The 71,929-nt window shown below is 45.0% G+C and overlaps 1 protein-coding gene and 1 long non-coding RNA gene across 2 annotated transcripts; both read left to right on the forward strand.

Annotated features, from left to right (window-relative positions):
- The first annotated feature begins 18,965 nt into the window (after positions 1-18,965).
- Positions 18,966-38,275, forward strand: LEP (leptin). Its single transcript, XM_007526287.2, has 3 exons — positions 18,966-19,030; positions 34,874-35,045; positions 35,334-38,275. Exons 2-3 carry the CDS (start codon positions 34,902-34,904, stop codon positions 35,691-35,693), a joined length of 504 nt encoding a protein of 167 aa, XP_007526349.1. The 5' UTR covers positions 18,966-19,030; positions 34,874-34,901; the 3' UTR covers positions 35,694-38,275.
- Positions 38,276-58,953: 20,678 nt separating this feature from the next.
- On the forward strand, positions 58,954-60,284 carry LOC132539794 (uncharacterized). Its single transcript, XR_009551088.1, has 2 exons — positions 58,954-59,128; positions 59,602-60,284. It is a non-coding gene; the product is annotated as an uncharacterized LOC132539794 (long non-coding RNA).
- Positions 60,285-71,929: the final 11,645 nt, after the last annotated feature.

Here is a 71,929-nt window from a genome sequence, read left to right on the forward strand (position 1 = left end):
AAAACTGCAAAACCTAAATAAGGGCAAGAGACTGTCATACTTTAATGATGGCTCTTTAGTCACTATCAGGCCACCCCATCAGCTGGGTCCCTAGTTGGGGAATCCTGATATTCCTAAATAGACACGATAAGCCTAGACCTCGAATAAATTCCTCTCCCTAATATTACCAGTCATCTCTATCAGAAACAACAGAATAGACCCCTTTGTGGACCCCCATAGGACCTTGTCCTCAACTTGGTTCAACGACGATAGAGAATGTTCCATCCTCTGCCAGGAGGATGAGCAACATACTCTATGCTCCACCTGAGGAAGATGGGTCCTGAAATCAGGACAGCTTGGAACGTTCCTACGCATGACCACAGAATGTGAGCTCAGATCTACAGGGATGCAGAGGTCACATAGGCTCTTAAACTGCATATGGGCCCCAGATCATATCAGATCAATGCGATTTACAGTCAACGATATTTATACACCTTTTCCATATTTGGGAGCTACTCTCTTCCCTGATCTAGTTTTCTGGTCCTTTTTCCAGCCATGACACCATCTCCCCAGACAATAACTTAGATACACCTGCATATCAGATTTCAGGTTCAGTGGAAAAAAAACAAAACAAAACTAGTATAGCCACAGGTCCTTTGGAATAGAACTAAAATGGGCCTACTAGCTATCTACAAAATGGAGACCCCCCCCAACTCTTCTTCTGCACTATTCCAGCCTTTAGGTTCATAATTAGTGAACAACTTGTTTGGCTTTATATGTTAACTCTTATTTCAACCACTAGGTTCCAGATGCTACCATGGTGCCAACCAGACTTTCCCAGACAGACAACCCCACCAATGCATCCTGGAGCCCCGCTTCCCCAGAGCCCTGCCCCACTGGGGAAAGAGAGAGACAGGCTGGGAATATAGACTGACCTGTCAATGCCCATGTTCAGCAGGGAAGCAATTACAGAAGCCAGACCTTCCACCTTCTGCATCCCATAATGACCCCCTGGGTCCATACTACCAGAGTATTCTTTAACAGAATAGGAAAGCTATCAGGGGAGGGGATAAGATGCGGAGATCTGAAGGTGGGAATTGTGTGGAGTTGTACCCCTCTTATCCTATGGTTTTGTCAATGTTTCTTTTTCCTTTTTTTTTTTTGCCTCCAGGGTTATTTTTTAAAAATATTTATGTATTTATTTTCCCTTTTGTTGCCCTTGTTGTTGTATTTGTTGTTGTTACTATTGATGCCATATTTGTTAGCTAGGACAGAGAGAAATGGGGAGAGGAGGGGAAGACAGAGAGGGGGAAAGAAAGATAGACACCTGCAGACCTGCAGCACCGCCTGTGAAGGGACTCCCCTGCAGGTGGGGAGCCGGGGCCTGGAACCGGGATCGTTATGCCTGTCCTTGTGCTTTGAGCCATCTATACTTAACCCGCTGTGCTACCGCCGGACTCCTGCCTCCAGGGTTATTGCTGGGGCTCAGTGCCTACACCACGAATCCACTGCTCCTAGAGACCAGTTTTTCCCCTTTTGTTGCCTTTGTTGTTTTTATCATTGTTGTGGTTATTGTTATTATTGTTGTTGTTGCTGTCACTGGATAGGACAGAGAGAAGTAGAGAGAGGAGGGGAAGACAGGGGGAGAGAAAGACAGACACCTGCAGACCTGCTTCACCGCCTGTGAAGCGACTCCCCTGCAGCTGGGAAGCCGGAGCCTCAAACTGGGATGCTTACACCGGTCCTTGTGCTTCATGCCAAGTACGTTTAACCCGCTACGCTACCGCCCGACTAACTGATGTTTCCTTTTTTTTTCTTTTTTCTTTTTTTTCCCTTTTATTTATTTATTCCCTTTTGTTGCCCTTGTTGTTTTATTATTGTAGTTATTATTGTTGTTGTCGTTGTTGGATAGGACAGAGAGAAATGGAGAGAGGAGGGGAAGACAGAGAGGAGGAGAGAAAGATAGACACCTGCAGACCTGCTTCACCGCCTGTGAAGCGACTTCCCTGCAGGTGGGGAGCCGGGGTTCGAACCGGGATCCTTATGCCGGTCCTTGTGCTTTGCGCCACGTGCGCTTAACCCACTGCGCTACAGCCCGACTCCCTAATGTTTCCTTTTTATAAATAAAAAAGGTCTTTTTAAAGTCAGTCTGGAGTACTAAAACTCTGGAAATGACAATAATAGACAAATAAATATTTAAAATATTAATATGAAATAATATTTTTAAATCAAATCCCATTTCCGGGTGCTAACTTTGGAATCAAATTTCAATCAATTAAACCCTCCTTGAAAATCACTAGGAAAACTCTTTGCATATATTTAAAACCATTGTACTAGATCTTATATAGAAAAGTAACTTGTTGTTTTTTTCCAGTTGAAAACAGCCACATTTGTTGGAAATGGAAATACCTTATGATCCAACAATACCACTCTGAAGCATTTATCTAAAGAACATGCAAATGCTGATTCAGAGGGACATGAACCTCTATGTTCACAGCTGCATTAGTCACAATAGCCAAAGAGTGGAAGCAGACTGAATGCCTATGGACAGAAGACTGGCTAAAGAAGCTATGGCCTATCTATAATCCTTGGAATGCTACTCTGCAATAAAAAAAAATATGATATTGTCTCCTTTGGGACAAAAATGGGTGGAACTGGAGGTAATTATGCTAGTGAAATAAGGAAAGAGAAGCAAGACAACTCATATGCAGAATCTAGAGAACAGAGACACATGAACTTGCAAAACAAAACAAAACAAAAAAACCAGAAACAAACAAGCTGTTCCTAAGACTTTGTGAGAACTATGGTGGTTATCGTTGGGAGAGCTGGGGCATAGATGGCAGGTGTGGTGCAGGAACCTATACTCTGTAATTTTCCAATCTTATAAACTTCTATTAATCCCCTTCCTTACTAGGGAAAGAGAGAGACAGGCTGGGAGTATGGATCGACCTGTCAACGCCCATGTTCAGCGGGGAAGCAATTACAGAAACCAGACCTTCCACCTTCTGCATCCCATAAGGATCTTGGGTCCATACTCCCAGAGGGTTAAAGAATAGGAAAGCTATCAGTGGAGGGGTTGGTATACGGAGGCCTGGTGGTGGGAATTGTGCAAAGCTGTACCCCTCTTATCCTACAGTTTTGTCAATGTTTCCTTTTTATAAATAAAAAATTAAAACAAAATAAAATAAAATAAAATTTAGGTGGAAAAGAGTTCTGCCAATATTTTCCTCTAAAAAAAAACTTCTATTAATCACAAATAAAAAGTGACCTGGAAAAGAGAAAAAAAAGGAGATAGCTACATTGATACCACAGTGTATAATTATGAAGCAATTTGACCAAGAAAATGGGCTTCAAACTTATAAAATCAGATTTCATGAATTCTATACCATTTGAGTGCCTTTGGTCCACACCCCATATCCTCTCCTAGGTTCTGCTTGCTTCTCTAGATTCTGGGAAATGGGGGAGTTGAAAGTATTTCCGCAGCTACTGCTGGGGACCTGGAGCTCTTAGCTTGTCACTGACCCCAGACCAGGGACAGAAGGACAGGGTTTCCGGGTTTTCCAGAAGAGCCAGTGGGGATGCTGGAATGGCTGTCTGGAGAGCCATTCCACCCAGCTTTCTGAGCCTGCTCTTGGGCCACACTCTGCTGGGTGGAGGGAAAGATGAAGATGAAAGAGATGTAAGTTCCGCTTGCCTGCCCCTGAATAGGCTGCAGTTGGACATCTAGGTAAGTTGGGCATGTAACTGCTTCAGCAGGAAAGGAAAAGAGAAGTGTCCCACTGGGGGGTCAGGGCAGGCTTGCTGGCAGAGCCAATGCTTTAGCTGTGCTGGAAGGAGCTGTGTTTAGGTAATGGGGCAAAAAATGTGTTCCCTCCATGCTAAGGATGTCACATATTCAGGGTGAGTGGAAACATTGAGGGAGGAGAAATATGGGGAGTCATAGAATAGAAATAGCCTTCAGGGGGTGGGGAGACAGAATAATGGTTCTGCAAGACTTTCATGTCCAAGTCCCAGCTTCAATCCCCAGCACCAATAGAAACCAGAGCTGAGCAGAGTTATGGTGTGTGTGTGTGTGTGTGTGTGTGTGTGTGTGTGTGTGTGTGTGTGTGTGTGTGTGTGTGTGTGTGTGTGTCATTAAAATAAATGTTAAAAAGGGGAATTGGGTGGGTGGCACACCTAGTTGCATGTGTTACCATGCACAAGGACCTGTGTTCAAGTTCCCAGTTCCCACCTGCAGGGGGAAAGCATCATGAGTGGTGAAGCAGGGCTGCAGGTATGTGTCTCTTTCTCCTTTTCCTTTTTTCTTTCTTTCTGTGGCCATCAAGGCTATCACTGCAGCTTGGTGCTAGCACTACAAATCCACCTCTCCTAGCAGCCCACTTTTTCCTTTTTTTTCTTTTTCTTTTCTATTTTATTTGATAGGACAGAGAGAAATAGAAAGGAGGAGAGAAGATAGGAAGAGAGAAAGACATCTGCAGACCTGCTTCACCACTCGTGAAGCATCTCCATTGCATGTGGGGAGTGGGGACTCAAACTCTCTCTCTCCTTTTTCTATCTGCCCTTCCTTCTCAGCTTCTCTCTGTCCTGTCAAATGCAAACATACAATAAATGGTCATAGGGTGGATTCTGGGATCTGAGGGTATTTCAAGATGACTGTATCGCTGGTTGAAAGTCATACACATGGTACGTTAAGGCCTTTGATGCATGTTGCCCAAGTGACATCCAGAAAGACACTGGAATGTATATACCTTGGTAGGTGGTGACAAGCCATCAACCTTGACCTCGAAGTGCACAGACTAGAGTGGTGGTATAATTTGTCATGTCATTTGAATAAATGCATTGGGGGGGTTTTGCCACCAAACCCCCTCCTCAACCAAACCTACACATTTCTACAACTCATAGCAAATTCTTTTCTGAGAGGAATAGAAAGAAAGAAAAGGAGGACACTTTATCAATGCTCCACCTTTTGAAGCTTCTTCCCTTTTGCTTGGCACTCTCATGGGGTGGCAGGGGGCTCAAATCCAGGTCCTCATGCACGATAAAGTGTGCACTCTACTGGGTGACCTATCTCCTCAACAAATATTTACTAGTCACTGAAGTAGGTGCGGGGTGAAAAGATACATCCCTGTCCTTGGAGGTGGGGAAGCACAAATTAGGGACTTTCTTAAAAGCTACAAATAGCAGGAAATAGTCTTTTTTTCCCCTGTTCTTATTCTTGGGGTCTAAAGAGGACTATCTTCCCTGGGTTACCTGGTTCTCTGAATTTGGTTCAACTGATAGAACAAACAATACCACAACTCTAATCTCTGCACTTTGAGGTTAATGGTATGTCACCATTTTCAGCCACCGTTGTTGTCCCAGCCATAGTCATTGTCCCTGCCATACTCCTTCAGCATGGAGGGAAATCTATGAGGTAGTTAGTGTCTTCATCCTTCAACTGCTTCATTTAGGCCTTCCCATATTGGGAATGGGAGGCTGGGAGGTGTATGGAATCCAGCAGTGGAGGTGGAGGTTCTCTTCTTCTCTTACAAGGGAACCCTTGTAAGGAGAATCCAAAGCCTAAAACTATGTATACCTGCTAGCTCAGTTTTTAGAAATAATCCTCAGGAAGGCAGCATGCATATTTGTGGAGATTTATCTACAAGATTATGCACGAAAGCATTGTTTGTTGAAAAATCATTGGAAAGGATCTAAACTTTCAACCACAAGAGACTGGTTAAATAATTTATGGCCTATTTTCATAATGCTGTCCTTGTAAATTACATCAGGGGAGAATATAGTTGAATATTCTGAACTATGAATATAGAATACAGGGAAAGAAAGTTGAAGGCAAATGAAAATATCACATTGCAAAATTGCATGAACTGGAGGATACTACTTATGATAGAAGCACTTATACAGAGGCCTAGGTGATGGTGCATTAGGTTAAGTGCATTTAGTATGCACAAAGACCCATGCAAGGATCCGGGTTCGAGTCCCTGCTCTCCGCCTACAGGGGGAAGCTTCATAAGTGGCAAAACAGGTCTGCAGTTGTCTATCTTTCTCTCTCCCTCTATATCTCCTCCTCCCCTCTCAATTTCTCTCTGCCCTATCCAGTAAAATGGGGAAATGGAAAAAATAAAAGAAAAAGAAACATACATAAATAAAAAGATACACAGAAGAGAGAAAAGTAATGCATAAAAATAACAAACATTACTGACTTTAGGAGAGTAGAATCAAGAGAAATTTAAGTGATCCTCTCTAGACAGAAACTCCACTGAAGAAGAGATCTTGAAAGCCAACATGAGAAAGTGCTCAAAGTCACCAGTGATCAGAGAAATGCAAATAAAGGCAATAATGAGATACTACTTTAGATCTGTGAGAATGTCATACATCAGAAAGGACAAACAACAAATGTTGGAGATGTGAGGGGGTGGGGACACTTCTGTACTACTGGTGGTCCAACCATTATGGGAAAAGTCTGGAGATTGCTCAGAACACTAGAAATGACCTAGCCTGTGATCTAGCAATTTCTCTCCTGGGTGTACACCCAAAGGAAATAGAAACACCTATGCAATGGCATCTATGTATGTCTATATTCATAGCAGCACAATTTGTAATCACTAGTATTTGGAAACAACCAAGATATTCAGTGGAAAGTGAGTGACTAAAAGAACTGTGGTGTGTTTACACAATGGAATACTACTCATCTGTTAATATTCATCTGTTAATAACAAAAAAGTCATTTCCCTTGCATCATCTTGGATGGAACTTGAAAACATCATGTTAAGTGAGATAAGCCAAAAAGAGAATGATTTCGCTTATTAGCAGGACTTAATAAATAAGGCCAGGGAAGGAGAACACAAAGTGAAATGTGGACTGGGTACAGTGTATTGCATCAGAGCAAAGAACTCTGGGGAAGGAGGGAAAATCAGGGGTGGAAGAGAACTTTGGGGTCTTGATGCATAATGAAACTGACTCATGTGTCAGTGAATGCACTATAACCCATTAACCCTCTCAACCCTCCTTACACTTTAGAGGGAATAAGGAAGGAGAATGAGTTGGAGAACAGGAGAAAACAAAAAGACTGTATTACCTAACCAGCACACCAGCATGGGAAAGTGCTGAGCCTGAGGCTTCAGCAGAGAGGTCTGCCTGGGAGACACAGTTATCCAAGGGACCAATTTGTGACTTCACCACCTTCCTCCATTGCATGTGCACATGCGGCCACACACACACATACATACAGAGGGACACTGGGGGCTTGGACATGGATTTTTGTACATGGTGATGTGTATAACCTTCCAGGAGCACCACCACCCAGCCCCAGCTTTCCCACTTTTATAATGCCCACCAACTCCAGCATCCAATCAGCGCCATTGGGAACATAGCAGAGCTAACTGACTCAGCCATAGATCAAATCCAAACCCTTATCCCATTAGGCAGCTGGGGGAGTAATTCAACTGGTAGGGAACAGGACTTGCCTATTAGAAGCTCCCAGTTTAATTCCTGGAATCGTATGAACCACAGTGGTGCTCTGACTCCTCTCCACCCCCCCACCCCACCTCATGAAACTATCTCACATGAAGTAAATATACCGTTTTTTCTAGAAAACCCTCAACAGGTGGTGGCACACCTGGTTGATCATACATGTTACAATGCACAAGAATCAGGATTCATGCCCTGAGTCCCTACCTGCAGGGTGGAAGCTTCATGAGTGGTGAAGCAGTGCTGCAAGTGTCTCTCTTTACCTTACTATCTCCCCTTTCCTCTCAATTCTTCTGTGCCTTTATCCAATACATAATAAATAATCTTAAAAGAATGTCAATTATTTAAAAAGGGAAAAAAAGCACACATTATAAAAACAACAACAACCCCTCACCCAGTTAGCTAGCCCAGTGCTCTACTCACCAAATAAGCAGACACAGCCTAGTGGCTGGGCAGCAAAACTAATGTGCTTGGTGACCTTAGGTTTTCAAAAGCTGAGCCTGTAGAAGGCTGAGACAGCTAGAGTCCTTCTCTGTAAGGAGCAGCTTCTACACAAGGAGTCAGGTTGGGTGAATCCACATTTGGACATGGCTGTGCCTTGCACCATCATGTTCTACCGTCTGTAATAAATGCAACCCTGTCTTAGAGCACTTAAACTCACACACAGCCTGAAAGGCTTATTTTATTTACTTACTCTTTTTTTTTTAACAACAAAATTGTCCAACTCTGGCTTATGGTGGTTCAGGGACTGAACCTGGCACCTCAGGGCCTCAGGCATGAAAACCTTTTGCACAAACTCTATCTTAGAGCTAGGATAACCACTTTTAAAAGGAGGAATGGAACAACCTGCAGGGAGGATGATTTGAGAGGTGAATATCTCCATTCTCTGCACTGTATAATAATTTGCAATAATCTAACAGACCATTTTTCCCTATCACAAAGAATGTTAAGGGACTCTTGTCAATGGTTTCAGACAGATAATTTATTTTCAACGTCCCTTCCACCCTGTTGAATTCTACATCTTTGTCTTTCCCAGGATTTTAAACATGAAAAAAATCTGAGTCTATCTTTTTCTATTGGATTTACAATAATAAGAGTTGTATATGGTTCAAAAAACCTTAATAAACATACCTGTAATTTAGTTTATATCTGGAAAACCCACACGAACCCCTTTAATAGTATGATGTGTTTAATAGATTTTGGCTACTATCTGTGTTATGAATCATGGGAAGCTCAGGTGTCCTGATTGATTTTGGTTATTACTCTGAAATACTATGTTGCAGTAGAAAATATTTATGTCTTGATTTATGTAAATGCCTTTGCAAGTCTGATATGTTCTGATTAATTTTGATTACTGTACCAAAGTGTTACCTATTACAATGATAAATGTGTATATTCTGATGTATGTAAAAGCCTTTGAAGGTCTGATTAGTTCTGGTTAACTCCTGAAATATTCTATATTGTAATATTGTGCTACAAAAGAAACTTTTGTATGTGGTCATTTTGAGTTTACTATTACCAAAGTCATTTAAGACTTTGTGCTCAAGGGAATTCACAGGAAAGGAATTTTAAAAATGCTCTGAAGTAATAAAACTAGCTATTAACAAATCACTGTACAACCTTCATTTATTATTGAAAATGTGAACTTTTTCCCTTTGCTGGTCTATCCAATGTTGTTTGGGTTATCCTTCCAGTTCAAAAAGAACCCAGATGAATGTGGGCTTTTCTAAGCACCCCAACCCCAGGAGTGCAAAGGCTTATTCAAAGCTCTCTTTAATAGTCTCTAGAAACCTTACTATATATCAAGGCCTAGGCCGGGACAAATTCAAAATTCAAAACACAACAATTCAAAATAATCTAGTTGATTCATGATAGCAGATATCCATGGAGACAAACCAAAATGGCAGAGATAATATGACAGAGAACAGTGTATTGGAAACCATGTGACAGAAACTAGTTTAGGGGTGCTGGGCTATGGTGTACCTGGTTAAGCACATATAGTTTGAAGCACATAGATCCACACAAGGATCCAGGTTCAAGCCTCTGACTCCCCACCTGCATGGGAAAAGCTTCAGAAGTGGTGAAATGGGTCTGTAGGTGTCTATCTTTTTTTTTTTTTTTAAATCCTTTATTGGGGGATTAGTGTTTTGTTTGTTTGTTTATTCTTTTACCAGAGCACTGCTCAGCTCTGGCTTATGTTGGTGCTGGGGAGGGATTAGTGTTTTATAGTGAACAGTAAATACAATAGTTTGTACATGCATAATATTTCCCAATTTTCCACATGACAATACAGCCCCCACACGGTCCTCCTCAGCCATCTTGTTCCACGATCTGAAGCCTCTCCCTACCCCAGAGTCTTTTACTTTGGTGCAATACACCATGCTGTCATCTTTCTTTCCACCTCTCTATCTTTTCCTCCTCTCTCAATTTCTCTTTGTTATATCCAATAAAATAGGGGGTGGGGGAATGGTCACCAGGAGCAGTGGATTCGTAGTGCAGGCACCAAACCCCAGTGATAATCTTGGAGGGATTAAACAAAACAAAAACAAAAACAAAAACAGAAACTAGTTTGGTGGAGACCACCCACATAAATCAGCAAGGAGACTTTCCTGATCTACTACCAGCCATCCTGTGACCTGCAACCTGTGACTCAGCACAGTGACCACAGGACCTGAGCCAGCCTGTACAAACATGAATTGGCTCATCACAAATGATGGGCTGGAGGCAAAAAACCCAAAGACACTTGATCTCCACCTCTTTCTTTTTGCTGCCCCTCTTTAGGAATGCCCCCCCAAAGTGTCTCTTAATTTAATCCCAATAAATTTTATTTCAACACACCAATGATTCCCATGTTTAGTAAATCTTTTCATTGCATAGAAAAGGAGCTAGGAAACCCAAGAAAGGATTTTGTGAACTCCCACATGTTAACACGTTAACAGAATCAGGGTGCCCCAGCAGATGATAACAAGGAGAAAATGACTCATTGGTAAAAATAGCTCAGACCATTCATGCATCTGACAAGTGTATACCAGCTGTTGTGCCATTGCTGAGAATAGGTGAATAAAGCATGGTCTTTGCCCTGGAGGAGCTCACCTCTTATCAGTCATACATATATATAAAATGAACTTACACACATGCACACACACACACACACACACACACACAGACAGACACACTTGACTTAAAGAGATGACAGATCCATTGTTTGAAATTATCCAGTGCTTTTTTTTTTTTTTCAGTCCAATCTATCTACATCCCTCTTCCATGTGGGTTGAAAGGCATACCTCACATAGATCAGAGCAGAGACTTAATCTAGGTCTGTTTTCTTCTCCCTCCACAGGGCACCACCAGTTGCTCTGCAAAGCACAGGGCTCTGTAATACAACTTCTAGACCCACATAAGCCTACAGTTCATGGTTAATGTCTGCTGACACCAGCACAAAATTTCTGGGTTCACCTCTACTGAGAAGTATGAGATAGAGTGGTGACACTTGCTGGGCAAGTCCTGGGTCATTCTGGATCTCAGGCTCCCACAGCAAATGGAACTGAGAGTCACACTATCCCTCTGGGATGGAGGATAACTCTCAAGATTAAATGAGAACATGAAAGCAACTGAAGAAGAAAATGCAATATTCACATCCAAAGTGCTTACCAGAAATTTGATAATACACCACAGTGAAAATAGCAAGAACTATTTGCTCCTTTTAAAAAGACACATCTTATGTTATTTATTTATTTAACCAGAGCACTGCTGAGTTCTGGCTTATGGTGGTGCTGGAGTTTGAACCTGGGACCTTAATGCCTCAAACTTGAGTCTTTTTTTGCAAAACTATCATGCTATCTCCCCCACTCTCTATGGTTGCTTAATCAAGACCATCAAGATTCACTTGTTCTCTCCTTCCAAATTTCTGGAACCTAAGTTTTTTGGGGGGAGGCAGATTAATGGTTTGTAGTCGACAGTAAAATACAGTAGTTTGTACATTCCTCGGTTTTCCACATAACAATCTACCCCCCGCTCAGATTCTCTTCTGCCATCATGTTTGTTCCAGGACCGTAGCACTCCCACATGACCCCAGAGTCTTTTACTTTGGTGCAATACACCAGTCCAAGTTCTGCTTTGTGTTTTCCCTTCTATTCTTATTTCTAAACTTCTTTTTTAAAATTTTTTAAAATTTATTTTATTTATTTATTCCCTTTTGTTGCCCTTGTTGTTTTATTATTGTAGTTATTATTGTTGTTGTCATTGTTGGATAGGACAGAGAGAAATGGAGAGAGGGAGGGGAAGACAGAGAGGAGGAGAGAAAGATAGACACCTGCAGACCTGCTTCACCGCCTGTGAAACGACTCCCCTGCAGGTGGGGAGCCGAGGTTCGAACCAGGATCCTTATGCCGGTCTTTGTGCTTTGTGCCACCTGTGCTTAGCCCGCTGCACTACAGCCCGACTCCCTATTTCTAAACTTCTGTCTATGAGTGGGATATCCCATATTCATCCTTCTCTTTCTGGCTTACCTCACTTAACATGATTCCTTCAAGCTCCGTCCAAGATGAGGTAAAGAAGATGAGTTCACTAATTCAATAGCTGAGTAGTATTCCATTGTTTTATATACCACAACTTTACTCAGTTACTCATCTGTGGTTGGACACCTGGGTTGCTTCCAGGTTTTGGCTATTACAAATTGTGCAGCTATAAAAATGGGTATACACAAATATTTTTGGATGGGTATGTTTGTTTCCTTGGGATATATCTGCAGGAGAGGAATTACAGGGTCATAGGGTAGGTTCACTTCTAGCCTTCTGAGAGTTCTCCACACTGCTCTCTACAGGGGTTGGACCAATTAACATTCCCACCAGCAATATAGGAGGGAGGAACCTAAAGTTGTTTGTTTGGTTTTTTTTGTTTGTTTATTTGTTTGTTTTTTCCAGATTAGGACAGAGCTTCCCTTCCTCTACTTTGATCCACCCAGCCACAGAGAAGAACATGACTGGTCTACAATAGTCATCCACTCTGCCAATGATAGATCCTGGAGAAATGTGACTTCCTTTCCCCAAGTTGATGCTGAACTTCAAGAAGAGAAGATTTTTGCCTCAGGTCTGCTCTTCCTGTTGGGCATTGGTCTGAGGACAAGTCCAAAGGGATCCTTCCTGCAACAGTGAAGTAGAAAGCACTGAACAGAGTAAAAGAATGGAAGCTAAAAGTAGGATGCTTGAGAATGCCACAAAGCTGTCCACCTTCAGCCTTCTGGTTATAGGAGATGAGTGAGGTCTGATAGTGCCTAAGCCTCTATTACTCTTTGCCAATTGCATCTGCATATTGGTGCACTCTCTAAGGACTTTGACTTGGCATGACCAGTTTGCACTGCACAGACTCTGACTCAACAACTCTACTTAGCAGAGTTTCTGCCATAGACACATACTCATACTCACTCAGTGCTCAAGTAAATATCTTTACACAAACTGGTTGCAACATTGTGTCTGTCACAATATGATTGGATTGATGATAGTGTCTCCATAAGGTGGAATCTATGCTGACTTTATTATCTATCAGTGTGCAACTCTGTATACATCGATAAGAAATTACATTCTAGGTCTATTAAGTGCAAGTAGTGAGATCAATAATGGTCAAAGTTGGATGATTTGTGGAGACTTGTTACTGAATCTCAAACAAGCTGTAGTATCAGGCAAGCAGGTACCAGCATCCAGGCACCAGCATCCACTGTGATAAGGACACAGAGTGACTAAACATCAAAGGTAAAGCTGCCCTAACCCCTGCCCCTCCCAGCTTCACCTCTATTACAACTTTCACCCTCAGTATTTCAACAGCAAGGACAGGGAAATGAAAAATATAAACTGTTTTTCTTGTGACCAGGTTTTGAGATATGAAATTTTTTTAAAAATTAAAGGCAAAGGGCAGGGATAGTAGAATAGTGGGACATCATTGGAATATTTTTTGTTTGTTTCTTTGTTCAGAAAATAGATATATGACCGACAGAAAAAGAATATCCATGGAGGAGTCCATGAGAAACTGCTAACAACTGACTTGGGTGGTGTGGTGGGGGGTTGTTTTGGTTTTGGCTTAGTTTGTCCTTTATTGTCACCAGAGCTTCACTCTTTCCAGTTGACTTTTTCATCTATAGAAAGACAGAGGCCAGATGATGGCTCATGTAATAGAGCTCACATGTTGCTATGTGCAAGGACATGGGTTCAAGTTCCTGGTCTCCCCCTACAGGGGGAAGCTTCACAAGTGTTGAAACAGTGCTGTAGATATCGCTCCCTCTCTGTGCCTCTCTTTGTGTGTCTCTGTCTCTCTTCCTCCCCCCACCCCTTTATTTATCTCTTTCTCTTTAGCTCTTCCTGTCTCTTACCCTCTATCAAAAAGAAAGAAAAAGAGGAAAACTTGATCCTCAGAATTGTGGAACCGTGCATTGTAGGCACTGAGCTCCAGTGCTAGTTCTGGGAAGTGTGTGTGTGGGGGGAATAGAGGGAGAGAAAGAGAGATAAAGAGAGAGGGAGAGAGAGGGGGGGAGAGAGAGAGGGAGAGAGAGAGAGAGAGACCAGGCTCAAAGCCAGGTCACTTTGTAGCAACATAGATGCACAATCTGGGTGAAGTTATTTTGCCAGCATGGAAGACTATATATTTTTTAAATTCCTCTTTACTCCTTTTGAATTTTTTAAATAAAAAATTCTTTCTTTTTCTTTTTATTAACAGTGCACTGTCAAGCTTTGGTTGATGGTGATGTGAGGGATTGAGCCCGGGATTTCAGAGTACCAGGCTTGAAAGTTATTTTGCTTAATCATTAAGCTATCTTCTCCACCCAGATAAAAATTCCATTATGTAATGATCTGCTTATTTTTCTAAATATATACTAATGAATCAACCAATTAAAAAAACAGGCAGCTGATAGCCAGGTAGACAAATAGATGGACAGACTGAAGTCTGGCAAAGTGGTTTCAAGAATGGTCATTGATGTTCACTAACTCACTGGTCCCACTCTACCCCCAGACACCTGATGGAGAGGCTGGGACAAGCCTCCTAAGGAAAACTAAGTCTCCACTAAGAGCCAAGGGGCAAGGAGATTGAGAGGAAGGGGACCTGAGTACAATAGCACAGCCCATTTGAAAGAAAGAAAAAAAAAAGACAACAGCAAACATCATTTCCCTGGGAGATATAAGACCTCTATTTAACATGTGATTCTCTCTTAAACACTTAAAAGGGGGGAGGCAGGTGGTGCTGCACTTGGTTGGGCACACATATTACAATGTGCAAGAACCCAGGTTCAAGTCCCCAGTCCCCACCTGCAGGAGGAAAGCTTCACAAGTGGTGAAGCAGGTCTGCAGTGTCTCTCTGTCTCTGGCCCTCTCTACCTCCCTTTTCTTCTCAATTTATGGCTATCTCTATCCAATAAATAAATAAAGATAATTTTTTAAAAAGCAGAACACAAGAGAGTGAAATCATTTCCAATCCTACTCCTTCTGGTGACAATGTATGTTTTAGTATAATTAGAAAAACACCATTTTGTCATCTGATGCTGCACAGTTCACAATATAGAACAATTTCCCCACATCACTCAATATGCTTGGAATGTATAATATTTTTTTCTTTTGGATTTATTTATTTATTTTTACTCAGTTCTGGCTTAAGATGATTCTTGGGATTGAACCTGGAACCTTTGGTGGCTCAAGCATGAAAGCCTTTTTGCATAATCATTATATTATCTCTTTGGCCCTGACCACATTTTTTTATTGTAGTTATTTATTTATTTTAAATCTTTTGGGAGACAGGAACTGAGGAGGAAAGGGGAGACAGAAAGGGTCAAAGAAAGAGAGGCACCTCTGCAGGTAGGAACTGTAAACTTGAACCCAGATCTCTGCACAGTGATGTGTGAACTTAGCCAAGCATGCCACTGCTCAGCCCCTCCTGACCATATACTTTTTTTTCTTTTTTTGCCCCCAGGGTTATTGATGGGGCTCAGTGCCAGCACTACCAGTCTACTGCTCCAGAGGTCATTTCATTTTTTTTCTTTTTGTTGCCCTTGTTGTTTATTGTTGTTGTTATTGTCATTGCTGTCATTGCTGTTGGCTAGGACAGAGAGAAATCGAGAGAGGAGGAGAAGACAGAGAGGGGGAGAGAAAGTTAGACACCTACAGACCTGCTTTACTGCTTGTGAGGCGACTCCCCCCCCCCCCGCAGGTGGAGAACGGGGACTTGAACCAGGATCCTTGAGCTGATCCCTGCGCTTTGCGCTGTGTGCGCTTAACCCACTGTGCTACAGCTCGGCCCCCTGAGCATACTTTTTATTGTGGCCACATTGTTCTAATGTGGTTTTTTGATAATCTCATAAATTTCCTAGGCTGGATACTTAGTTGGTTTCCCACCTTCTGGCCTAGAGTATAATCCAAGGCGATAGTCAAAGCTAGCAATTCCTGACTCCCACTCTCATGCAGTGCAATTTCCTCTCTTCAGTAAACACTTGTTAATTAAGAGCAAAACAGCCAGGTTCAAACAAACCAACTGCAAAAGACAAGGCTGAGATATTCAAGGAAATGTAAATAGAGATGAGCTTCCTTAACACGACATTAAGAAATTACTTCTTTTTTAAAAAAATTTTTTATATTTATTTGTTTTCCCTTTTGTTACCCTTGTTTTTTTATTTTTGCTGTAGTTATTATTGTTGTTGTTGTTGATGTCATCGTTGTTACATAGGACAGAGAGAAATGGAGAGAGGAAGGGAAGACAGAGATGGGGAGAGAAAGATAGACACCTGAAGACCTCCTTCACTGCCTGTGAAGCGACACCCCTGAAGGTGGGGAGCTGGGGGCTCAAACTGGGATCCTTAGGCTGGTCCTTGCGCTTCGCGACATGTACATTTAACCTGCTGCGCCACCACCCGACTCCCAAGAAATTACTTCTAAGTGATAATTTTGCAGAGATATGAGAATGCTTCCTTATTTTTAGGGAGACATGCTGAGGTATTTAAGGATGAAATGCCACGATGTTATTTATTATTATTATTATTATTATTATTATTATTATTATTATTATTTTGCCAAGGAGGAGGGTGGAGGGCAACAGATGGTTCACCTAGTAGAAAGTACATCTTACCATGCTGGAGAACCTGGGTTCGAACCTCAAGTCACCACATGAAAGGAGGAAACCTCACTAGTGATAGAGCAATGTTTGAATGCTTCTCCACCCTCCACAACCCCCCACTCTTACTCTCACTCTATATGTAAAGAAAAATAATGCCCACCAGGAGCTATGGAATTGTGAAAACACAAAGTTCCAATGATAATCCTACTGGCAAATGTGTGTTCGTGTGTGTGTGTGTGTGTGTGTGTGTGTGTGGCAATAAATAAATAAAGGCAGGTTTGGAAGAATAATCACTGATAAAGTTAAACAATGTGTATATTGCCTCCTTTCCTGCATGTTTGAAACATCATCGTCATCATTATCATCACATCACGATTACTGATAGAAGAAGAGAGAGTGAAAGAGACCGCAGCACACAAGCTACCCTCAGTGCAGCAGGGGCCAGTCTAAAACCTATGTCTCACACATGGCAAAGCAGTGGATTATCCAAGTGAGCGACTTCACTGGCCCAGTAATTTTCTCTTAAAATAAAAATTCTTAGGGGCCAGGTGGTGGCGCACCTGGTTGAGCGCACATGTTACAGTGCACAAGGTCCCAGGTTTGAGTCCTTGGTCCCCATCTGCAGGGGGAAAACTTCACAAGTGGTAAAGCAGTGCTGTAGGTGTCTCTCTATCACCCACTTCCATCTCAATTTCTGACTGTCTCTATCCAACAAATAAAGATTAAAATTTAATAAAAGAAAATATTTTTTAAAATTCTTATTATAACCAAGTTATTTGGGTATTTGGTTTACTTTGAAAATCCCATGGTTAGTACCATACAAGACCTTACCATGATTTATATCATTTAATACTATTTACAAATAACTATATCTTATATACTAATAAGATCAGTTGCTTCCAGTCTCCCTGATCAAAGATTTTAGGTGATTTAATACTTCAAAAAAGTTATTATTAGAAATGTATTAAAAATTTAAGCCCAGTGTTTAAAATTCAGTTTACTAATTTGAAACCTTACGTGATTGGATTGGAGAAAGTCCTGGGCCCCTTGGAAAACATCTAAAACAGACTTCCTGGCTATTCCAACGTGAAGATCATAAATTTCATCTGCTCTGTTCTTACCTTTAGGTTCCTGATTAGTAAACTATTTGTTCTGCTTTATATCTTGATGCTTTTCAGCAACCAAGCTGCAGATGTTACCATGACGCCAACCTGACGTCCTTGGGTAAACCACCTCACCACAGTGTCCTGGAACTTCACCTCTCCAGAGCCCTGCCCTACTAGGGAAAGTTAAAAACAAGCTGGGAATATGGTTCGACCTGTCAATGTCCATGTCCAGCGGAGAAGCAATTACAGAAGTCAGAACTCCCATCTTCTGTACCCCATAAAGATCTTTGTTCCATACTCCAGACAGATAAAGAACAGGGAAGCTACCAATGGAGGGGATGGGATACAGAACTCTGGTGGTGGGAATTATATGGAATTGTACTCCTCTTATCCAACAATCTTATCAATCATTATTAAATCACTTAGATTTTTTTTTTTGCCTCTGGGGAAATGACTCAACTGGTAAAGCATCGGACTTTCATGCCAGAGGCTCCTCTTGGATTTCTGGCACTGCATCTACTAGAATGATTCTCTGTCCTCTGCTTGAGAGAAAGAACTCTTTCATGTGTAACAAATAAAAAATAAATTAAAGGTTGGAAATTAAAAGTGAAGTGAAGCCCTTTGCAACCAGTACGGAGACATGAACTGAGAGTCCTTAGGTGTTGGGAGATAGAAATGGGGGGCGTACAGCTTCTGGGTAGCCAGTTCTCATCAGGAGGAAGTTTCCAAGGGCGGCCACCTGCTAAGCCATCAGCGACAGGTGAGCGCAATCCTCTTACCCACCCCACAGCCCCGCAACCACACACGCTTCTGGTAACTAGGACACCTGTGTCTCCCCGGGGGTGCCAATCCCAAGCCTCCTCCACCCCCACTCTTTGAGTCTCAGAACCCGAGCCTGAGCCAGGGTGGAGCAGGAGAGAGCGCCCATTCGGATCTGGGGACGCAGGGGCGCAGTGCAGGGCGCACTGCAGGACAGTTCCAAGGCCGTCGGGTCTCCTCGGATGGGGAGATGGGAGGGACGCATCTAAGCCCCAGGCCAGCTTACAGGTGCCCCTGTGATTGTGCGCCCTGCAGTCCAAGAGACACATCCTGGTGACCTCGAGTTCACCCCCAAAACTTTCGGGTCCCACCCGAAGATGCGAGTACGACTCGCTGGTGCGCGCAGGCTCCAGAAACCCGCAGCCCCGGGCAATACAGCCCGCAACCCCAAACCAGGCAGGGTGAGGCGGGGTGGGGCGAGGTGGGAGGGGAGAGGCGGGGCTGGGCGAGGCGGGGCGGGCTCTCAGGGTGCTCCTGGCCTGCGGGGGGTTGCGTAAGTTGCGCCGGGCGGCTATAAGAGGAGGCCGTCAGGCATGGAGCCCTGCAGCGAACCCCGCGCCAGACCCTGCAAGGTAAGGTCTCTGGAGGGTGAAGGCCTCCTACCTTTTTCTCCCTCTCGGTTTATCTTTCTGGGCAAGTCGCTGCACCTTACTCCAGCCGGGACTTTGGGGGAAACTGAGGCAGGAGAGGGCAGGGCTCAGTGGCTGGCTTCTGGACTCTGGCAGAAGCTTTGCACTAACCTAGGAGTAAGGCGCTGTCATGGGGGAGCGAAGACTTCTGGACTGTGCTGTATGTGGGGGCTAGGGGCTGCCCACGAGAAAACTCTGTCCCTCCCTAAAAAATTAAGTCGGCTGGGGTTCCAGGGCAAAGTCAGTGCCTCTAGCCACACTACTCTCAGGCTTTAGAAACCGCTGCAAACACAACCCTCCCGAAGATCAGGGGACGCTGTTCCCTTTTGGAGTTAGGGTGCAGGACATGGGTCCAAGCACCTCGTTTCTGAAGATCTTGCTAAGATTTTGCTTTGTGGACCAGAAGTCAGGATTCATTTTCCCAGAGCGGTGAAGGTGTCTGCCCTTAGGGTGCTGAGGGTGGAGAAGGCCACCAGATTGGGAGGGATGTGTGTGTGTGTGTGTGTGTGTGTGTGTGTGTGTGTGTGTGTGTGTGTGTAGGTGACTATGGGGTTGGGATGGGGAGAAAAATGGTCAGAAAGAAGTCAGATTCTCTGCTGGAACTTAGGCCGAGTCTCAATCACATCTGATCTCATAGCCATGTAGAGCACCTTTTCCTGAAGAGATAAAACAGGAGTTCTCTTGGGTAACAGACATAGGTCATGGCAAGCACCTGTTACAGTCCTGGGTTCCTAGCCCAGACAATCAGCCACTAGGGCAGGTAGGCCTCAGGGAGACCACCAACACCCCTGCACAACCTGCCTCCTCCTATTGTAGGTCCCTAGCCTCCCACATTCAAGAAACACGACGCCCTCACTTGGAACCCACTGAGACAAGTGACCTGGTTGTAACTTGAGAAGCGCAACTTGGGGGCCAGCAGTGACACATCTGGTAGAGCATAGGATACTATGCTTAAGGTCCCAGGTTGGAGCCTCCAGTCCCCACCTGCAAAGGGGAGGCTTCAAGAGCAATGAAGCAATACTGTAGGCATCTCTCTTTTTCTCTATCTCCCTCTTCCTCTCAATTTCTTTCTGTCTCTATGAAGAAAAGAAAAGAAAAGAATGGGATCGGGTGATGGCGTACCTGGTTGAGTGCACATGTTATAGCGCTCAAGGACCCGGGTTCAAGTCCCCAGTCCCCACCTGCAGGGGAAAAGCTTTGCAAGTGGTGAAGCAGGGCTGCAGGTGTCTCTCTTTCTCTCCCCCTCTCTATCTCCCCTACCCTCTCAATTTCTGGCTATCTCTATCCAATAAATAAATAATTTTTTAAAATATTTATTTATTCCCTTTTTGTTGCCCTTGTTATAGCTATTATTGTTGTTGATGTCATGGTTGTTGGATAGGACAGAGAGAAATGGAGAGAGAAGAGGAAGACAGAGAGGGGGAGAGAAAGATAGACACCTGCAGACCTGCTTCACCACCTGTGAAGTGATTCCCCTGCAGGTGGGGAGCCGGGGGCTCAACCCAGTTTCCTTATGCTGGTCCTTGGGCTTTGTGCCACCTGCGCCTAACCCGCTGTGCTACTGCCCGACTCCCCCCCAAAAAAAAATTTTTAAAGAAAATCTTTTTTAAAAAAAGAAAGGAAAAAAAGAAAAAAATGGCCACCAGGAGTGGTGGATTCATCTTGCAGGCACTGAGCCCAATGATAACCTCACTGGCAATTGAGAGGGGGAGAGAAAAGAAAAAGGAGGAGGAGTCAGAGGAAGAGGAGGAGAAGAAGAAGAAAGAGAAGGAGGAGGATGTTTGTATTTGCAGGAAGCGTGGGCAGCAAGGAAGGCAGGACAGGGACTTAAAGACTCTGCCCCAAAAGCACAAACTGGGTGACTTCCCTATTTCTAAAAAAATATTTTTAACTTTATTTAATTTGATAGCACAGAGAAAAATTGAGAGGGAAGGGGAAGAAATACGGAGAGAGAAAGAGAGAGAAACCTGAAGCACTGTTTCCTTGTGAAGCTTCCCCCATGCAGGTAGGAACCTGGGTCCTTGTACATGATAACATGTGCACTTAACCAGGTGCACCACTGCCCAGGCCCTGTGACTCTACTTTACAAAAATAACCACCTATCATGTCCCTTACTGTGTTAGAGAAGCTCTCACTGTCTTTCCCATCTGCGTGGTCTGCAGAGCCAAATGTCAGAAGAAGGAGGTTTTATCCTTCCTTCCTTCCTTCCTTCCTTCCTTCCTTCCTTCCTTCCTTCCTGGTAGAGACAGAGAGAAATTAAGAAAGGAAGGCGAAGCTATGAGAAGGGGGAGATAGAGAGGGAGAGAAAAGGAGAGACGCCTGGAACACTGCTTCACCAATTGTGAAGCTTCCCCCATGTAGGTGGGGATTGAGGGCTTGAACCCAGGTCTTTGCATAGTGGCCCCTAGGAAGGAGGTTTTTAAATAGCCAGCTTGCTCCCAGATGCCACCCTTGGGCTCTGATTGAGATCCTGGGAGAAGGCCGGGGGAAGCAGCAGATGTTTTTCAGTCCTTTCCTTTTTAAGTAGCTGAGGACACAGGGCTGAGGGGAATGGGTCCATGTTGGCCAAAGGGGCATCTTTCTCATATTTTGTACCTCTTATGCCCAAAATAACTCTTCTTGGTATTAAGGGGGGGTGAATATTTTCCTCCTCCTGCCCTCCCCTCTATTCCAGGAAATAACTCTCAGTGCCCAGGACAGAGCCAGGGAGATTGCAATCCCTGTCCCGGCCCCAGGCGGATGCCTCTGTGTCCCAGTGGCCCATGCAGGAGCAGAGGTGGCCACTTGGGGGCACTCTTGTCCCAGGTCATGGGTTATGCGTTATCTGGTAGGGGTCAGGGAGAGAGCAGGGCTTCAGGGAGGTCAAGGTCTCCAGGATGGGTGCCTACTGGAAGGGTGTTCAAGTGGTTGACAGGCAGATGGAGCTACAGTCTCTTGTCATTGTCTATGGACTTCATCTGGCTATCAGGTGAGGGCCCTGGAATTCTTCTGTCTACACAAACAGGAAGAAAGGTGGTATTGAGCCAGAGAAATAGCTCACTTGGTTAGTGCCCTGCTTTGCCATGTGTACAGACCACATTTGAGACTGCACTGAAGGAAGCTTTGGTACATCCTCCCCCCAACCCTGTGTGTGTGTGCACGTGTGCGTGTGTGTGTGTGCGTGTGTGTGTGCATGTGTGTGTCAGTGCAAAGCTGTGAAGCCCCAGAACTGAAGCTTTTGCTTAGAAACCACACACCTTGAGACTGGGTGGTGATGCCCTCGGTTGAGTACACATTACCATGTGTAAAGGACTCGGGTTCAAGTCCACAGACACCTCCCCCCCCCCTGCAGGGGGAGAGATTTGCAAGTGGTGAAGCAGTGCTGAAGGTGTGTCTCTCCCTCTTGATTTCTCTCTGTCTATCAAACAAATTAACAGTAAAAATAAACAGAGAAATGAGACAACACACTAGATGCCAGTCCCCATTGACCTTTGGCACCTGCTGTGTGTGTGTGACAGTAACCATACCTTGGGTCCCTGCTCACTGCTCTATGCTGTCTTTCCTGCTTAGATTTGAAACTCAAGACCTGCCAGAGACCATGCTGACATGAGCAATCCTAGAGGAGGCTTGCTCCCTATTGTGTTCAAATAGTGTCTGTTTAATGGGGTGTCCCAGATAGGAGGACGTGTGGAGAATGTTACTCTGGGACAGGAGGATGTCATAGGAAAGGGGAGTGGGCAGAACAGGTTTCTGAGAGGTCAAGATGCCCAGAGCCCAAGAGCAGGAACCACAGACTGGGGAGACAACATAATGGTTCTGCAAAGAGACCCTTGTGCCTGAGGCTCTGAGGTCCCAGGTTCAATCCCCAACACTACCATAAGCCAGAGCTCAGCAGTTTTCTGGGGAAAATAAAAAAAGAAGCCAGACAGATAATGGAGCCTTGGGTCCAAGGCAGGGAGCATTTGGGTTGGCAGAGGAGCTTGGAGAGAACTCCAGTGCTCCATAGTTGCCATGCAAAGTCCTCAGGGAAAGGTCCCCTGGCAACTGAAGTGCTTCTTGACTTCTTTACAAACTTCTCAGCATTTCTGCTGGGCAAGGGGCTGGAGAGACTACCCATCACATAAGTCACCAGCCTTGCATGTATGTGGCCCAAGTTCAAACCCTGGCACCATGTGGAAGGTACTATGGCACTGGGGGAAGCTCAGGTGTTATGATATTTCTCTATCTATCTGTCTATCTCTCTCTCTGAAAAAAATAGCCTGGGATGGTGAACTTCCACATACAAAAGAATTCCTACTGGTCCCTTTGCTAGCCTCAGTGTTTTTATATATGTATTTATTGTGTCACCAGGGTTATTTATGGCTGGGGCTTTGTGCCTGCTCTACAGGTCCACTGCTCCCAGCAGCCATTTTATTCACTTTTTTTCTTCTTCTTTTTACTTGATAGAACAGAAATAAATTGTATAAGAGGGGGAAGATAGATAAAGAAAGACACCTTCAGCATTGCTTCACTGCTTGTAAAGCTCCCCCCCCCACCCCTGCAAATTGGTAACTGGGGGCTTGAACCTGGGTCCTTGCACACATACTTTATTTCATGAGCTTCAGAAAGAGAAAGGGAGAGGGAGAAGAGAGAAAGACCAGAACAGCACTCTGGGTTATGTAATAGAGGGAATTGTTGTGGGGTTATGCAGGGGAGGTGTCAGGTGAGGGTGAGGGGAATGGCGCAGGGCGGCAGGACTGTGGTGTGTTAAATGTGCCTCTCTGCTCTCTTCTCCTTCCTTTTCCACTACACTCATGACAGGTGCCCCATGCTGAGGATGATGGGGGAACATGGTGGGGGGTGAGTCTTAATTAAAAGAGAGAGAAGTTAGCCCTACACAAAAGCTAGGAGAAGCAGGAGAGAGTGGGTGATGGTGTGCCAGTGAGTAAAGAGTGGGTCTCTGGGAGGTACAAATCGTTCCCTGCCCCCTGCCTGCCCCCAGGGCCCTCTTTCCACCTCTGTCTCCAGACCCTGCATACAGAACATGGAAAGCAAATGAAATGCCAGTGGCTCATTTGTCCACTCAGAACATTTCTCTTTCTTCCTTTTCTGTAAATCTTTATTTACTTATTATTGGATAGAGACCGAGAGAAATTGAGAAGGGAGGGGGAGAGAGGGAGGGAGAGATACCTGCAGCTCTACTTCACCACTTGTAAAGCTTCCCCCCTGCAGGTGGGGACCTGGGGCTTGAACCCAGGGTTTGCACATTGTAATGTGTGCACCTAACCAGGTGCTTCACCACCTGCTCCCTTTCTTTTCTTTTTAAAGATGTATTTTATTTTATTTATTTGATGGAAGTAGTGTATATAGAGAGAGGCCAGAGCAGTGCTCAGCTCTGGCTTATGGTGGTTCTGGGGATTGAATCCGGGACCTCAGAACATCTGGCATAAATCCTTTTCAGGACCATTATGCTATCTCCCCGGCTCACTTTTCTTTTTCTACTTTTTCCCTTTCTCTTCTTTCTTTCTCTTTCATTCCTTTTTTTTAAAAAAAAATATCTTATTTATTTACTCATTTTAATTTCTTTATTGGGGAATTAATATTTTACATTCGACAGTAAATACAATAGTTTGTACATGCATAACATGTCCCATTTTTCCATATAACAATTCAACCCCTACTAGGTCCTCTGTCATCCTTTTTGGACCTGTATTCTTCCTACCCACCCACCCCTAGAGTCTTTTACTTTGGTGCAATACGCCAACTCCAGTTCAAGTTCTGTTTGTTTTCTCTTCTGATCTTGTTTTTCAACTTCTGCCTGTGAATGAAATCATCCCATATTCATCCTTCTGTTTCTGACTTATATTTTTATTTATTTAATGAAAGAAACCAGAGAACTTCTCAACTCTGGCTTACAATGGTGCTGGAGATTGAACCTGGGACCTTAGAGCCTCAGGAATGACAGTCTTTTGCAGAACCATTATGCTGTCTCCCAAGAACCCTTTCTTTCTTTTTTATTTTTATTTTTGTCAGAGAGGGGGCGAGAAAGAGAGAGAGAGGGAGGGAGGGAGAGAAAGAGAGAGCACTTAGCTTCTTTTAGTGAAGTAGGGACTAGGCTAGAACCTGGACTTGTGCATATGGCAAAGCAGTGCACTATCCAAGTGAGCTATTTCCTCTCATAGAACATTTCACTTGTCCTCATAGAATATTTTACTTGTTTTTCTTTCTTGTTTTCATGTAGTGCCAAGGAATTGAGATATCTACTCTCCCACCCCCATACCGCCAACTCCCCACTCCCCCCACCCTGGCTCCAATGAAACTATCTTTATGGATTTTTTTTTTTTTGGTGCCAAGAGTCCAAAAAAAATAGTGGGTTATACATGTGCTGTACCTTGGGGCTGTGTCCCAGAGCTCTTGCTTCAGCTCTTAGGAAAATCACATTTTTTTTTGCCTCCGGGGTTATTACTGGGGGGTATACTGTGAATCCACTGCTCCTGGTGGCCATCTTTTTTTCCATTGTTGTTATTGTTGTTGTTGCTGCTGCCATTGTTGTTGTTGGATAGGACAGAGAGAAGCTGAGAGAGGAGGGGAAGACAGAGAGGGAGAAAGATAGGCACCTGCAAACCTGTTTCACTACTTGTGAAGCGATTCCCCCATGCAGGTGGGGAGCTGAGGGCTCAAACCAGGATCCTTGTGCTGGTCCTTGCACTTTGGGCCATGTGCACTCGGCCCCCCAAATCACAGCTCTTTTAAATGCTCACAGCCACTTTGGAGGCTTCTAGAAAGAAAGGCCTTGCAGACTTTCTCTCCCCACTATGCCCATCCTGTTCTCTCTACTCAGTCCTGTCTGAGGCTGCCACCTGCAACTGGAAACTTCTCTCTGACTGAGACTTTCACCTGCCAGCTGGACAGCCCCTACCCCAAAACCCCAGCAGATGGGTAAATCAGCACATTCCATACTTTCAGTCTCAAGCCTTCCCTCCAGTCCTCCCCATTCTCCATCTCCATCTTCCCCAATCTCAGGGCTGGAAGCAGTAGCTGGGTGTGGTCACAGCTGTGCTCTCTCACAGTGGCTGACTGATGGCCTGGGGTGGGAACTCAGGACTTTAACAGACCCTGGACCTGAGCCTCTGTGGCCCCTAAGAAAGTCTATTTTGGGGATTGGATGATAGCGCAGCAGGTTAAGTGCAAATGGCACAAAGCACAAGGACCAGCACAACAATCCCAGTTCGAGCCCCAGCTCCCCATCTGCAGGGGGGTCACTTCACAAGCAGTGAAGCAGGTCTGCAGCTATCTTTCTCTCTCCCTCTCTGTCTTCCCCTCCTCTCTCAATTTCTCTTTGTCCTATCCAACAAGAACAACATCAATAACAACAATAACCATAACAATGATAAAACAACAAGGGCAACAAATAAAAAGATAGCCTCCAGGAGCAGTGGATTCATGGTGCAGGTACTGAGTCCCAGCAATAACCCTAGAGGGAAAAAAAAAAGTCTATTTTCTCTCTGCCAGAGAAGGCAATCTGCATGGCAAGGAGACCAGAAGTGGTTGGGACCTGGCCCATGCTCTGTGGAAGAATCTGACTTTTTGTTTATTATTGAATAGAGACAGACAGAAATTGAGAGGAAAGGGAGAGATATAGAAAAACACCTCCATCACTGCTTCACCACTCAACCTTTCCCCTGCAGGTGGGGACCAGGGGCTTGAACCTGGGTCCTTGCACACTGTGATGTGTACACTTAACCAGGTGCACCACCACCTGGTCCCAAAGAATCTTATTTCTTCATCCTCCTCCTTCTTCTCCTGCTCCTCTTCCCTTCTCCTCTTCTTTTCATTTATTTATTTAATTTGAGAAGACGGCAGTTGAACGGAAAAGGGGAGATACAGAGGGAAGGAGATAGATACCTGCACCACTGCTTCACCACTCATAAAGCTTCCCCCAAGCAGGTGGGGACCACAGCCTTGAACCCAGGGCCTTGGACATAGTAACACTTTACCAGGTGTGTCACCACCCAGCTCCTACTTTCTTCTTATCATTATTTCGCCACAAGGTTGTCATTGGGACTCAGTGCCTGCACCACCTCACTACTCCTGGAAGCCATTTTTTTCTTTTTTTTGATAGAAAGTGAGAAACACAGATAGAGACAGAGAAAGGAGGGAGAAGAGAGACATCATAGCACCACTCCACTGCTTGGAAAGCTTTCCCCCTGCAGGTACTCCCACGCAGCAGCTGAGGGCTCAAACCCTGGTCATCATACATGATAATGTTTTCGTTCTGCCAGGTGAGCCATCACCAGGCCACATTCTGTGTGTCTGATGTTCCAAGGAGAGAGTCTGAAGAACTTGATCCTGAAATTGTGCAGCTTCAGGAACTGGCCCTGCAATCTCACTGACTGTCTCATGGTAGCTTTTCCATCCTTTGTAGCTGAGACCAGTGTCCCTGCTTTCAAACCAGACTTTAACAGCAGTTGTCCCCACACACTAAATATGTAGGGAGTGATGACTAGGAGCCAGTGCCATGCTCACTGAAGTTGTATCTGCTCTCCTGAATTAGCCCCAATCCCCACCCTCACCACCATCACAACAGCCTCCCTTTCCCAGATGATCTCTCATTCCATTCTTTCTCAGACCACAGCCAGACACCCTTCAACTACTGACATTCAGTCAAGGAAGACTCAGCACCTTCTCTTTCTTGATGCCCATGTCTGAGCATATAGATTCATAAGTGTTAACCTAGCAGATCTAGTAAGGAATTACAATGTCTTAACCAAGATGGAGGTGATAGCTTTGCATATGCACACAGCACAAGTCCATGGAGAAAGCAGCTCCAGGCTGGTATGGTGCCTCAGCCCCACCAGGTGCTCAGGGACAGGGCTCCTCCAACTTCCTCTTCTGCCACTTCAAGCGTGAGCCCTTGGGCTCCCTGATCCAAAGTGGCACCCTGATGTCCTCTACTGGGTCTGCCCTTGAGGCTCTGGAGTGGAGGAAGGGATGAGCAGGGGCAGGTACTGGCACCCATCATGAAAGGTGGTTGCATCTCATTGGCCAGTATTTAGTTACATGGCCAGAGCTGATTGGGAGAGGGTGGGTAATTGGACATTCATGCTGGATGGCCACAGTCCTTTCTAAGACAAGGCAGGGAAAAAGGAAAAGATATTGGAGAGCACTAGCAGCCTCTGCCAAAAGGGTGAAGGGGTGAAGTGTACACGTGTGTGTGTGTGTGTGTGTGTGTGTGTGTGTGTGTGTAGTGCAGTGTGTGTGTGTGTGTGTGTGTGTGTGTGTAGTGCAGTGTGTGTGTGTGTGTGTGTGTGTGTGTGTGTGTGTGTGTAGTGCATTGTGTGTATGAACTAGTTGAAACGGGGTCCGGTGGACAGGCCCTACCCATCAGTTTGATCTCACATGGACCCACTACAATTTCTGCAAAAGTCTCCCCCCTGACTGCTTCTTTTAAGCAGACACCTCAGTGAAACATCTCAATTTCTCCTTCCTTCCTTCGTTCGTTCCTTCCTTCCTTCCTTCATTCCTTCCTTCATTCCCACCTCCCTTCTTTCCTTCCTTCATTTTTTACATACTTGTTTGCTTGTTTCTTTTCTTTCTCTTTATTTACTTTTTGTTGTTGTTGTTGTTGCTGTCATTGGGGTTTCACTATTTCTGGCTGATATTCTCAGATAGAGACAGAAACTGGGAGAAGGCGATAAAGAAAGACAGAATAACACCAAAGCTTCTTCCAATGTGGCAGGCTCCAGGCTCAAACCTGGGTTATATACATGGCAAAAACAGGCACACTATACAAGTGAGCTATTTTGCCCCATTTCAAGGGGCTGAAACTTCCTCTTAGCATCTACTGAGACCACATTATCAGTGGGGGTGGGGTAGAGAGGGCTTACATATCTGTATTTGTTTGCTAAAGATTACAGGGTGGCCAATGTGTGAGCGTTACAATAACCAGTGTAATCTGGTAATAAATTATCTGGGGGAGGAGGGCATCATTAACACAGAAAACCTAGAAAAAGGTGAAAGAGTCAGTCTTGTGCATCAAGGGAAGACTCAGAAATATCAGTCATCCCAGTATGGGAGACACCTATTTGGGTCAACCACATGTTATAGTATACCTGAGTAGGTCAGCAATAGAAAGAGTTGTTCAGTAACTGTATAATTATCAAAGGTGACTTCTACTCCCTCCGGTCTCACCTTTTAGCACAGAGATAACTGTCTTTGCAGCTTAATTTATTTTATGGCAGGTGCACTGTTCCTATAGCTTTATAGGTTGGCTTTATTTTACTGACTCCATTTTTACTGATGGGAATGAATGCTTCAAAGAAATTAAGTGTCTTGGCAGAGACACACAACTACTCCAGACAGATCCCACTGCTGACATCTCAAGGCTTAACCCCAATTTCTCCATTTCCGCTAGGGTTTCATGGAATCATTTTGGGAGTCAGAGATATTTAATTCACTCCACAAACACTTAGTGGGAATGTTTGCTCAGGGAAGGAGCAGTTCATAAAGAGACTTCTAACTTTTCCCAAGAGAAAACAGTACCTTCTCCTGAATCACTTAGCATTTTTCATTTGTGGTGTCAGCGTTAGGGGGCAATGCATTAGCTTACTCTAGAGTAGGTTCATGATCACAGGAACTGCCCTTGATTAGACATTAGGAAGGACTTCCAGCTCTGCCTCTTCCATGTTCAACTTAGGGCAAGTTAATTCATCTTCTTGGGCCTTGTTTCTCTCTCTCTCTCTCTCTCTCTCTCTGTCTCTCTGTCTCTCTCTCTCTCCTATAAAATTCATGTTAAGGGCAATGAAGGTAGCTCAGCGGGAAAGCAGTGCTTTACATGAGTTCAATCTCTGGCATCACATGGGAGCGACAAAGACAATATAAGTGGCCCTCCATAGATGGTGGAATAGTACTTTGGTTTCTCTCTCACCTCCCCACAACCTTCCAGCAAATGAAACTGAATGGCCAGGGCTGGAGAAATAGCTCACTTGGATAGCGCACTGCTTTGCCATGTGTGTGACTCAGGTTCTACCCTAAACCAACAGAATTGAAGAAAGCTTCAGTGCTGTGATAACTTTTACTCTCTCTTTCTTGACCTTTCTGTCTCTATCTGGAAAATAAATGGTCAGGGAAGGGGAGGTGACTCTACAGTAAAGCACTTGCTTCCGATTGGGATGGGGAGGGGAACTGACTTTGATCCCTGGCACTTCAGAAAATTCAGATTAAAGAGCCCACCTTTGATCAAGTAGCATAAATAATATATAAACACATACTCATCTCTTATTCATACTATTTAATCAAACTCATATGCCTAGTTCCATCATCTTGCCAGGTCAGGAATTATATTGATATTGCTACTAATGGACAGAAAATACATCACTTGTTTTTTTTCCTAGGTGATTCAGATGAACCAAAATGTGCACACACACACACAAACACACACCATAAATGAACTTTTCTGCTCTCTATAGAACCTCCCTCCTAATATTTACTTACATCTGATTATGATTTCAGACCCATCCACACACACTTAGCATGGATCATTGGCCACAGACTTGTATGCATTTAACTTGATTACCTTGTGCCTCATGTATCTCATTAAAACTCTGCTGCTTAATCAAGGAGCTGCAGATTATTGATTCTATAATTCATGCTTCTGTGACTTTGAAAGTTTCAAGCATCCTGGGAAGGAGGAAAGGAGACATTATCTGGTCCCTCCTGTCCCCAGGCCTTTGCTCCAGTGGCCTTTTGCCAATGGGTGGCAATGAATGTCTACTCTTAACTCCTACTTCAATCCACAATTTAAGGGTTGGTGAAATAGCTTGCTTGGATAGTGTACTGCTTTGCCATATGTTTGACCCAGGTTCAAGCCTAACTCCCACCTCATGGAAGGAAGGTTTGGTGCTGTGGTCTCTTTCATTCTCTCTCTGTCTCTCTGACTCTTTGTCTATATGATAAAAAGGGTGTGATGGGGGCAGGTGGTAGTGCAGCAGGTTAAGCACACATGGCACAAAGCAAAGGACCAGCATAATGATCCCGGTTCAAGCCCCCAGCTCCCCACCTGCAGAAGGGGTCATTTCACAGGTGGTGAAGCAAGTCTGCAGCTGTGTATCTTTTCTTTCCCTCTCTATTGTCCCCTTCTCTCTCGATTTCTCTCTGTCCTATCAACAACGACAGCAAAAACAACAGTAATAACAACAAAGGCAACAAAAAAATGAGAAAAAATGGCCTCCAGGAGCAGTGGATTCGTAGTGCAGGCACCAAGCCCCAGCAATAACCCTGGAGACAAAAAAAACAAAAAACAAAACAAAAAACGCTCAGTTCAGAGTACACATTTCAGGAGCTCCTACACACTTTGTGCCCCCATGATAGCTTATAACTAGCTTTATGTTTATCTTTGTTCAAGAGAGAGAAATCAGAGCATTACTCTGGCATGTGTAGTGCTAGAAATCAAGCAAGCACCCAGTAAGAGAGAAGGGAGGTGTTAAAACAAGTGGTAAGGGCCAAGAGATAGCTTAGCAAGTACAGCACATACCTTACCATTCCTTAAGACCAGAGTTCAAGGCCCTGGCACCTCATAGGAGCACCATGCACAGGGGGAAGTAGTAACAGAACATTGGTGTTGTGTCTCTTCTCTCTCCTTCTAGAAGGAAAAAAAAAAAGAGAGAAAATCAGGGTCCTGTGGGAATGGTAGAATCATGCAGACACAAAGCCCCAGCAAAGTGTTGGTGACAGAAAAGAAAAGGAAGGAAATGAAAAAAGAAAAGGGGGAGGGAAGGGAAGAGAAAGGAAGGGAAAAGAAGAGAAGGGGAGGGGAGGGCAAAGGAGGGGAAGGGAGGAGATAGGAGGGGAGGAGAGGATGGGAAAGGGAAGAGAGGAGAGGAGAGGAGAGGGGAGAGGAGAGGAGAGGGGAGAGGAGAGGAGAGGAGGGGAGGGGAGGGGAGGGGAGGGGAGAGCAGGGAAGGAAAGGGGGAAAAGAAAGAAGAGAAAGGGCTCATGCAAGTGGTAAATGTCATCAGTAGCTATTACCTGGCTGCTGTGAGAGTAATGGAGAGGATGAGTAGCCTGATCTCTAATAACAGGCAGTAACTGAGCCCATTTCTCAGCATCCTTAGAGCTCTCGTACATGTAGTATCTAATCTGAGCCTCATAGAAGCCAGGACAGGGGTGGATGGCGGAGAACAAAGGTTCCAGCAGTGATGTTCTGCCTGAAGTCAGGTGGCTAGTCAATTTCTTGTTTCAAACCAGGCCAGAAAAGGCTGTCTCCACTGGGGATAGGGAATGGGGGTCTAATACAGACTCTCATGCAAAAGGCTCCTAGGTCCCAGGTTCAGTCTCCAGCACCATCATAAGCCAGAGCTGAGCAGTAGTTCAGTACAAAAAAAGAGAGATGAAGAGAGAGAGAGATGAAGAGAGAGAGAGAGATGAAAGAAAGAAGGGAGGGGGGAAGGAAGGAAGGGCCCAGGTTCAAACCCCTGTTCCCTACTTGCAGGGGGGAAGCAGGTCTTCAGGTGTCTCTCTTTCTTTCTCTCTCCCTTTATATCTCCCCCTCACCTCTCAATTTTTCTCTGTCATAACAAATAAAATAGAAAGAAAAATGTCTTTCAGGAGTAGTGAATTCTTGGTGCCAGGAGTAAGCCCCAGCAGTAATCCTGGTGCCAAAAAATAAATACACAAATAAATAAATAAGGTAGACCAGTCTCTCCTTCAATGAAGGCTGCTGAAGTCAGGTGGCTAGTCAATTTCTTGTTTCAAACCAGGCCAGAAAAGACTGTCTCCAGTGGGGGTAGGGAATGGGAGTCTAATACAGACTCTCTTGCCTGAGGCTCCTAGGTCCCAGGTTCAGTGTCCAGCACCATCATAAGCCAGGGCTGAGCAGTAGTTCAGTACAAAAAAAGAGAGATGGAGAGAGAGAGAGAGAGAGAGGGCTCTATGGCCTACCAGACACTTCTTTGTGTGTGGTTTTATTGATCAGACTTTGCCTCTCCCCAAGAGCGTGCATTTCATTAATGGATTTCTAGAAAAATGAATTGTCTTACAGAAAAGAAACCCAGGACAGAAAGCAGATTTTTTTAAATTTATTTATTTACTTCTTCATTTGCCAGCAGGTTTCTTGGTGGGGCTTGGAACATGAATCCACCACTCCTGGTAGCCGTGTTTTGTTTTGTTTTTTATAGAGACAGATAGAAATTGAGAAGGAGGGAGTCGGGCAGTAGCACAGTGGGTTAAGCACACGTGGCACCAAGTGCATGGAACGGTTTAAAGATCCCGGTTCAAGCCCCTGGCTCCCCACCTGCAGGGGAGTCGCTTTACAAGCAGTGAAGCAGGTCTGCAGGTGTCTATCTTTCTCTCCCCCTATGTCTTCCCCTCCTCTCTCCATTTGTCTCTGTCCTATCCAACAACAACGACATCAATAATAACAAAAACAATAAAACAACAAGGGCAACAAAAGGAATAAATGAATAAGTAAATATTTCTTAAAAAAGAAACTGAGAGGGAAACAGGAAAAGAGATATAGAGACATTTATTTGTGGCACTATTTCACCATTCATGAAGCTTCTCCCTTGCAGGTGGAGACCAGGGATTTAAACCTGGGTCCGAGCATGATGACGTGTGCACTTTACCAGGTGTGCCACCATCTAAGATTTACGTTTTTAATATCTTATTTATTTATTTATTTATTTATTTATTTGGTAGTGACAGAGAAAAATGGAGAAGGGAGGTAGAAATAGAGACACCTGCAGTACTGCTTCACTGTTCATGAAGCTTTCCCTGCAGGTGGGAACTAAGGGTTTAAACCTTGGTCATTGCACATAGTAATGTATGCACTCAACTAGGCCAATTTTTCATCACCCAGCCAGTTTTGTTATTGTTGTTATTATTAGTAATAGTATCATTATTATTTTGTTATCACCAGGGCCTTCTTACTCTGAGCTGACATTATTTCAGATAGAAAAGGTGGACAAAGAAACAGAGAGAGGGAAAGACACCACAGCTCCAAAGCTTCCTCCAGCACAGTGGGGGCTGAGTTCCAAACTACTGGCAGGTGTACATGGCTCAGCAGGTGCGCTATCTAGGTGATCTGTCTTGCCAACCAGAAGATCTCCTTTTTAGTCCACACTTACAGAGGTAAAGAGACAGCGTAATAATTCTGCAAAAGTACTTTCATGTCTGAAGCTTCAAAGTCTCAGGTTCAGTTCCCAGCACCACCATAGCCAGAGCTAAGCAGTGCTCTGGTTAAAAAAAAAAAAAAAAAATTAAGGTCGGGTAATAGCGTACCCAGTTGAGTGCACATTTACAGTGTGCAAGGACCCAAGTTCAAGTCCCCAGTTCCCAGCTATAGGGAGGAAGCTTCAAACATGGTAAGGCAGGTCTGTAGCTGTTTCTCTTTCTCTGTCTCTCTCTCGCTCGCTCGCTTACTCTCCTACTGTCTTCTCAATTTCTCTCTGTCTTCATCTAAATAGATAAATACAATCTTTTTAAAAAATCACATTCATGGGCTGGGTAGTGGCGCATCTGCTTGAGCACACATGTTATAATGCACAAAGACCCAGGTTTGAGCCCCCAGGGCCCCACCTGCAGGGAGAAATCTTTACAAGAGGTGAAGCTGTGCTTCAGGTGTCTCTGTCTCTTTCCCTGTCTATCTCCTCCTCCCATCTCAATTCTCTCTCTCTCTCTCTCTCTCTCTCTCGCGCGCGCGCGCGCACACCAATAAATCAATAAAAATAGAAGAAATTTTTTAAAAATCACATTCACTAGTGTCTGGTAAGAACGCAGGCAGGAGTGCCGAGATAGCAGTGTTGTGCAATCTGTGGGGCCTTCTGTTCCCAGGCCCAAGAAGCACATCTTGAGAAGGAAGATGCATTGGGGACCCCTGTGTCAATTCCTGTGGCTGTGGCCCTACCTGTCCTACCTTGAGGCAGTACCCATCGAAAGGATCCAAGATGACACCAAAACCCTCATCAAGACCACTATCCTCAGGATCAACAGCATGTCACACAAGGTAGAGAGAAAAAGAGAAATCGAGAGGAAGAAAGAGAGGGAGGGAGGGAGGGAAGGAGGGAGGGAGGGAGAAAAGAAGGGAGGAAGAAGGAAAGGGAGGGAATAAGGAAGGAAAAAGGGTGGGCACAAGAGACCAGCTTAGGAACTGGGCAGCCACGTTGGCATAAGAAATAAGGGCCCCTATCTGGACAATGTTGAAGGGTGAGAGGAAGCCCCCAAGGGAAGGCCCATCCCAGGAACTGCCCTCCAGGTAGCCCACTGAGCCTTCCATGCTCCTTCCCACCCACAGCAGCCCACCACCTTCAGACACAGAGTCTCCGGCCTGGACTTCATCCCCGAGCTCCAGCCTGAACCTAGTTTTTCCTCGATGGAGCAGACCCTGAGCATATACCAACAGATCCTCACCAACCTGCTTTCCAGAAATGGTGTCCAAGTCATCAACGACCTGGAGAACCTCCGGGAACTCCTGCACCTGCAGAGCTCCTCCAAAGGCTGTCCCAAGCCCCAGGCCAGCCACTCCGAAAGCCTGGGGAAACTGGAAGAGGACCTGGAGAGCTCCCTCTTCTCCATGGAGGTGGTGACCCTGGGCAAGCTGCGGGAGGTTCTTCAAAACATGCTGCAGCAGCTGGAGCTCCACCCGGGCTGCTGAGGCTTCAGGGCTCTCTCTGACACCCCAAGAAAGAAACCTGGGCTTTGGGGTGTCCCCAGGGAGAAGAGAGCCTTATAGACTCTATTATATTTCTCACTTCCTCTCCTAGACTGTTATTCTGAAAGCAACAAGAGTCCAAGGCATGCAGCCAAAGCTAGAAACTTGACTCCCTTTTCTCTCCACACCCCATTTCCCCAGCAAGCAGTGGACTGCAGAGGGGACCCTCACCAGCCTCCCACCGGCTCCCCTCCTGTAGTTTCCCCTCTTCTCACCTCCCCCTCCCTTCACCTACCCTCCCTCATATATCCCTGGGTGATTCCAGGGGATGGCTTGTACAGCCTGTAGGCAGTCAGAGCAGGGGTCCACCTGAGAATTTTAGGGTACACCCTCATGGCTACATCAACACACACTGCCGGAAACACCCAGGCTGCACTGATTTATTTTTTTAATTTTTATTTTTTTACTGATTTCTTTAAGATATCCTTGATCCTGCATGAGTTTGCAGGAAAACCTAGCTTTTTTGTTTGTTTTTAGCTCTTTGGGGATCAAATTCAGGGTTGGGTGTTCTTGGGGTGCTGTATCCCTCCTACCCCATTTCTGGCCCTGTGATGAAAAGGCTCTCAGCCTTTTGTCCTCATAGCTGGCTTTGCCCCTGTTGTGCCTGATTTTAAACGAAATTGTTTGCCATGCCATTGCCCTGCCTGGCAAAGGCCAGGCTATTTTTTTTTTTTTTACTTTTTAAGAATGTGGATTTTATCAAGTGTAATATCTAGCTGGGTGTACCAGGAGGAAGGGGCTGTCTATTCTGATTTGTATTTAGGTAGCGCCCCCTTTGGGTGGACTGGGGTCTTTTGTCTTACCCTCTGCAGTCCCTTCCTGTGGTTTTTGTGACAACAGCAAAGGCCATGGCAGAGCTGAACCTGAAGGCTGTCTGTGGGTGCAGCAGTGAGCTGCTCAAAAGTTTCCCACCCCTTTAGGGATGACTTTTAGCTCTACAGGAAGATATATTCATGGGGAGGCCTATGGACTTAAGCAGAAGGTCCCCAGACCTGGGCCATCACTGCTGAGTGAACGTGAGGACCCCATGCCAGTGTGTTCACACTACCACCACCCCCAGGGCCACTGTCCCACAAGAGGTCATGTTCACAGGATGGACATGGAGGCTTGGCTTTACCACTATCCTGCCTCGGTGATGTAGCTGTCACACTGCAGGTGTGCCCAAGGGGATCTGAGTCCAAGCAATCAGAGTGATACTGCATACTTGATACTCAGACCTGATGGGTACTGTGGGCAAGAGCAGCTCAGTAAATGGGTGCTAAAACTCCAGCCCTGCCCTCTGCTTTCTAGATGGCAAAAACCCCACTCAGCAAAGGCTGGCATTTTACCATGGCAACCAAGCAGTCAGACCGCTGAGCCTTCTCTGCAGGTGAGGGATGCAGAGCTGAGCGCTTCAGTGCCTCCTTGTGCTTGGTGGTATTTTTACCTTTTGGGCCATGCAGCTTCAAAGAGAATACCTAAAACCCTAACAGTGAACAGGTGCTAAGACCAGGTCCTCTGGTTACCAGAATGTTTCTTCAGCCAGGTAACACTCTCTGGAACTGTGACCAGGCATGAGCAGGAAAGACCAGGAGTAAGTCCTAGAAGGGTTTCAAGGCAGATTGTGCAGAAGGAGAGAGACATAGTGTGATTAAGGAGGTGATTTTGTTTAGAGTTTTGTGTGCTGAGAGACAAAGATGGAGAGTTACAAACAGAGCCGACAGTTACAAAGAAAAGAAAGGAGAGATGGAAGGGGGAAAGGCACATGTTAATATAATACATTCGCTGTTGAAAGAGTTAAGAATCGAAGGTTCTAGAACAGAGACTTTAGAAATGGGAAATGGACAGAGTGAAACCTGAATTGAGAACTATGACTTCAACCATCACAGCTACCTGGTCAGGCTTGGGTGTTTGAGAAGCCTTTTGCTTAAAAAAACAAAACAAAACAAAACAAAACAAAAAACCTGCACTCTGGCTCATTCTTGGAGCTTGGAACTTCCGCAATATAAGTGATTGTCCTTTATATTTTTATAACTTTAAAAAAAAATAAATCCCAATAAATGGCCTTTGCTCCCTGCTCCTGGTTCTCTGTCACTTTTTATGGAGGGGCTTCAGAAGTGTTGTTTGTGTGTGAGGGGGCAAGGTTGGTTCTGGCTGGCCTCCCCTCATTTCTGGAGTCAACTCTCTCTGCCTGGGTTTGGCCACCACTGGCTGCCAGTTATTCAGGCTAAAGGATTCCCCTAGAGCACAGAGCTGGCACAGGGAGCACATTCTGCACTCGAGTCCAAGTGTTTTAGTGCACAACAGCCTTGAGAAACAGAAAAAAAAAAAAAGCATAATTGGAACTATAAACACCACTATAAACACCAGTTCCCTGCAAACAAACCGCAGCCAGCAGTCCAGTATCAGATCTCCCCCACACTCCCATCTATAAAGAATCAACCCAGGTCCTGGGGAGACTGGTGATTTTAAGACCCTCCACCCCAGTACTTGCTCAATTCAGTGAGATATGGCCCAGCACAGTGTCCACTTGAAAGTCCACATAAGTGAACTTCCTTCCCTTCATATCATAGTTGGCTTTTAAAAAATAAACAGACTTTATTTTTGTAAGATGTATTTATTTGGGAGTCAGGCGGTAGCACAGCGGGTTAAGCGCACGTAGTGCAAAGGACCAGTGTAAGGATCCCAGTTCGAGTCCCCGGCTCCCCACCTGCACAGCAGTCACTTCACAAGCAGTGAAGCAGGTCTACAGGTGTCTACCTTTCTCTCTCCCTCTCTGTCTTCCCTTTCTCTCTCGATTTCTCTCTGTTCTATCCAACAACAATGACAGCAATAGCAACAACAATAAACAACAAAAGCAACAAAAAGGAAAAATAGCCTCCAGGAGCAGTGGATTCATAGTACAGGCACCAAGCCCATGCATTAACCTTGGAGGCAAAAAATAATAATTGTGGGTTCTGAGAGAGCGCTTACTGGGTAGGGTGCCTTCTTGCCATGCACAAGAACCAGGTTCATATGGGAGGTACCATGATGCTGGAGGAAACTCTGGTGCTGTGGTGTGTCTCTTTGTATATGAATAAAACTGGGCAGGCACACAGCTGCTAGCTTTGCAAGGAGAAGAAAGATGTGAGAGATGGTGTAGGGACTGGGATTCTCAGCAGCATAAAGAAAAAAACTATTCATTTTTTCCTCCTCCCCAGAGACCACCCTGTCTCACATCTGCACAAGCAGGTAACTGGCTTGAGGATAATGCACCCCCCACCCCCCAGTGGCCCTCTGGAGCTGCTGAGCAAGTATGAGCTGTGCTGAGTAGCTACCCCAAGGGACTCAAGCATCGATGCTCATGGTGACAGGCCAATGAGCAGAGGCCTGGTGCTGTCAGCATTTTCCCAGCTGTCCTTTCAGATCCTCCTCTGTGGAGTGACTCGAAGTCTCCAGAGAAGGAACAGTGAATAATTATTTAAGACTCTTGGCTTGGTCTTCAGAGTCATAGGATGGTTCACACTAACTTATTCTCTTAAAGATGAACAGTAAATAGTGAAGCTCCTCTCATTGAGTCTCTTGCCTTTTATTCGTTCAAGACAAATCAAAGGAATTTTAAGATAGCTTGTATCATCAAACAACAGAACATTTTGATAAGAAGAACAAATGGAGTGGGAAAATCTGCTTAGGACTATGCCACTGATAAAGGGAAGTGAAGCCAGAAGTCTCCTCTAACATTCAAGATCTCACCTGAATAAAACTCTTAAAAGATATTTCAGTGGTCCAGGAGGTGGATAAAGCATTGGACTCTCAAGCATGAGGTCCTGAGTTCAGTACCCGGCAGCACATGTACCAGGGTGATGCCTGGTTCTTTCTCTCTCCTCCTATGTTTCTCATTAATAAATAAATAAAATCATTTTAAAAAAAGAAATTTCAGCAGATTTATGGCTACAATGGTTAGAAAATTATGTACCCCCCCCTTTCACATCATGCATCAGTTGGTGGTTGCCAGGTACTTTTTAGAGCTTTGGCACCATTACATCAGTGTTTGATGAGTTACAGATCTTTTCTGGTCATGCAGAGTAATTAGGCCATGGGTTATACAAGCCTGTGTCCAGTGCAAACCTGGCATGCTTATATATCTTTTCTGGATATTCCCCCACACTTCTATATTCTCAGTACCCCCACACTCCTAGGAGGCAGAAGTTCACACCTGCCAAGCAGCTGGCAGAGTCTTGGGGCAGAATTTGGTCACATTCAAGTTCCAGAGGCAGCACTTTCACTGAGTCTTAGTGGCACAAGCATCTGGTCAACAGGCAGGACAGAAGAGTCTGCCCCCAATGCTTTTCATAACAACCGCATTTACTAAAGACACCACACACCATCATCCTGAAGGGATCTAGAATCATTTATCCTAGGCTTCTAACATCAGGATTGAGTCTGGGGTTGTCTGATTACACAAATCCACAAGGGTTAGATTCTCTTGTGTACTGTCCTCAACCCAGGGAGGGGTCCCTGTCCTGGGAATTCGGGGTTCCTACATAAGGATAGTAGGGCCTGGGAAAGAAAGAGTTGCCAAGGAGATGGCTTAAGGGTCAGACATAAAACTTGCATGCTTAAGGTTCAGTCCCTTTCACTACATATGCCAAATAGTGCTTTGCGTGCTCTCAACCTCAAAATAACAAACAAAGAAAAAAACCCGAGAGGTGTTTCAGTGGGAGAAGCACTAGATTTGTATGCATGAGGTCTCCAGTTCAAGCAGCAGCAGCAGTACATGTGACAGACTGCTGCTTTGGTTCTTCTCTTTCTCAGAAAAATAAATAAGTAAATAAAAAAATGGGGTAGAAGCAGAGAGACAGAGAGAGAGAGAGAGAGTTAAAGAGGTCACAGCACCAAAATATCCTTCAATGCATCAAGGGCCTAGCTTGAACCAAGTGAGCTACTATCCAAAAGAGCTATTTCACCAGCCTCATAATTAGATAAATAAATACATCTAGCTTTATAGCCTGGGAGGTGGCATAGCAGTAGAACTCGGGACTTACAAGCATGAGGGCCCATGTTCAAACCCCAACACCGCATATGGCAGAATGCTGTTCTGGCCTCTTCTTACTCTCTCTGTCTCCCTCTCATGAAATAGATAATGTAAATCTAAAAAACAGAAACAAACAAAAAAAAAAGTGAGCTATGTGGCCCTCAAAGCTACATAATGGTAGAATTCTGGAACTGGTGAGGAACCACTTCCTGGTTTGTAGGTTGCCTTTTTATTTTATTTTATTTTTGTCAGCAGGGTTTTGCTGTGAATTGGTGCCCACTTTGTTCCACCATCATTTCCAGCAGTCATTTTCATTTTCTTTCTTTGACAGAGAGTGAGAGACAAGGATAGAGAGGGAGAGATAGAGACATCTTTAGCACTGTTCCACTGCTTATAAAGCTTACCCATGCCTTGCAGGTGGGAAATGGAGATAATATGTGTGCTCTACTGAGAGCACTACCACCCAACCCCATGTAGACTGCATGTTTTCCCTGTGTTTCTTCTCTAAGAGCACTGATGGCATTCATAAGGGTTTGTTTCCACCTCCTCCAGGAAGCCCTCCCAACCCACTCCCAGTATCATTGCTTTGGGCATTAAGATTGAACACATGACTATGGGTGGGAACACAAATATTCAGTCTCTAAATGAATTTCTAGTAACTGACTAGAGGGAAGATCTGGTCAAATCTAAGGGCTCCCACTTAATGAATATTTTCTGCATAAGACAACCTTCTTATTTTTTCATTTTTTAAAGATTTTATTTGTTTATTCATGAGAAATAATAGGAGAGAGAGAGAGAGAGAGAGTACACGTGCTGCTGGGGATTGAACTTGGACCCTCATGCTTGAGAGTCCAAAGCCTTGTTCACTGCGCCACCTCCCAGACCACTCATTTTTTTTATTTGTGATTAATAGTAGGTTACAAGATTATAATATTACACCACATTCAGCACCAAAGTTCTGTGTCCCCACCCTCCCACCTCCCAAAGATAACCATCATAGTCCTCAAAAAGTCTTAAAAATAGATTGCTTGTTTCTGTTTGGTTTTTGTTTGTCTGTTTGTTTGTTTTTTTGCTGTTGTTACTTGAAAGTTCATATGTGTCAGTTCTCTAGATTCTACATATGAGTGAAATCATCTCCCCCCACCCCTGGGGCTCAGTGCTGGCACTGTGAATCCACTGCTCCTGGCGGCAATTTTTTTTCCATTTTATTGGATAGAACAGAGAAAAATTGAAAGTGGAGGGGGGAGATAGGGAAAGAGGCAGAGAGACACCTGCAGACCTGCTTCACCACTCCTGAAAAGACCACCCTGCAGGTGGGGAGCAGGGTCTTGAACCCGTGTCCTCATGCAGGCAGGTCCTTGAGCATCAATCGTACTATGTGCATTTAACTCAGTGTGTCACCACCTGGCCCCCCCTTAATTTACTTTGTTAAGTATAATTACCTCCAGTTCCATCTATTTTTGTCCCAAAGGACAAAATCTTTTTTCTTATTGCAGAGTATTAATCCATGGAATATAACTTCTTTAGCCATCATCTGTTAAAAAATAAACAAACAAACAAAAAACATCCTTTTTGATCCTCACAGCTGTCAAGCTAAAGCAAAAACTAGTAAAGTCATGGGTCCCTTGGAGACCTACTAGCATATTACTAAATGGAGACATCCAAATCTCATCTGCTCTATTATTACCTTTAGGTTCTTTATTATTAAACAATTTGTTCTGCTTTATATCTTACTGCTTTTTCAACCACCAAGTTGCAGATGCTACCATGATGCCAGCCTGACTTCCCTACACAGAGGACATCACCAGTGTGTCCTGGAACCCCACCTCCCTAGAGCCCCACCCCACTAGGGAGAGACAGAAAGATGCTGGGAGTATGGATTGATCTGCCAGTGACCATGTCCAGTGGAGAAACAATTACAGAAGTCAGACCTTCCACCTTCTGCACCCCATAATGATCCTGGGTCCATGCTCCCAGAGGGATAAAGAATAGAAAAACTTTCAAGAGAGGGGATGGTAGAAATTGTGTGAAGTTACACCCCTCTTGTCCTATGGTCTTGTTGATTTTTTATTTTATAAATAAATTTTTAAAAACATCATTTTTACAATGATGGCACCTAGTGACTGTTGCTTTCTCCCCAGACCTCACACAGCCCCTGTTTTCCTAAGAGTTCACCCTTTTCCTGGGAACCTTTTCGGGCAGGGTCACCTCGCCCAGTGCCTGGCACAATGTCTGGCACAGCACTATCCTTCCCTTCATCTTTGGTTCCCAAAGGAATGAATAAATCTGTGTATCAAGTTTATTAATTTATATCTAAGCTAATTCTGCAGAAAGCCAGGAAATAGTGCAGACCATTAAAGGCTAAACTTCTTATTAGAATTCTGCTCACTCAGAATTGGCTCAGCTACTCCCTCATCTCAGAATTCAAAGAGCTGTATCCAGACCAACTGAGAGAGAGAGAGAGAGAGAAAGAGAGAGGAAGAGAGGGAGAGAAGAGAAGAGAAAAGAAGAGAAGAGAAGAGAAGAGAAGAGAAGAGAAGAAAAGAAAAGAAAAAACCTTTAAGACAATACCAACACTGGATCTGAAGTCTGTTTTAAATGGTCAGGCAGCATCTTTGTTAAGCTTATTCGCTGGGTTGGTAGTGTGTGTGTGTGTGTGTGTGTGTGTGTGTGTGTGTGTGTGTGTGTGTTATGTTTGCTTATTCCTTAGCAATTCAAACTGAAATGTGGGAAATGCAATGATATCTAGGATGTATCTTAAAATCATTTGAAAAGAATATGTAGAGACACATACTGATGGGTAAACAAGATCAACAAAATACGGGCAATTTTTTAATGCTGAGTGATAAGGACATAAGAGTTCATTATACCAGGTCCTCTACTTTGGGACAAATTTTCTAGAAGGCTCATCTGGGAATGAAGGTCCTTTAGTCCAGTCTCCCATCTGCCAGGAAGGAGGGGAGGAAGGGAGGAAGGAAGGGATGTAAGGAGAAGGAAAGAGAAAGGCTAAGAATATGATGGGGGAGCTGAGTCATATTTAAAGTCACATTTGATTCCACTGCCTGGCAGATGTCCCAGGGCCTTGGGGGACAGCAGGCTGTCGGTGTGGGTGTGAAACAGTGAGCTAAACAGAGATTTAACAAATCAAACAAAGAGGAAGTAAGAGCAGTAAGAGCCAGCTGAGATGTAGGAGAGGCAGGTCATTTTTCCTGGGGGGCAGTAAAATGCCAGAGGAGCTAAAACCAGAGCCTTGAGCTCCGGCCTCCTGTCCTTGCTGGGCCTTGGGGAGCCCCAGGAAACCAAGGACCCACCCCCCCCCACCCCTGCCTTTTCCCTTCTCAAGAGAAATTGTGGTATAACCACTTTGAGTTAACAGGCTATAGAAAATCTACTGTTAGGGGAGAAAAGCCATTGGATCATTTGAGAAGGAAAATGAGGTGCCTGTCTTTTCCATTTTGAGTGATTAGAGAAGGAGGAGGAAGAGGAATAGGAGGAGAGGAAGAAGGAGAAGAAAGCATTATCCCTCACCCCATCTTCAGTTCTTTGGGGCTCTGGCTTGATTTCCCCACTGGCTTGTTTCAGATGCCTCCCTATGCACCTCCCACCCCACTCCTAGATTTCATACCCTCATCATAAATGTCTAGAGATTCTGAGCATGCAAGCCAAGGGACACTTCAGAAGGTTCTCAAGCTCATCTCTAAGAACAGCTAAGGCTCAGGCAGGGCCTTTCCTTTTTTTTTTTAATTTTTATTTATAGAATGGAAATATTGACAAGACCATAGGATGAGAGGGGTACAGTTCCACACAATTCCCACCCCCAGAACTCCGTATCCCATCTCGTCCCTTGATAGTTTCCCTATTCTTCATCCCTCTGTGAGTATAGACCCAGGGTCATTATGGGGTGCAGAAGGTGGAAAGTCTGGCTTCTGTAATTGCTTCCCTGCTGAACATGGGCATTGACAGGTTGACCCATACTCCCAGTCTCTCTCTTTCCCTAGTGGGGCAGGGCTCTGGGGAGGCAGGGCTCCAGGACACATTGGTGGGGCTGTCTGCCCAGGGAAATCAGGTTGGCATCATGGTAGCATCTGGAACCTGGTGGCTGAAAAAGAGTTAAGATATAAAGCAGAACAGATTGTTGAGTAATCATGAACCTAAAGGAAAGAATATTGCTGATGAAGATTTGAGGTCTCCACTTTGGAAAAAGCTAGTCTGTTTTAGGCATATTCCAAGGGGCCCATGACTTTACTAGTTTTTGCCTGAGCCTGAAATTTGATATGCAGGTGGATCCAAGTTATTGTCTGGAGAGATGGTGTCATAGTTGGAAAAGGGACTAGAAAGCTGAATCAGGGAAGAGAGTAGCTACCAAATATGGGAAAAGTATATAAATATTATTACTGTAAACCCCATAGATTTGATCTGGGGCCCATATTCAGCACAGGAGCCTATGTAACCTCTGCATCCCTATGGGTCTCGCATTCTGTGGTCACGGCTAGGAAAATTCCAGGTTGACCTAATCTCAAGACCCATCTTCCTCGAGTGGCAAGTAGAGGATGTTATCCAACCTCCCTTTGGAGAATAGAACAGTAGGCCAAGCCTTTCTTTCAAAGACCAGTGACACATCTCAGGCAGGTGTCCCCAAGGAACATCACAGATGAGTAAAAACAAAACAAAACAAAAACCCTTTCCTGATGTTACCTTGACTCTTGCGCCTGTTGTTATTCTTAGTGGTGGGGTTCTCCCCACATAATTCCTGAGGAACTGTCAACCCTTACAGGCTCACCCCAACTGTTTACAAAGTGTGTGTTGGGTGAGGGAACACTGGCATGTGTAGCACTAGTCTTAGGAAACAGAACTTTACAAAATAAGTAAAAAGATGAAAGGCAACTATTAAATAGTTTCATTCATATGTAGAATCTAGAGAACAGAAACACATGAGCTTGCAAAGAAAATGCAAAAACAAACAAAAATCCAGAAGCAAAGCTTTTTTTAAATATTAGTCTCTTTATTAATATATATATAATCATTATAAACTGGGTCTATCCTAAGGAAATCAGAGTAGGTGGACACCCCATTCATAACTCACTCCATTTCACAGAGACTAAAACTAATAGACAGCATGTCTGTAAGTACATTGATCTTTGATGTGATCTTTACCTGATTAACTAGAAAGGGCTAGAACAAGGAATCAGAAGATAACACATTAAGCATTCTTTTAACACATAAGCAACCATTATATGTAAGGCAAGACCCATAGATAGCTGTAAGGATTCAGCATGTAGACACCAGACAAAGAAATTACAAACAGGAGTAGAGACAAAGAACACAGAAGCAAACAGTTTCTAAGACTTAGTGAGAACTATGGTGGTTCTTATCTTTAGAATATGGAGGGTGGGGGAGTCGGGCGGTAGTGCAGCGGGTTAAGCGCACGTGGCGTGAAGTGCACGGCCGAGTTTAAAGATCCCGGTTCGAGTCCCTGGCTCCCCACTTGCAGGAGAGTCCCTTCACAAGCAGTGAGGCAGGTCTGCAGGTGTCTATCTTTCCCTCCCCCTCTGTCTTCCCCTCCTCTCTCCATTTCTCACTGCCCTATCCAACAACGATGACAACAAGAATAACTACAACAATAAAACAACAAGGGCAACAAAAGGGAATAAATAAATAAAGAATATTTTTTAAAAAGAAAATATAGTTCTAAAAAAATGAATATGAAGGGTGGGGGCACAGAACTTTGATAATTAAAAAAAAAAAAACTTTCCCAAAAGCTCACATCTGAAGATTGGAACCTGAACCACCCTTGAATTGTAATGGCCAGACTGGGTCTATAGCTATCTTTATCTGCCCAGCCCTGGCCTAGATCTTCAGCTGTTTTCTGTTTGCTCTTGCAAATCTTATTCCTTCCCACCACAGGGGAAGCTTTCAAGAAAGACACTTATTGGTCATGTTACTATCTTCAAGTTGAGGAGTGTGCAGTCTGAATTGGTTATGTGTACACACACACACACACACACACACACACACTCCTCACAGGCAACAATGATGTGTTTGTTTGCTTACTTGCTTGTTTTACCAGAGCATGGTTTAGCTCTGGCTTATGGTGGTGCAGGGAATTGAGCATGGGCCATTGGAGCCCTAGGCATGAGAATCTCTTTGATAATCATTATTTATGAAATAAATTGCATAAAATTTTATTTTAACTTTTCATTTATTTATTTATGAAAAGAGGAAGAGAACTAAGACATTACTTTGGCACATTTGATGTCAGGCTTGAACTCCTGACCTAATGTTTACAAGTCAAGCACTTTATTTTCTGTGCCACCTCCCCAGCTGTAAGGATGGTCCTTTGAGCCAATTTTATTTACCACTGTATCTGCAGTACTTTAGCCAGATCCTGGCAAAGAATTGATACAAAACAAATATTTGTTGGCTGAATGAGTATCTGGCTTCCAGAGCTCGTATGCACTTTGTATTTACACCATTAGGTTGAGGAACAAGAGGGAAAACATGTAAAGAGGCAGAATTATGGACCATCTGTCCACTGAGAAGATCCCCAGCCAGATAAGTTTACAAAAACCTTGCCATGTGGACAGGACTGGAGGAAACTGGAGACGAACGGTAAAATTCAGCAGATGGCAATCTTCGGCTTAGTCTCATAATAGGAGAGCCATAGGACAGCTTTGTGTGAGCAGAGTGGTGGTTCACATAGGTCTCACCTCCTGTCTCTTTCAAACTTATTCTGGGAATGGCTATGAGACAAGTTTTGCCCAAAGAATAGTGCCATGTTGACTCTGGGTATGGTTATGAGATAAACTCTGTCCAATGGGACAGTGTCATGCTGACTCTGAGTGTGGCTATTAGACACAGTCTGCCCAAAGGATGGCTGGAAAAATGCTGCACTCTAAGGCTTGTCCTCTCTCAGTGCTGGAAGTCTCCATCAAGGAGCATGCCCAGACAGACCGCCCAAAAGATGAACCACCACGTGGAGTTGGGATACGTCCCAGCTGTATCAAGCTTATTTTTTCCATTATCTTTGTTTATATATTGGATAAAGACAACCAGAAATCGAGAGAGGGAGGGAGACAGGGAGAGAGACACCTGCAACACTGCTTCACCACTTGTAAAACTTACCCCCAGCAAATGGGGATGGGGGCTTAAACTCAGATCCTTGTGCATTGTAACATGTGCACTCAACCAGGTGCACCACCACCCAGCCCCTTTGTTTGTTTTTTTTAACTTAGCTTTTGTTTTATATGTGTGATACCAGAGTATGTGCATGCACAAGGTCACTGCTCTAGGCCACTTTTTCATGCAAAGAGACAGGAAGAGACACTACAGCACCTCAGGTGCCATATCACCTCCTATGTGGTGGGTTTCAAGCATGCTTTAAATTTTTTAATTTATTTTTTAAAATATTTATTTATTCCCTTTTGTTGTCCTTGTCTTTTTATTGTTGTAGTTATTATTATTGTTGTTATTGATATGTCATCATTGTTGGATAGGACAGAGAAAAATAGAGAGAAGATGGGAAGACAGCGAGGGGAGAGAAAGATAGACACCTGCAGACTTGCTTCACTGCTTGTGAAGTGACTTTCTTGCAGGTGGGGAGCTGGGGGCTTGAACCCGGATTCTTATGCCTGTCCTTGCGCTTTGCACTACGTGCACTTAACCCACTATGCTACCACCTGACTCCCTTCCGCATGCTTTAAATTTTCTGATACTGGTTCAGAGAGCTATCTCTGTGAATTACACAACAGACTTTCATGCCTGAAGCTCAGAGATTCCGAGTTCAATACGCAGCACCACCATATGCCACAGATGAACAGGTGTCCTGCTGAGGAAAAAAAAAAAGTTTTTTCCTTTATCTGATAATTTAACATGCTGGGGCCTTATAGACAGAGAAGCGGCTGCTTCTCCCAAGGTTAAGTAGTTCTTCCAGATAGCCAGCAAGTCTCCAAGGAGTGCTTTCCTTCTTGTGGGGAGGCCTCTTCTCGGGCACAGACTCCTAGCAAACCCGCTCTGTTATACACCAGATGCTGGGGCCTAGAAGAATGTAACCTGAGGCAGCAGGGGTAGAGCCTTACAGGACTCACTCAGTGTCTGTTGCTAATGACACAACAAGAGATGACCCAGAGACCATGTTTTAGGAACGATCTGTTTATTGAGCAGCAAAGCAAGGTTTTTAAGGGATCATAGGAGGAAGTAACATGTATATTCCATATATAGTTTGGGAGAAAAGAGAGAGGTAAGGGGTTGGGAAAAGGTCAGAGCATTCTTAGCAAATGTTGAACAAGGGGCTTAATTGCTCAAAGCAATGAGGAAAATAGTGTTATCAATAACCAGCAGACAGAGAGGGGTCTCAAGGGCAGAGAGAAGATAGATCATGTAAGATTAAAGGACCGGAAGGGGTGGAGGAGTAAGGAGAATGTCCCTAGTTACAGTTTGACAGAGCAGAACAATGATATATGGGTCACATACAATCAAAGAAGGTAAACTTCTGGTAACCTCTGAATAAGAAAACCATCCGGTTTGTGATCAAGGAAGCAAGCTATGTATCAGGGGGCTCAGGGTTTTGTGAGGCTGAGAGACTGACAGGTGAACTGAAACCTGAAGGCCGTTTTCTCCCATGCTCAATCTCTTGTTAGAGAGAGACTAACAGGGTGACTGTACACCTCAGGCACCCATCTTTCAATGGGAGGTCCCACCACACTCAACGATATCCTCACAATTTCCCTACAAAGGAGTATGCCTTATAAATGCAAACCAATCAGTCCTGAGCTGAGGTCTCTAGCCACCTCTTCTAGACAACTAGAAGCAGCTCTTGTGCCTCAGGGCCTTCTGAAATGATTCAGTTCAAGTCTTTTTGCCCTGCTTTGTCTCTTCCATGTGGTTGTACCAGAACTCAAACTATGTCGACAAAAACTCATGATATCCCAACTCTGTTTCCACCGACACTGGAGTAATTCTTGGGTGGTGGCAAAAGTGGTCACCAAAAACTCCAGGCTCATAACTATCTAGTTTGACAAGTCAGGAAATGTAGTTGCAGTCTAGTGATTTCAAGTCCTAGGGCTGACTCTAATTGTCCCAGATCACATGACTCTTGCTGAACCAATCACCGTGGATGCAGTAATATGACTGGTCAGATCTGAGTCATCCCAAAGACTGGGGAAGGGGTTATTCTCACTTGGAATGAGGATGGGGAAAGAATAGCTTCCCAAAGAAAAGGAACATCCTATGACCATAAAATAGAGAAGAGTGAATTCCAAGAAGGCAGAAATAACAGATGACCCTTCAGGAATGCCTGAGCTTCTCTTTCTTCACTCATCTGATTCCTGACAGATTTCCAGAGCCTGGATCCAGTCTGGGTTTCTTTCTGAGAGGAAAGAGAAGAAACTCAAGTTGACCCCTTTTTGTACTAAGAACCCAAACTAATTCTGATCGACTCTTAGCTTTCACACACAACCTCAAATAAAACAACAACAACAATAATAATAATAATGTTTGGGGTCAATGAGATAACTCACCTGGTCGGGTGCCTGCTTTGTCATACACATAACCCAGGTTCAAGCCCCCATGGTACAGATGGGAGTACTACAGCACTGGAACAAGCGTCAGTGCTTTGTTGTTTCTCCCTCTCTCTATCTCATGTTCTATCTGCCTAGAGTGGTAAAGGCCCTAGAGAGAAAAGAAGGGAGGGAGGAAGAGAGGAAGGAAGGAAAAAAGGAGAGGGCAAGAAATGGAGAAAGGAAACAAAGAGAAGGAAAGAAAGGAAAAAGTAAAGAAAGAAGGAAAGGAGGAAGGAAGATGGACACCCTGACTTGCAAGCAGGTAAAACAATTGTCCTTGGCTTTGAGAGCTTTTCCTGATTAGATTGGGGAGCATTTTTTGTTGTGAGTTAAACTGTATTGGACCTTAGTATGAAATCACCCAAAGTCATTGCTCTTGTTGGGATTACTTTATTGGTCTCTTGGCTATGTCTTGGGGTCACTTTTTTCCATTAGTAAAATTGGCTTCTTTTTCCCCCTCCCTAATAGTGGAACTCCTGCCACTGACACTTTATGCCATGAGTCATGGCTGACTTGGATGCCTTACAATACGTACGATGACCATAATGTACAGTGGGATATTATCTCATCTTCTAGAGAGGACTTTCACACATTTTATTGTACTTTGTCCTCACAGAAACAAAGGCGGTCTTGGGTTCACTTACTTTAAATATGGAAACATACTTAGAAAGATGAAGTGATTGGTCACAGTTTTTCTGCCTTGGGCAGAAGGAAAACAGAGGCAAGGAATAAACAGGCATTTGTTCAAGTTTCATTTATTTAACAAGACTATATATATATCACAGCACTGAAGATTCCTTCATTGCAGTGGGGGTCAGGCTTGAACCTGGGTCCTGCACATGGTAAAGTAGCACACTGTCCTAGTGAGTTATTTCACCAGCCCAAGACTGACCTATTTTAATTTTTGCCAATAGGATTATAAATGGAGCTCAGTGCCTGCACAACGAAGTCACTGTTTCTAGTGGCCATTTTCTTCCCTTTGTCCCCCTTCCATAAAAACAGAAAGAAATTGGTAATGGGAGAAAGAGACGCCTGCAACACCATGCCACCACTTAAGAAGTTTCCCCTCTACAGGGAAGGCATGTGGGTTTGAACCCAGATCCTTGTGCATGGTAATGTGTGCACTCTACCAGGTGCACCACAGACCAGCCACTGAGATGGGTCTTTTACCATTGCAAAAATAGTCAGGTTTGAAGTAATTTAAACCTGGGATGATTAGTGTGTAAGGTCACAGGTCAGTGAAATGTCATCAGAAAATGTTGAAAAGAGAAAAAGTAAGTTGTTTAGAGTGAGGCATGGAGTGCACAAGTCTAGGAGAGATTCAACTGCTGGTGTTGGGACTGGGAAGTTATTCCTGGAGACTGGCTTCCTCAGAGCCCTGCCCCACTAGGGAAAGAGAGAGAGAGACAGGTTGGGAGTATGCATTGACCTGCCAATACCCATATTCAGCGGGGAAGCAATTACAGAAGCCAGACCTTCCACCTTCTGCACCCCATAATGATCCTGGGTCCATACTCCCAGAGGGACAAAGAATAGGAAAGCTATCAGGGGAGGGGATGGGATACAGAGTTCTGTTGGTGGGAATTGTGTGGAGTTGTACCCCTCTTATCCTATGTTTTTGTCAGTGTTTCCTTTTTATAAATAAAAATAAATAAACAAATAAATAAATAAATAAATGGAATAGTCACCAAGGGAGGTGAAGCAGAAGCTCACAGCCTAGATGCTCTCAGTAAGGGTCATTTGAATAAGCAGAAAGCTGCCACATACACACACCCTGTTCCAAACACAGGCACCCAGGTAAAAAGAGACTGACCTGTTCCAAACACAGGCAACCAGGTAAAAAGAGAGCAGAGCAGACTGTTAACTGAAAGTCCTGGGTAGCTCCCACTTCTCTTTCCTGTAGTTGGTCAGTTCATATTTGTTCAGTGCTACATGACTCACACAGCAACGGTGGGCATCATTCACTGGGCCAGAGTCACAGTGCTCTTGACACAGAGGCTTCTGGGAAAAAATAGATTTGTACTTGTTTATGCCATCAGCCAGACAAAAAGGCATTGCCATTATTATATAATTATATTATTATTAAATAATAACTATATTATTATTTATCCTATGCCATAGTAAGGGCTAAATCCTCAGCATTAAGGTCAGTTTGCGGAGTGCAGACTACAGTAACTCAGGAGGTCCAAAACACAAACACAGGAGACAGCCACCATTGCTAGAGTCCAGCCAATATGCCAACACTTCCGGTCACCCCACCACCACAACCACCAGCAGCTCCTGAAAGAACAGTTCTTGACTCAGGAAAAACACCCAGGAGACCACACTATGATTCAGTCTTGCCCTGGTCCTCCTCCAAGTGACCCAGCTCCCTTCTCCACCAAGGGGCTGGAAGCTGGGCCTTAGGCAGGACTGGGACTTGGGCCACAGATAGGGAGGTGTCAGGGCACAGAGAAAACATCCCTACCCCTTTGGGGGAATTCTTGGGCTGGAAGAGCAAACAAATTAACATCAGATAGTTTAGTAAGAAGAAAAAAAAAGTACATTGAACAACATCCAGGTGGAAATTTTATGTGACTGAAAATTCTAAAGCAACTGGAGCAAACTAATATCATATTAGTTCATATCCTGAGCTGAAGAAAGAGATTGGTGGGGGGGGGGCAGTAGCACAGCGGGTTAAACACACATGGTGCTGAGCACAAAAACTGGCATAAGGATCCCAGTTTGAGCCCCCGGCTCCTCACCTACAGGGGGCTCACTTCACAAGCAGTGAAGCAAATCTGCTGCTGTCTATCTTTCTCTCCCCCTCTCTATTTTCCCCATCTCTCTCAATTTCTGTCTGTCCTATCTAACAACAACAATAATAATAACAACAACGATAAACAACTAGGGCAAGAAAAGGAAAAAAAAAGAATGGGGTTTGGGGTCTGAGGCATCAAAAAGAAAGAAGGAATCTCATATGTCCAGGAGGGAGTGATATCATAGGATTCTAGCAATTTGCTCTGTCTCAAGAGAAGTTTCCCTGAGAAATAGGTTGTTTCTGGAAGTGTCCTGAAATCTAGACAATTGTATTCTTTAATGCAGTGGTAATAGTTTCTCTCAAGGCCCAAGGGCCTTGACTAACCTTGGTCCCACATACCAAGGAGACACTCACAGAAAAAATCTGCTCTGGCCATCTTGGAAAAAGTTCATCTGAACGTTTTGCATAGATGAGGGAGATTCTGCGATTGTAGAACTTGGAATACTGGAGAAAGCCCAGACTAAAGAAATTGCAGTCTGGTCTTCTGGGAGCTTCCCCCACCCACCTCCTTGCCTTTTCCCTTGTGCCTGTTCTCCCAGCTGAAAACGTTGATCTAAGAGACAGTTGGCAGTCTTTCTTTCTTTTAGTATTTTTAATTTATTATCTTTATTTATTGGATAAAGACAGCCAGAAATTGAGATGGGAGGGGGAGATAGAGAGGGAAAGAGACACTTACAACACTGCTACACCATTCGTGAAGCTTTTCTCCTGCAGGTGGGGACCAGGGACTTGAACCTGGGTCCTTGCACCTGGGTCCTTGCACATTGTAACATGTGCCCTCAACTAGGTGCACCACCACCCAGCCCCAGCTGGCTGGCTTTCTTGGCCTCCACAGATGCATAGGTTCGGCTCCTTATCAAAGAAAAGGAATCCAGGGGGTGGAAGGTAGCTCACCCAGCACTTTGCCATTCAGGCCTCAGCACCACATAGAAGCACTATGGATGGCACCATGGTTTCTCTGTGGATGGTGGAGAGTGCTGTAGTGTCTCTTCCTCTCTCTCTCTCTCTCTCTCTCTCTTCTTGAATGAATGAATGAATGAAACACAGTCTGCTGAGGCCACTCACAATGCCACCATGCATGTGTGAGGCTTTTGGTTTATTCTCAGGTAAAGCAGAAAATAAAAACAAAAGAATGCAGTGGGCTAAATGTTGTCATGGAATGGAGATTCTCTAGGAACCTCCCTAGCTGCCCCCCTCCCTCAATTTCTTGTTCAGTCCTGGAGACATCCAGGTAATGCTTCTCATTCAGATACAACCTGCATTCTCAGCAGACCACAAGATAATGAAAATAGTGCCTCCTCTAAGAGGGGGTCTGCTGCCCACCCCTCAACCCTGTCTCCAGGACACAAAGAGCTGGGCAGGACAAAGTACCCAGAAGAAAAGTAATCCCATCTCGGAAGCACCTAGAAAGCCCCACTCTGTGTCGGTCCTCAACACTGGGGTTGTTGTATATCAAAGTCCTTCCCTGGTATGGACCTAAGCTGAACAGGATGGAGCTTGTCAAAGCCTGCTCTGGCCAGAAGAGAAGTGCCCAGTCACCTAACCTCCCTCCAGGCTGGGCGCAAGGCTTCCTAGGAAGATCGGTCTATGTAATGCAGGGAGGGTTCTATTCTAGAAGCTTCTGCCAGGAAGCAGGAAAAAATAAAATAGCAGATACCAGAAGCTCATCCATCTGAAAGGACTTGTTTTTCTCCCCTGGGGAAAAAAAGAAAACCCAATCATACCTTCTCCCAGTCGGAATATCAGCAACCTGCCTTCCATAAAAGGGGGGGTTGGGAAGAGAAGGGGGTGAAAAAGCCAGAATTAATCAGATGACATCACTCTGGAAGCCTACTGCCTCCCAGCACCAATCTTTTATGAAAAGCCCCATATGGGAAGCTACAAATTCAATTTGTCTTGTCTAGAGGGGAAAAAAATGAGTCTTAAATATGTTGAATCAAAACTGATATCTTATGCACCAGACATGAATGATCCAAAACAAATGCCTTGGAAGAAAAAATTAGCCTGAAACGTTCATCAAGTATTCAGATTGCCAAAGAGTAGGGAACTGGTGCCACAACCCAAGCACAGAATGTCCACACTGGACACCCACATGGCCCAGACTGGGCCCCCAAGGACCAGGTGCTTGAATCAGAGCCCTGCTTCCAGAAGGTTCATGGCCCCCGGGTCACTTTCCTCCTTCACGCTTTCCACACTACCTGCCTCCCCAGAATTTGTGGCTTCAATGCCTCCCTGCTGTACTGGGCTCCCAAGACCTAAACAACTTGGGTCTACAGTGTAAAGTGGGCCTGGCTAGGGCAAAATAAATAGAAAGGACCAGAGAGAGAGTATATAAGCCCAGTCCCATGGGTTTCTTAAGTTCAATGCCATGAAAAACATCAATTTGGCACCAAAGTAAAAACCCTGTGGTGAGGGGGAGGGTGGACATGTGGCTTCCTGGGCTGGCAGGGGGGGGGGGGATAGGACACAGTCTTTTGGTGGTGGGAATGGCATCTATGAACACTCCTATTAAAGTGTAGTCATATAAATCACTATTTAATTAATATGAGAGGGGGAAAAATTGATTGTATGTCTCAAACTTTTTAAAACACAGACTGAGACTTTTTAACATATAGGCTGAGTCTTTGATATGCGGACTCTCTCAAAAGCCTAGACCAGGTAGATCAGAAGCAACTGGTGGCACAGCTATATACAAGATACTGGGTACTATACAGCAAACCCTAACAAAGGGACTTTTCAAAGTTAACCCAATTACCAAATAATATGATGATAACAATAACTATCCATTGTCTTCTTGAACCCTAATACAGCAAGAAACTCATATTTCCACTATAGAGCCTATATTTCCCCCAGTCCTTGAGCCTTAGGGTAGGGCCCACTTTCCCACATGCTTCTCCCAATTCATATCAAATAATATTGCATCCGCCAGTTGCAACCTAATCAGCGCAATGAGTGCCACCTCAACATGCTTCAGCTCAGACTGCGTCCAGAGACTTCAAGTGTGGAATGACAACCCTTCAGCTTCATTACTCAGGTGAGACCTTTCCTTTCATAGTATTCTCTAATTCCATCCCACGTGGTTCACTTCCTAACAAAGTCCCAAAATCTAGATATAGACCAGGTTCCGTGAGATAGAGCATATGTTCACATATATCCATAAACTAGGGCAAAATATATACCTGAAAACAGAAGTACACTAGAGTTTGCAGTGAGTACCCCCCAACACTTCATCTCCACTATTCCAACCTTTGGGTCCATGATTGCTCAACAATTTGTTTGGCTTTGTATGTTAACTCTCATTTCAGCCACCAGGTTCCAGATGCCATCAGGATGCCGGCCAGGCTTCCCTGGACTGAAGACCCCACCAATGTGTCCTGGAGCTCCGCTTCCCCAGAGACCCATCCTACTAGGGAAAGAGAGAGGCAGACTGGGAGTATGGATTGACCAGTCAACGCCCATGTTCAGTGGGGAAGCAATTACAGAAGCCAGACCTTCCACCTTCTGCATCCCACAATGACCCTGGGTCCATGTTCCCAGAGGGATAAAGAATGGGAAAGCTATCAGAGGAGGGGATGGGATATGGAGATTGGGTGGTGGGAATTGTGTGGAGTTGTACCCCTCCTATCCTATGGTTTTGTTAATGTCTCCTTTCTTAAATAAAATAAAATAAAATAAAATAAAGCATCAATTTACAGCCATTGAGAAGTGACTCAGAAGTGTTCGATTCCTTGTTCTGCATAACAAGAAACAAAACAGAGCATCAGAACAGTAGTGCTCTGCTCTCTTTCTTTCTCCCTCTCTAAGGAATCATAAAATTAACTAAGGCAATCTTTTTTATATCATTTTATTGGGTAGTTAATGGTTTACAGTACAGTTGTGGACACATGGGTACTCACCTCCCCATGATAGGTATCTGCAGAAGACTCTGAGCCCCAACTTAGGTCCTTTTCCACCACCATATTTCCACTATAGAGCCTATATTTCCCCCAGTCCTTGAGCCTTAGGGTAGGGATGGAGAGAGCACTAGGACACCAGTGCTCTCTCCATCCCTCCCTGCCCCCTCCTTCCCCAGAGCCCTTTTCTTTGCCACAATACAGCAGGCCCAGTTCAAGTTTCCCTTTGATTTCCCTTTCTACCCTTATTTCTTAAGTTCTACCTATAAGTGAGATCATCTGGTATTTGTCCTTCTATTTTTGGATGTTAGGCTTCTCTCACTTAACAAGATTCCTTCAAGTTCCATCCAAGATGAGGCAAAAAAGATGACTTCATCATTTTTAACAGCAGAGTAGTGTATATAGACATTGTGTATATAGACTGTGGGGTTGGAGGGGGGCCCTAAATATTGAGAGCAGCTGTTGGCCCAAGGCCAATTGTTCCTTGTTTCGTGTGGATACTTCCACCTGTGCCCACCCTGTGATAACTATAAAAAGGTGGGACTAGAAGTGATAGAGGCTACAGACTCTCCCTTTGCTTGGACAGGTGTCGGTGGCCTAAGCTTCAGCTTCCTAATAAAGGCTCTTGCTATTTCATGTGATTCTGATCTTCTTTGAGTGAGATCGGGCCTCAAACTTCTGGGCATAACACATGGGGGCTCATCCGGGATCCCCATCTCACTAAAAGAACGCCAGCTTCACTGAGCCTTCAGGACTGGCCAAATTTCAGGTATCTGTAGCGAGAGACCCTTGGAGTTGAAGGCGGACACATTGGGCGGCTCTGGGTCCAGGGTCCTGGGAGACGTCTCAACCCCTGCTGTAGGGGATTGGATCCCCCTCGCAAATTTGGAAGGGGAGAGTGGGTCACGCCCACGAAGCAGAGAAAAGCTGTCCTCCCATCTGTAGGGAAGCAGCAGCAAGAAGCCATCCTCCCATGTGTAGGGAAGTGGCAGCGAGAGGCTGTCCTCCCATCTGTAGGGAAGCAGCAGCAAGAGGCCATCCTCCCATCTGTAGGGAAGTGGCAAGAGGCTGTCCTCCCATTTGTTGGTTCAGAGTGTTGGCGGCTGGGCCGCTGGAGTTTCCTTTGAGTATGTTGTCTCTGTATTTTCTTTATGTGAGTTGTCTCTGTATTTTCTTTGTGTGTGTTGTCTCTATCAGTTTTATGTTTAGGTCCAAAGTCAGGAGTCAGGTTATTTCGACTCCTCTGTCTATGATCCTGAATCATTTTAGAAAATTTAAATACAGAGCTCATAAATTGGATCTGGAGGTAAAACAAGACCGGATGATCACTTATTGCCAAAATAAGTGGCCAGCTTTCTCTATCAATTGGCCTCCAGAAGGAACCTGGGACCTGCCTATTATCTATGCCACCAAAGATGTCATCTTAGGACATCCAGGACACCCGGACCAGATTTCTTAGATCCTTACTTGGCAGGATCTGGTAGAGAATCCCCCATATTGGCTAAAACTTTTTCTTCCACCACAGGGTTCGCGACCTACCGTTCTTTGAAGGATTTTTGTCGTCGACTTGCTGCCCCCCTCTGAGCCCCCTCTCACTCCTCTCACTTCCCCCTCCTACCCTATTCTCCAAGGTGGTCCCAAAGAAGACCTCTTAGAGTATCCTCCTCCCTACCAACCTCAACCTCCCCCAGTCCCACAGGAACCCCCGACAGCAGGCCAGGACTTTCAGAGCCCTCCTCATACAAGAGCCCATACAGACCAGAGAACCCCTGATTCGTTGGTCCTGCCCCTTCAGGCCCTAGGATCCCCAAATAAGAATGGCGAACAATTAATGCAGTATTGGCTGTTTTCCACTAGTGACCTTTATAATTAGAAAATACAGAACCCTAGGTTTTCAGAAAAACCAGTAGCACTCATTGATTTATTAGATTCTGTTGTTTTCACTCATCAGCCGACCTGGGATGACTGCCAGAAGCTTTTACAGATTCTTTTTACCACAGAGAAAAGAGAAAGGATCCTCTTGGAAGCCAGAAAACGTGTGCCTGGGGCAGATGGGAACCCCACCTTACACCCAGCCCTGATAGATGCTGGTTTCCCTCTGATAAGACCCACCTGGGATTTTAACTCACCTGAAGGTAAGGAGAAGCTACGGGTCTATCGCCAGGCTCTGGTGGGTGGTCTTCAGGCAGCGGCACGCCAACCCACTAATCTGGCCAAGGTTAGTAGTGTGCAACAAGAAAAGACAGAAACCCCAGCTGCTTTCTTAGAAAGAATTATGGAGGCATATCAAATGTTTACTCCCCTAGATCCAGAAGCTCCAGAAAATAAGTCAACAGTAATTGTAACTTTTATAAATCAAGCTGCCCCTGATATCTGAAAAAAACTTCCGGAAATAGATAAATTAGCAGATAAGTCTTTACAGGAACTACTGGCAGTAGTGGATAAAGTCTTTAACAACCGAGAAACACCTGAAGAACGCCAGTTACGGACAATAATACCAGACCAGGTGCCTACTGAGAGATAGACTTCACTGAGGTGAAACCTGGAAAATATGAGGTCAGACTTGTTCACTGATATTAATGATCAGAACCTGCTTGCCTCTTTACAGATAATAGCTCAAGTCCAAAAGCATATGTGGCCAAGACTGAGAGCAATATATGAAGCTGCACCCCCTCCAAACCCTCATCCCTTCCAGCCGGGAGACTCGGTCTTGGTGAGACGCCATCAAAAAGAGACACTTGAGCCCCGGTGGAAAGGACCATACACTGTCATCTTGGCCACCCCCACAGCCCTGAAGGTGGATGGTATCGGCTTGTGGATCCACCACTTCCACGTTCGTGCAGCAGAGACAGAAGAGTTCAAGACCAGATGGCAACTCAAGTCTGTTCCCAAACACCCACTCAAGCTCCGGTTGGTCTGCTCATGACTCTATAGACTCTTTCTCTCCTGGTGACTCTGATCTTCGTTCCTGCTACTACTGCTCCTCATGCCCCATTGATACCGGGACAGTAGTTAGAAACAGAGATTGGCCCAAGATTGGGCCCTAAAAGTTACAAAAAGACAAGGGGGGAATGTGGGGTTGGAGGGGGGCCCCAAATATTGAGAGCAGCTGTTGGCCCAAGGCCAATTGTTCCTTGTTTTGTGTGAATACTTCCACCTGTGCCCACCCTGTGATAACTATAAAAAGGTGGAACAAGAAGTGATCGGGGTCGCAGACTCTCCCTTTGCTTGGAAGGGTGTCAGCGGCCTAAGCTTCAGCTTCCTAATAAAGGCTCTTGCTATTGCATGTGATTCTGATCTTCTTTGAGTGAGATCAGAACTTGAACATCTGGGCATAACATAGACCACAATTTTCTTAGCCATTCATTTGTCATTAGATATTTGGGTTGCTTCTAAGTTTTTACTGACAAGAATGAGACTTTTTTTTAATGTTTATTTATTTTCTCTTTTGTTGCTCTTGTTGTTTTTCATTGTTGTTGTAGTTATTATTGTTCTTGTTATTGATGTCGCCGTTGTTAGATAAGACAGAGAGAAATGGAGATAGACTCCTCTATCTGAGGCTCCCAGATTCCAGGTTCTATCCCCAGCACTACCAAAAGCCAGAGCTGAGCAGTGTCCTAGTAACCATGCTAGCATGAGCCTGTGTGTGTGTGTGTGTGTGTGTGTGTGTGTGTGTGTGTGTGTATACACACACACACACACACATACATCTGGCACAAGAGCCTCTCCTCTCCACTCCTCCTCCCTTTCTTGCCTCCTCTGTCCCCAGTCTCCACTTGTTCCTGTTGCATCACAAGTTCCTCTTCTCTCAGCTTCATTCCACTCACCCCATCTGGGGACCCACAAGATCCCTGGGTGCTTCCCTGTCCTCCCAAGAACACACTCTGGCCTTGCTCTTCCTAGAACCTACCCCAGCCACCATCAATCAGTTCCTTGCTGAGCAAGGACACTGGCTTCGGGAACATTTCACTGAGTTCTCCCCCAAGGGATGGAAGGCGAGGGCCAGAAAGTCAACTCAGCTCTGGCACAGCCAGCAGGCAAGGGAAACGGGGGCTGATCTGAGTACTGCCAAGGGCAGACATGCCCCCAGGAGAAGAGGAGAGGAGAGTAGCTGCAGTCTGAGAGGGGGTGCATGGAGTAGAAAGAGGACCTGGCCCAGAGCAGGCTGCCCCAAGGGATTCTGTGCAGTTCCCTGGAGTTGGGGAGCTGCCCTGCCCAGTTCTGCCTCCTCAGAAGCACTGGATGGATGCCTCTTAAGAGGCATGTTGGAGCACTGGCGGCCCCAGTGTTTATGTCCAGATGCACATTGGCAGTTGAAGGAATTTCCAGATCCTTTGGTGGAGCCTCAGTTGTGAAAACCATTTATTTATATTTTTATTAGTAATTTAATGTTGATTTACAAAATTATGAGATAACAGGAGTATAATTCCACACCTTTCCCACCACCAGAGTTCCTCATTCCCTCTACTGGGAACTGCAGAAGTTCACCCAAGGTCACAGATATGAGTTGACTATTATTTCTAACTCTATTTATCTTTACACATACACCCATTTTTTTTCTACGGTCCTGTCTTCCTTCCTAAGTCACACCTATGCCTGTTACTACTTCTGAACATCGTTCCTTTTTTCCTCTTTTCTCTCTGGGTCCTGATGGAATTGGGCTTCAGAGCCCTCTGGTCATCTTCCGCTAGCATTTCTCCCCCTCTGGCAGTATGAACCAAGATTCTTTATGGGGTGCAGAGGGTGAGAGTTGAGTTCTGGGTTCTGTAATTTCTTCTCCACTGGACATGGGTGCTGGCAGGTCGATCCATATCCCCAGCTTATTTCTATCCTTTCCTAGTGGGGAGGACTCTGGAGAGGTAAGGTCCCAGGATACATTGGTGAGGTCATCTGCCCAGGGAGGTCAGGATGGAATCATAGTAGCATCTGCAACTTGATGGCTGAACAGCAGTAAGATATAAAGCAGGACCAAACGTTTAATAAACAGGAACTAAAATATAGAAATAAGAGCAGAAATAGAGTAAGGATATTAGGGTGAAGAGGAGCTGGGAAATCTATTTTAAGTATATCCTAAGAGCCATGACTTTTTTTTTTTTTTTTTTAGCTTAATAGCTAACATTCAGGTGACCTAAAAATATTGTTTGGGAAGATGGTGTCAAAATTGAGAATAGGGGTAGGGAGCTGGATTAGGGCAGAGTAGCTCCCAAACTTGAAGGAAGTATATAAATACAATTAACTGTTTATCTCATCAGTCTAACCCAGGGCCCATATGTATTCACATTTAGCAGAGCCTGTGTAACCTGTGAGTTCCTGTCAGTCTGAGCACACAGGTGGGAACTTTCTAGGCCACACTCATTTCCGGAGCAGTCTTCCTCAAGCGGCAGAAGAGAATGACCCAGCTGCCCTTTGGAAAGTGAGGCAGTTTCTACCATTGCTGCTCTACAGTGAGAACAAAGTCCTGGAGAGGCCCACAAGAGGGCTTATGATGATGTTCCTGAGGGAAGTGACCACTGATGGTGGAGAGAGGGAACTACTAGAGGTCTAGGCCCATCATATCTATGTGGGAAACCAAGGATTCCTGACAAGAACCCCAGATGATGAGATGGCCTGTTATTGACCAAAAAAAGCCATCATTAAGGGAGTCAGTCTCTTGTACTTATCCAGCTTTTGTCGTCTTTCTTTATCTAACAAGTTTAGACTTTCTACCAGTTGTTAAAACACTGAGTGTCATTGTATCCACACCAGTATTATGCATATGGGGTCTGGCCTCAAGTTAGTGAGGAAATCATTTTTAAAGAAAACGCTTTTTCTTTCTTTCTTCTTTCTTTCTTTCTTTCTTTCTTTCTTTCTTTCTTTCTTTCTTTCATTCTTTCTCTAGGGCTTGGTGCCTGCACCCAAGTGCTCTTGGAGCCTATTTTTTTCCCTTTTGTTGACCTTGTCATTTTATTGTTGTTGTCGTTATTATTGTTGTTATTGATGTCATAGTTGTTGGATAGGACAGAGAGAAATCGAGAGAGGAGGGGAGACAGAGAGGAGAGAAAGACAGACACCTGCAGACCCATTGCACCACCTGTGAAACGACCCCCCTGCAGGTGGGAAGCCAGGAGCTCAAAGTGGGATCCTTACACCAGTCCTTGCACTTTGGGCCATGTGCGTTTAACCCGCTGCGCTTCCGGCCAACCCCCAAGAAAACTTTTTTTTTTTGCCTCCAGGGTTATTGCCGGGGCTCAGTGCCTGCACTACGAATCCACCGCTCCTGGAGGCCATCCTTTCCCTTTTGTTACCCTGGTTGTTTTACCATTGTTGTGGTTATTATTATCGCTATTGAGATGTTGTTGCTGTCGGACAGGGCAGAAATAGAGAGAGGAGGAGAAGACAGGGGGAGAGAGACAGACACCTGCAGACCTGCTTCACTGCCTGGGAAGTGACTCCCCCGCAGGTGGGGAGCCGAGGGCTCGAACCCGGATCTTCTGCCGGTCTTTGCAATTTGTGCCATGTGTACTTAACCCACTGCGCTACTGGAAAACATTTTTTAATTGCTACCAGGGTGATCGCAGGGACTCAGTGCCTGCATGGGATGCACTGGATCGACCTTCTCGTGGTGCATCCCATGAGTACCCATTTATTGGGGAAACTGACGATCCTTCCTAGCCGACTGAATCCACATGGATCCCAGTCACTTTCAAAGCCAGCAACAAGCAGACATCAGGCTCAACCTGACGCTGTTGACTGGTTATGGAAGAAGGACAAATGCTAGAAGAAGAAGTGCCTGCATAACTAATTCACTACTCTTAGTGGCCATTTTTCCTCTCCCACACCCAACTTCCTATTTTATTTGCTAAGGCAGAGAGGAAAGAGGGAGACAGAGAGGAAGAGAGACAGAGACACACCTGTGGACCTGTTTCACTGCTCCTGAAGCTTCCTCCTTGTAGGTGTGAATGAGGGGCTTGAACTCGGGTCTTTGCACATGGTAATGTATAAGATCAGCCTATGTGCCACCTGCAAGGTCCATAAAAACCTTTTTTTTTTTTTTTTTTTGCCAAAGTACTACTCAGTTCTGGTCTACGGTGGTGTAGGGGATTGAAAATGGAACTTCAGAGCCTCAGGGGTGAGAGTCTCTTTGCATAACCATTATGCTAACTACCCCCACAAAAACCATTTCTAGAAGGATCCTGTGACCTTTCTTGCCACTTTGTCCATCCATGGACTGCTAAGCAGAAGGAGAATGAGGGGAGGCAATCAGAGGGCAGTCCCTGCCCCACCCCCAGCCCCTGCAGAGGCTGGGATGGGCAAGTTGAACTATACAACAAGTGGGAAATGAAGTTACAGAGAGCTGTGTGGCCAACATTTCTTTTTTAGAATATTTTTATTTATTATTGGATAGAGGCAAAAATTGAAAAGGGAGGAAGAGATAGAGAGGGAAAGAGACAGAGAGATACCTGCACCTGCAGCCCTGCTTTACCACTCATGGAGCTCCCCCCCCCCCCGCAGGTGGGGACCAGGAGCTTTGAACCTGGATCCTTGCAGACTGTAGTGTGAGCTTTTTTAAAAATGTTTTTATTATCTTTATTTATTGGACAGAAATCGAGAAAGAAGGGGGAAATATAGAGGGACAGAGACAGAGCAACACATGCAGCCCTGCTTCACCATTTGCAAAGCTTTTCCCCTGCAGGTAGGGACCAGGGGCTCAAACCTGGGTCCTTGAGCATTGCAACATGTGCGCTCAACCAGGTGTGCACCAACCAGCCCTGTAGTGTGAGCTCTTAACCAGGTGCACCACCACCTGGCCTGCTATGGCCAAGATTTCTAGAGAACCTACTAAATGCAGTTGCAGTGCAAGGCTGCAGAGAAGTGGGAGCAAATAGAAAAACTCAGAGGCTGGTGGATAAACTTTCAGAGAGAAAGTTGCGAGGTGCTCCTGGAGATCTCACAAGAATTAGTTTTGGGGTGGCAGTGTCCCTATAATGTCCCCCTTCCTTCCCTCACTTTAACCTTTTTTTATATAATTTAATATTTTATTTTATTTTTATGATATATATATATGGGGGGAGGCACCAGAGCACTGCTCAGCTCTGGCTTATGGTGGTGCTGGGGATTGAACCTGAGAGCTCAGAGCCTCAGGCAGGAAAGACTTTTGCAGAACCATCATGCTTTCTGCCCAGCCATCCTCACATTATTGTTGTTGTTATTCTGCAACCAGGGCTATCACTGTGGCTCAGTGCCTGCACAATGGATCCACTTTTTTTTTTTTTGATAGGACAGAGGGAAATTAAGAAGAGAGATATAGAGGGAGAGAAACAGAGAGACAGCTGTAGCATGACTTTCCTTCTGCAGGTAGAGACCAGAAACTTGAACCTGGGTCCCTGCACATGATAATGTGTGAACTCAACTGGGTGCACCACCACCCAGCCCCCCTCACCTTAACCTTTTTACAGCAGCAGTGACTGATGAAGGCTTGCTTCCGACATAACTCCTTTGAAAAGGATATTCTCGAATTTTCCACAGCCCTTCTGTAATACAAGTATTTGAGGGCCTCTAGTGGCAATATTTTATGGGTTCATAAAGAAATAGGTTTGGACTGCCCAAGGAAGATGAGTTATGAAATTAGTGCAGCCTAGAATGTTCCCAGCCGTGACCACAGAATGTGAGCTCAGACCTACAGGGATGCAGAGGTTACATAGGCTCCTGTGCTGACGATGGGTCCCAGATCAAATCAATAGGGTTTACAGTTGACAATATTTGTATACTTTTCCCATATCTGGGAGCTACTCTCTTCCCTGATCCAGCTTTCTAGTCCCTTTTCCAACTATGACACCATCTCTCCAGACAAGAACCTGGGTCCCCCTGCATATTAGCTGTCAGGCTCAGGCAAAAACAGACTAGCTTTTACCAAAGTGGAGACCTCAAATCTTCATCTGCAATATTCTTGCCTTTAGGTTCATGATTACTCAACAATCTGTTCTGCTTTATATCTTAACTCTTTTTCAGCCACCAGGTTCCAGATGCTACCATGATGCCAACCTGACTTCCCTGGGCAGACAACCCCACAAGTGTGTCCTGGAATCCCACCTCCCCAGAGCCCTGCCCCACTAGGGAAAGAGAGACAGGTTGGGAGTATGGATCAACCTGCCAATGCCCATGTTCAACAGGGAAGCAATTACAGAAGCCAGACTTTCCACCTTCTGCAACCCACAATGACTCTGAGTCCATATTCCCAGGGGGTTAAAGAATAGGGAAGCTATCAAAGGAGGGGATTGGATATGGAGCTCTAGGGGTGGGCATTGTGTGGAACTGTACCCCTGTTATCCTATGGCCTTGTCAATATGTCCCTTTTATAAATTAAAATTTTAAAAAATTAAAATAAAAAAATAGGTCTGGACTGGATGAAAGGGATGGAGACCAGCCTGCACATTTTGCAGATGAGGAAACCAAGCCTGCTCACTCCTCAAGGCTCCAGTTTCTTCATCTGCAAAGCCTGAACCTTAGGGATTGGGCAGTAGCATACCTGGTTGAGCACACATGTTACCATGTGCAAGGATCCTGGTTCAAACCCCTGGTCCCCACCTACAAGGGGAGAGCTTCATGAGTGGTAAAGCAATGCTTCAATTCTCTCTCTCTCTCTCTCCTCTCCCTCTCTCTCTCTCTCTCTCTCTCTCTCACTCACTCTCTCTCCTTTCCCTTTTAATGTTTCTGTCTCTATCTAATAAATAATAAAATATATATATATTTTAATTTTATTTATTTTGCCTTTCGTTGTCCTTGTTTTTTATTGTTGTTGTTATTGATGCCATCATTGTTAGATAGGACAGAGAGAAATAGAGAGAGGAGGGGAAAACAGAGAGGGGGAGAAAAAGATAGACACCTGCATACCTGCTTCACCGCCTGTGAAGCGACTCCCCTGTAGATGGGGAGCCGGGGGCTCTAACCGGGATCCTTACACCGGTCCTTGCGCATTGCGCCACCTGTGCTTAACCCGCTGCGCTACCACCTGACTCCCAATAAAATATATTTTAAAAGTAATATTTTAAAAAACATTACACACTTTGGATGCCATTTCTCAGGCTTCCTGTAGATTTTTCCTTTCCAGGATCTCATGAAAGGATCAGGTGAGCAGACACCGGATCTCTTAGCACCCGAGGATATATGGTCTGTGGGTCTACACCCCCTAGGTAGTTGCTTGGGAAGCAAGGTTTGTCTCCAGTGCTGACTCAAGTTGGCAGCCAGTAGATCTCAGGAGGGCTGAGCCCAGCAGGCTCTTTTGGAGGGTGAGAGCTGGGCACAGGGCCTTTTGCCTGGGTAACTCAGCCGCTGTGAGAGAAGCTTCATCTCTTCCACTCGCGAAGTTAACTGCCTGCCTCTGGGGCTTGGCTGTGATGGATGAGAAAATGCCTGTGTAATCCTGGTGGTGGGGGCTAGTACCGTATCAGCACTGGGCAGGCAAGGCTGCCCAGGGTATGGGGTGGGGAGGGAGAGGTGAGTGAGGCAGGCTAGCCCAGCTCCGGGTCCTGTTATGCCCAGAAAAGGGAGATTAAGAATCTTACTGAGCTGGAGGAGAAATGCACCACTGAAATCCTCATAAAAACCCTGAGTTGATTCTTTCCTTTTACTTTTGTTGTGGAGAAAATGAGTCACTTCTGTGCTTGGGAGACAGCATCAAGGTTTTGCAGAAGACTCTCATGCCTAAGGCTCTGAGGTCCCAGGTTCAGTCCCCAGCAGCACCATAAGCCAAGTTGAGCACTGTACTGGTGTTTCTCTGTATCTTTCTTTCTCTCAATAAAATCAAATCAGTAAATGGCTGGGGAGACAGCATAATGGTTCTGCAAAAGACTCTCATGCCTGAGGCTCTGGGGACCCACATTCTATCTCCGGCACCGCCGTAAGCCAGAGCTGAGCAGTGCTCTGGCCTTGCTCTGTGTGTGCTTCTCACTTTATCTCTCTCATTAAAAGAGAACATTTTCTAAAAGATGTACCTTTTTATTCCATATTTTCTAGGACAGAGAGAACAGAAATGAAAGGGGGAAACAGAGAGAGAAAGAGAGAGACAATTGCAGTACTTGCTTTACCACTTGTGAAGCGTCCCCCCAGGAGGTGGGGAATAGGGTGGGGTGAGGTTGAACCTGGTCCCTTTTTTTTTTTTATAATTACGGTCATTTTTTTATTTCTTTATTGAAGGATTAGTGTTTTACCTTCGACAGTAAATACAATAGTTTATACATGCATAACATTTCTCAGTTTTCCACATAACAATACAACCCCCACTAGGTCCTCTGCCATCCTTTTCAGACCTGTACTTTTTTTTTTAAATTGCCACCAGGATTATCACTGGGTCTCAGTGCCAGCACTACAAATCCACTGCTCCAGGCACCTTAGAAATTTAGAGAGGGGGAGATAGAAAAGGAGAAATTGACATCTGCAGTCCTGCTTCATGACTCATAAAGCATCCCCCTGCAGGTGGGGAGCAAGGGCCTCATGCCTAGGTCCCTGAGCTCAACCAGGCACACACCACCACCCAGCCCCCAAGATGGATAATTTCTAGAAACTGCTTTCTGCACCTTGGCCTCCCCTCTGCAGAGTCCATTCTTGCAGGAATCAGGTAGCACTGGCTGCTGCTCCTCCTCCTCCTCCATCTCCACCTCCTCCTCAGACCCAGTCCAGGAGAGGCTCAGACCTCATTCCTGGTACCACCTTCCTACACAACTCAGGCCCCAGCCTCAGGCCACTGGCACCCAGCTGTGCTAACTTGCTGGGTCTAGGGAGCGAAATCCACCCTCTCAGCACATTTCCCCTGCGTTGTTGTTGGTTTTTTGTGTTGGCTGGCTTCCCCTCTCTCTTTCCCTTCCTCACTTGAGTCAGCAATGTCAAGCCCAGTGGAGCAGAGGAGGCAAAGGAGAGACTGTGTCTGGGGCCTGGGGGACCTGTTTGCCTTTCCCCCAGCCATGCACTGCAGGGACCACACTTCTATCCTTCTTTCCCTTCCAGAAGACTGAGTCCCCCCTCTTGCCCCCCACCACAGGGCCATTCCAAGGTTGCCAGCCTGGCAGAGGGTCCAGTGGCCTCTTGGTTGCCCCAGCTGTCTCCCTATTGGGCTCCCCTTCTTTCCCTGCCTGCTCTCTCCACCCCCAACTTATTGACCCTTGGTGACTCTAAACCTATAGTAAGTACTATTTTTTCTTATTTTTTAATTTGTGATTAATAGTGGGTTACAAGATTATAAGATTACAGGATATAGTTCCACACCACATCCAGGTCCTTGCTCAGGTTCTTGCACATAGTACTATGTGTGCTTAACTGGGTGTGCCACCGCCCAGCCCACATGAAAAGCTTCTTGCATAACCATTATGCTATTTCCCTAATTCGTTATCATTATCATCATTGTTGGTATGCTTCTAAATTCTGCTGCTAAGACCCCTTCTGTTTCATTGGCTTAATCCCCCCTGCTTGGCACTGTATTCTATTTACATAACCACTGTTAACTAAGCACCCCCCTGCCTCCGGGACATTGGTTTAATCCTCACTGGTTCAAGCTTTTTCTTTCTCCCCGCCCCCTATCCTACGTACATCCTTTTCAGACCTGACTCTTCCACGGAGGAGAGATAAGGACAAGATTGTAATTAGAGATAGCTTAGATTGTGCTGCGTTCTACATAAATAAAGACTGAACTGCGTACCACTCAGCCATGAGTCCCTGGTCGTCTCTGTCTCCCACCCGTGAAGCTCAGCCCAGCAATCATCATCATAGCACTGCTCAATTCTGGCTTATGCTGGTGCTGGGGATTGAATCTGGGACCTTGAAGCTTCAGGCATGGAAGTCTTTTTGCATCATTTTAGAATATAAGTTGTGAAAGAAGCCTAAATGAATCATTTCTGAGTGAAATGTTGTCTGTGGCTTCCTAAGCAATTCCAAATAGAGCCTCAGTTTCCTCACCTGTAGACCAGGCATCAGAGTACCCATTTATCTCAGGATGAATAATGAGCAAAACACACAGATCATCACATTTCTGACCCTCCACATACACCCCTCTCCAATCCCAGAGAGGCTGCTTGGGCAACTGATGCTCTCTTTCCCAGAATTGCCCTCCACGATCATTTGACGGAACCTTAAGTGACAACCATCAAGAGCCAAATGGGCCACAGAACCTCTTGGACACAAGGGTCCCAGCTTTGCTTTCTGACCCATGGCTAAGTCAGGAAGCAAGGTCACCCCTTCCATCACCACTCCCCCTCCCAGGTGTTGGCTGTTGGGCAGAGAATTTTGGGGAGTCCACTCTCTTCTCCTTGGGCAGCAACATGGCTCCCTCTTAGGGCTCAGCTCTGTCCTAGAACATAACAATGAGCACACCCATCCCCAAGTGCCAGTCTGGACAAGAAGGGCAGAAGCTCCATTGAGTCACAAGATGACACATATTAGGTGCTTTCTTCTTCCCTGGCAGTGGGGAAGATGCGGAAAGTTTAAGGACAAAAGCAGCCTGGCCTCTGCTGGAACTCAGAGCCCCTCCACAAAGCCCTGTCCCTATTTGAGGCTGGCGGCTTCCTTCACTGTTCTGGGAGCTCTGAAATGCAGGGTCCCATCCAAAGCCCTTCCCGCACACCCCTCCCTCCATCCCAGCATCACAGAAAACAAGAGAAAGGACAGTAGATTCTGATAGGAAGCCAGGAGACTGGACTGTTTTCTTAACTGGGGGGGGGGGGTATTAATGGTTTACAATATAGTCTTTAACACATAGGCACAACCTCTCATCTCCTCTTGATTAGTGTCTAGGAGACATAACAGGATCCCAGTGTCCTTTAATCCTGTCCCCTCCATCCTTCCCCAGAATCCTTTGCCTTAGTGCAATACGTCACACCCAGTCCAAGTTTCACTTTATGTTTTCCCTTAAAGTATGTATTTATGGGTCCAGGCAGTGGCACACCTGGTTAAGCACACGTTACCAAGCACAAGGACCTGGATTCAAGTCCCTGGTCCCCACCTGCAGTGTGTGGGGGGGGAGAATTCTCAAGTGTTAGAGCAGTGCTGCAGATGTCTCTCTTTCTATTTCCTCCTTCCCTCTTGATTTATGTCTCTATCCAAAATAAATTTAAAAATTTAAATGAATAAAAATATTTAAATAAATATATATACATATTCATTTTTATGTGGAGGGGTAAAAGGAAGAGAGACAGCTAGAACATGACTCTGGAACATGCAATGCCAGAGACAGAACTTGGGACCTCATGCTTGAGAGTCCAGTGCCTTATTTGCTGCACCACCTCCCAGGCTGCTACTAAGAAGTTTTATATGCCAGGTCCCAGGGGTACGGGATTGAACAGGACAGTGGATCCTTGTCCTGGCAGAGAGTAGGGTCCAGTAGAAGAGCACATTCCATGAAGAATATCAAGTTAGAAAATGAAATAACGGGGGCTGGGTGGTGGAGCCCCACATACTGAGCACACATATTGCAGTGCACAAGGACCCAGGTTTGGGCCCCCTGTCCCCACCTGCAGAGGGAAAACTTTGCAAATGGTGAAGCAGTATTGCAGGTGTCTCTCTGTTTCTCTCCCTTTCTATCTTCCCCTTCCCTCTTGATTTCTGGCTGTCTCTATCCAATAAATAAAGATAATTAAAAAATAAGAAAAAGAGAGGGGATGAAATACACAGAATAGCAATTAGGTAAGTAATTACAGTATAGAGTTTTATGCCTGGAGGAGTAGGAGTGCTGTCAGAAAACAAAAGCAAAAAGCAAATGCCCCAGGAGGAAGGAAAGCTCAGTGGTAGAAGACATGAGGCCTTGGATTTAATATTAATTCTGCATCTCACACACAAATGTACACAATTTTTTCTTATTTAAAAAATTGGGGGGCCTCCAGGGTTATTGCTGGGCTCAGTGCCTGCACTATGAACCCACTGCTCCTGGAGGCTATTTTTTCCCTTTTGTTGTCCTTGTTGTTTATTGTTGTTGT

Source organism: Erinaceus europaeus, chromosome 8 (assembly GCF_950295315.1).
Source record: "Erinaceus europaeus chromosome 8, mEriEur2.1, whole genome shotgun sequence".
NCBI classification, from domain to species: domain Eukaryota; kingdom Metazoa; phylum Chordata; class Mammalia; order Eulipotyphla; family Erinaceidae; genus Erinaceus; species Erinaceus europaeus.

What these genes read in the sequence shown, in the direction of transcription:
- LEP (XM_007526287.2), top strand. Translation starts at nt 34,902, where the DNA reads ATGCATTGGGGACCCCTGTGTCAATTCCTGTGGCTGTGGCCCTACCTG. An exon ending in TCAACAGCATGTCACACAAG is followed by an intron (nt 35,046 to 35,333) that starts GTAGAGAGAAAA and finishes TCCCACCCACAG; the next exon opens with CAGCCCACCACCTTCAGACA.